Source organism: Chelonoidis abingdonii, chromosome 1 (genome assembly GCF_003597395.2).
Source record: "Chelonoidis abingdonii isolate Lonesome George chromosome 1, CheloAbing_2.0, whole genome shotgun sequence".
Lineage (NCBI taxonomy): Eukaryota > Metazoa > Chordata > Testudines > Testudinidae > Chelonoidis > Chelonoidis abingdonii.
This window is the reverse complement of record NC_133769.1, coordinates 50,327,970-50,400,058: the sequence shown is the minus strand read 5'-3', so window position 1 is coordinate 50,400,058 and position 72,089 is coordinate 50,327,970. Positions and strand designations below refer to the sequence as shown.

At 42.1% G+C, this 72,089-nt stretch overlaps 1 protein-coding gene across 1 annotated transcript; it reads left to right on the top strand.

Moving 5' to 3' along the window:
• The first annotated feature begins 14,569 nt into the window (after window positions 1-14,569).
• Window positions 14,570-58,231, top strand: TES (testin LIM domain protein). The gene is made up of 7 exons (XM_032770801.2): window positions 14,570-15,021; window positions 33,319-33,404; window positions 47,192-47,444; window positions 48,718-49,053; window positions 52,280-52,495; window positions 53,845-54,003; window positions 56,847-58,231. The coding sequence occupies exons 1-7, from the start codon at window positions 14,995-14,997 to the stop codon at window positions 57,036-57,038; spliced, it is 1,269 nt and encodes a 422-aa protein (XP_032626692.1). The 5' UTR covers window positions 14,570-14,994; the 3' UTR covers window positions 57,039-58,231.
• The last annotated feature ends 13,858 nt before the right edge of the window (window positions 58,232-72,089 follow it).

Below are 72,089 nucleotides of genomic sequence, written 5' to 3'. Positions count from 1 at the left end.
CCACTCCCCACAGCGCTGCAAATGCTGCAAATGTGGCCACACTGCAGCGCTGGTCGCTGTCAGTGTGGCTACACTGCAGCGCTGGCCCTACACAGCTGTACGACCACAGCTGTAACTACCAGCGCTGCAAAAATGTAAGTGTAGCCATGCCCTAAGGAGACTGGAATTTCCATCACTGGAGATTTTTTAGAGCAGGTTAGACAAACACCTGTCAGGGATGGCTTAGATAACATTTAGTCCTGCCACAAGTGAAGGGGACTGGACTAGATGACCTCTTGAAATCTCTCCCAGTCTTATGATTAAGCTGTTTATTCACCACTTTTGCCACATGCTAAACACATTGTACAGTATACTAACATGATATGTTTTCACAGGACATAGTCCTAGTGGTCAAAGTATCTCACAAGCGATAACAGTTGTCTATATTTTCAAGTGAAATTTGCTGACCAGATCAGGTTGTGCAGCCCTAGCAGTAGACTGTGTGCCCACGGTTTGTACTTCTTAGTGGGTAGACATGAATGTACATGAACCCCTAATGCAATGCTTCTCTGTGTGTAAGCTTTTGTACATACAATATAGCATCTACTCTGCCTGGTAAAAGATTTAAGTTGAAATTGCCTAGGCATGCAGTACTAGCCTTTGGAATAATCTAGAAACTAGCTGTCAGTGACATTTATGCATAGGTCAGTATTAGTGTTAGAGACGACAGTACTCAGCTTCATATTATAAATATGCAAAAACTATGAGAGAAAGAAATGAACTAACAAGAAATAGTGAAGACCAAAATCCACAAACCCTCTGCAATGAAGAGAGATGACCACCATGTTATAGCTCTTGCCAACCATGTCATCAACAATATAACATACTCATTTGACTGTGAATCACATCCAGAGGTGACTTAACATACATGGAGTATAACAGACATACAAGAGTCCCTTCTGAAAATGGCAGATATTGGTGAAGAACAAATTCAGAGATTTGTGAGAGATGCACTTTGATTCTGATGGGACATATGTCTTGATAGCTTCTTTAGCCCTATCTGGCATCAAAACATTTGCTGACATGGACAAGATGACCAAATTTAAGTCTGGCAAGGGACAGACAATCACAGCAATTATCAGTTTATAAACTGTTTTCCCATAGAGCTGTGTCCATTGCAAGATGCAAAGATGATGTTTCAACGGCAACTGTTCTTTGTTACTCAATAGAACCTGTGCCTATGTCCCTCTTCCATGCTGATGGAACAATGAGGACAAAGTTGAATTATGGCATTAGCTGGAAGTTCAAGCTGAAAGAATCCATGAGCTAAGAGCATGCAACAAAGAAACCACTGTGTGCATCAGAGATGCCATAGCTGTCACACAAATGATGGCTGAAGACAAATTCCACACATTCAGTGAATTGGCTGCTGCATATCTGAGGCAGGTCCTAGAAGGATTTGACAAAGCTAATTCTGTAATCTCAGTCTTTCACAGATCTGACAACAGTAACTATGAAAACTACAAAAGATAGCACTGGACAGGATCTAGGGTTGTATGCAAGACATACCAGGTGATTGATGGATATCCCGAGCCTCCATGGAAACACTTTCTAACATAGCATCCAATAAGCAGTCACTTGTAAAATTCCTCTGTGAATATATGGTTCAAAATGCACGAGAGTGTAATAGCACACCCAACAAAAGCATTCCTCATTACTGGATGGTTTTCCAATAGTGAAGTAGCAAAGTCCATCACCAGTAAAGGAGCTGGAGAAGCCCAAGACCTGTGCAGTACTCAAGAGAAAGTGGACAGAAAGATGCTTCTGCATGCTGTGTGCGCCAATATGGCTTTTGGATCACTTGCTGTCAAAGGAATCAGTAATTAGATCACCTAATACAGATGCTTTCACCCTTACTGTTCACTGCTTCCAAGAATGGAATACCTAGATAACAGATTGACACAGGCACTGTTAACAGCACAACTGACAAGCGAACAATTTGTGATACACTGACTTCTGCAACATACTTCCTGCTGTATGCGCATTAAGGATGTGACTGTCATCCCTATTTGTTAGTGGGAAAAGAAATCTGTTTAATGTTGTCAAAACAAGGGGAGCTTACCACTTCAGATATCTTGCCAAATTGGGAGAGTGATGGATAAGCTGCGATTTCTACAGCAAGGAAGTTGGTAGCAGTGCTGTATGACCAGAGTGAGAAAGAAAAGGAGACCCACGAAGACCTGTGTTGCTTGTGCCTCAATCTAGCCATCAAAAAGGACAAGTCATGTCAAAAAGCATCTTGGCAAATAAAGATTTGGATGTCTTCATGCATAGATAAACCAGTTACTGGGTCACCATTGCAACATGGGTGGAAAAATATGGATGATTAGCCATTTCCTGTATTCTTCAAGGGCCCAATGGCTTCTGAGTTTCTACAAGACCTTATCTGTGCATGTACCAGTAGGGGTTGCTGCACCATCAACTCTGTCTGTAGTCAGAACAATCTTCCCTGCACAGAACTGTACACATGCCAAGACAATAAAGATTATGGTAGCACACGCACTCTCAGAGAAAACAATGAACAAAATGATAATGATGTGAACTAGAAGTGTCAACAGTGCAATTAAATTTCAATGCACAAAATTACTAGATTTTGTTTTACCCTTTAGATTGCTGTTGTGCTGCTTTGAGGTCAAAGAAATTTAATTTTATGTCTTGAAATACAAAAGTAATTAAACTACCTGAAACTAATGCAAATATTCCAAAGTGGTCATTTTATCATGTTGATTATGTCTTTATCTGCATTTCTATGGTAAGAGCACCACTTGACAGCTCCACATCATACCTCATCTTAAAATAAAACATAAGCAGCTTTCAAATAATGTTTAATGTGCATATGTGCAGAGAGGGTACATTAAATTGACCAAACTGGTGGTGTATGCCGCTCACCTATCAACACAAAAAAATCCTGCTTGTCCTAGATGAAAGAATGATGGATTAATTCTCTTAAAAATTCATCAATTTATGGGATCTTGTCCACATATATCCTTTGTCTTTAGTACTGATTAGTCTTTTTTTCATTGGTACAACTAGGCAAAATTGGATAGGAAATATACCCAAATAAGGTAGCTGACTGTGAAAAGCCATTTTTAGTGGATTATAGTTTTATATTATAGAACTATGTCTGACATTTATGTTGTATTCTTTAATTTTTGGCTAAATATTTTACACCTAGAAAATGTATCAATTTAAATAAATGACAAATCATTCATAGATTACAAGGTCCAGAAGGGACCACTGTGACCATCTAGTCTGACCTCCTGTATAACACAGGCCATAGATATTGCTTAAATTATTCCTAGAGCACATCTCTTACAAAAAGAAAATCCAATCTTCATTTTAAAAATGGTCAATAACGGAGAATCCACAACTCGAGGTAAATTGTTCCAATGGTTAATTAACTAATTTCCCAGCTCAATCACAACTATTTCTGCTACATGATTGTTCTTCAAGAAATGGGACTACAAAGGCATTTCAGAATACATCACTTTTGCCCTTGGTTCTGCATTCATCATTGGAGGATTGGAACATGCTTCTCTTTCAATTCGGGAACTCAGAAAACGAGGAACACTTTAGTGGCCACCTATGAAGAGTTTGGTGTAAGTGACACCTCATATCACATAGAAATTCTATGGCAGAGGCAAAGATAGAATACAGTTCACCAGAGTGGCATTCATCTGCCTAAGCCATAGGACCATCCTTTTTTTACCCTGCAATCCATTGCCTCAATCCAAGGATCCAATACACAACCCAGATTCATTATCTAAGCACCATTTATTCTGAACGAGGCCATGACCCTGTGGAAAGAATAGTATGTGATCATGTAATCACTTTACAGTAAAACTTGTGCACAAGGGGGCCAAATTAAGATCACATCAGCAGCCTTATTTCTGGCATTTCCTAACTTGAGTGATTGGCTTTGCAACCTGAATGTTCTTTTAATGTAGTAGTTTGTATGTAATTTCCTAGGTCTTTAAAAAAAGCAGACTAAACGGGGGAAAGAAAAGATCTGAAATTCCATTAGCAGAGTTCATCTGCAGGGTTTAGAGCACTCCTCACCAGTCCTCGACTCCTCAGCTCACCAGTTCTTCATCCCAATCCTCCATCTAGGTCTTTACTACCACCATCCACGACTTAGGTTTCTCCCTCACCAGCTCTCCAGGCACAGCTTTTTGACCTCTGTATTCCAGTCAAGATACATCTGCCTTCTCCTCCTTGCATGCTTCTTGGTTGCCAGGAGGGGTGCCTTGATCACAGGAGATACAGCCTTCGAGCTTTCAGTTCCAGCCACAGCAGCTGGAAACAGCAATTGTAGGGAAAGTCCTGCTCATCTCCTGGGCTGGAGCATGCTCAGGACAGATGCTTAAGAGAATTTAGCTGTAACATGAGTTACATACCTCTGAGCATGAGTATATAGGCAAAACAAAGTATTCTCCCCTATTCTCATTTTGAGAAACAGCTGAAATTTTTTGCTGAAAATAAAATAGACAGATATGAGGCAGATACCTGGCATGGAAAATTTCACCCCAAAGGGATTCTGTATGGCAAAGTTAAAAGCAACTTGAAAACAAGGTCTTATAATGAAAAGTGTTTAGCAACTTTAACTGCCATTTTCATTTATACGATTAAGGGTGAGGGGAAGGGTAGGAGGAAAGAAACAACGAGGTTGGCCTGTTCTTGGGAACACTGCTTCAGCTAAATATTTCCTTTCCTCATTGCTTTTTGAGTCTTTATCAGCTGTTTTGGTGATAAAGAACTGATGCTACAAAATTATATTTAAACTGTCTTGGTTATGAAGCAATCAAAAGGTGGATGGGATAGGTGAGCTCAGATCTTAGTGATTCCTTTAGAGAGAGACAAGGGAATTTAGATGCAGTTAACAGAGCAGCACATGGACAAGGAGGACAGAGGAGATGTGTGGGAAGTACAAAGCAAAGGTTGAGAAAACCCTTATTTTGACTTTGTCTTATCTTAGTAACGTATTACAGTCAGTATTAATAGAGGTACGTAGGCACCTACACTCCAGATTTAGGCACCTAAATCCCAGTTTTGGCTCCACTGTTATCCACAAAACTCCTGCCATACTCCATAGGTGCCTAAAACTTAGGTACCAAGTGAATTTAGGGGTAAAGGTTCCCTCCACACTTAAGTATCTGCCTCTGAGCATGTGCACTGCTGCCTCTCTCTAGGCATCCAGACACCTATCTCCCAGCTAAACCCCAGAGCAAATCACAAACCAAGGGAAGATGGGCATTTGGCTGCCTAGCTCATATGTGGGGACAGATTCAGTAGATAGCCTCTAAGCACACCTATCCAGCCAGGTCCCACGTAAAGTCTGGCTGGAGGAGGAGGAGTTGCTCACCATATACCTTTTAACCTACTGGTTAGAACACTTGCTGGGGATGTGGGAAACCCAGGTTCAATTAACCCCTCTCTGCCAGAGGAGGAAAAATGATTTGAATAGGAGTCTCCCACCTCTTAGGAAGCTGCTCTAACCACTGAACTATGGGATTTTTTTGTTCTGGGGCTCCACCTTTTTCTTTTTCCTCCAGCTGTTGTGTCTGAAGCAAAGCAGGTACCTAACTCATCCCCCCAAGAAGTGGCATAGGTACCTCCAGGCAGCAGGTTCCTGGATCGCTAAGAAAAAACAGGTACTTCCCTGCAGCCCAAATTTAAGTGCCTCTCTCCGAGCCAAGGCTTAGTAAACATCCCTCTTGTGGCATTACCCACTGGTAGCTTAAGTGGCTCCCCGCCTAGCGTGCTGACTTTTGTGGATCACATTCATTGTATAGGGAGACTTGGTATCTAACTTTGCTTTGTGTACTGCAGTGATGTTCCTGTGATTTTCTAGGCATCTAAAAATTAGGTGTTGTGATCCTCAGCATTGCAAATGCCTAAGTCCTTTCATGGATCCTACCTGCTATGCTTAACTTAATGCCTGTCAATACTCCCTTTGAAATCAATGGGACTACTCAAGTGTGTAAAGTGAAGCACATACATAAGTCTTTGCAGGATCAAGGCCTAACTAAAGACAAGGCACAAGAAGTGAGTGTAAAACATGATGTGGTTAGGCTCATGACTGCTTGTGAGAGGTTTCCATGTTAGAAGAAAGATACTGAGTAGGGTTGCCAACTTTCTAATCGCACAAAACCAAACACCCCTGCCTCACCCCTTCTCTGAGCCCTCCTCTCTGCTTGCTCCATCCCCCCTCCGTCACTCACTCTCCCTCACCCTCAGGGTATGGCTACATTTGAAGCAGTGTAGGCTACACCTGAAGCAGTGCTTTGAAGTGTGAGTGTGGTCGGAGCGCCAGCACTGGGAGAGAGCTCTCCCAGCACTGCACGTAAACCACATCCTCTACGGGTGTAGCTTGCAGCGGTGGGAGCCGTACTCCCAGCGCTGCGGCACTGATTACACTGAGGCTTTACAACGCTGTATCTTGCAGCACTCAGGGGGGTGTTTTTTCACATCCCTGAGCGTGAAAGTTGCAGCGCTGTAAAATGCCAGTGTAGCCATACCCTCACTCACTTTCACTGGGTTGGGACATGGGGTTGGGGTGCAGGAGAGGGGTGAGGGCCAGGGATGAGGAGTTTGGGGTAAAGGAGGAGGCTCCAGGCTGGCGGAGGGAGTTGGGGTGTGGTGGGGTGCAAGGTCCCAGCAGCACTTATCGTGGATCCCAGAAAGCAGATGCGAGGTCCTTGTGGCCCAAGGCATATAGGCGGCTAGGAAGGCTCTGCACATTGAACTCGCGTCCACAGGCACCTCCCCTACAGCTCCCATTAGTTGTAGTTCCTGGCCAATGGGAGCTGCAGAACTGGGACTTGGGGCAGGGGCAACACACGGAACCTCCCTGGTCGCCCATGTGCCTAGGGGCCATGAGGACCTGGTGGCCATTTCCATGAGCTGTGCGAAGCTAGGGCAGGCTGGGAGCCTGCTGTAGCCCTAGCCCCTCGCTGCACTGCTGACTAGACTTTTAATGGCCCAGTCAGCAGTGCTGACCAGAGCCACCAGGGTCCCTTTTTGTCTGGGCATTCCAGTCGAAAACCAGATGCCTTGCAACCCTAATACTGAGTTTGTATTTTGAATTCATCATTGACCTAGAGGTCTCTCTAGCAAAAAGCTTAAGAACAAGAGGCTGTCCAAGTTGCCTTTACAAACACTTCACCATATGAGGGATGTGATGAATTACACATAAGCTAAAAAAACAACTACTGCTACCTACAGCAACTGACGTAATTCCAGTTTTAAATTTTAATTGAGACCCAAATATGGCAAAAAGTTTTCCATGGATGGGTCCCGGTGCTCACAGGAAAGGGTTCTGCAGGTATAGGATTCTGTCCACCCAGAGCAATCTGCAGGACTGTGGCCTAAATTTGTACTTCAAAGAAGATACCTATAGCTACATTAGGGTAACTATGCCTTACTATTCTGTCATGTGAGTATGAAGAAAGATTTGAGTGTGACAGTAAACATCAAAGTACTGAAATAACAGGTTGAAGGATATGAAAGGAGGGAAACATTTTAGAATTTACCCTAGATAACTACTTTCATTTTATCTGCAGATGTTTGGAGGGAACTACTCATTCTGATCAAAGCTTTTTCTAGGACTGCTCTATGATTTTACAACTTCTCTCTGATTTATGGGGCAGAGCAGGGGGCCACTTCTCAGTTGGGATCCTCTTTTTCCAATCTAGTGTTAGTTTTTCTGGGAATGAAATAAATAGAGGGAGAGACTTTGAGCTATTCAGTATTTCAAGTACTAGCTTGGCGATGCATGACCCTCACGGCATTATTAATCCACTTCAAGAAAATGCTCTAATTGTGCAGCCAAGCCTGGAGTTTTTCCTAGGGCTAAAAAAGGAATCAGTATTTAGGAGGACTGATGGATAGACGCTGTTTCCTAAGACCTAGCTGGCTGGGTCTGCTAGGGTGTGGCTGGCAAAGCTCACAATAGCCTGTAATACTGAATGGACAGAATGTGTGCCAGGTAAGTCAATTAGTGTTTGTCTTAGCATTTGTAGCCATAAAGCATGATCTCATGTGAGGTGACGACTTCTTAAATTGCGTTCGAGACCTTCTGGCAGTCCAGATATTTATTCTCATGCCATAAAGTATTATTTAGTAACTATTTTTCTGACTAGCTGGGTGTTACACTATCCCCTTATGAAAAAAAATGAAGTTAATCTCTAGATTACTACTAGTGAAAAAATAAGGGAGCTATGATGAGTGCTGGAGTCACCTTGCAAGGGAAGGAGTCCAAATGTAAGCTCTTGTGATTTCATTACTGTTTTTTTTGCCATTGGATATTCTTTCAGTGACCTGTGGTCCAGATTGTAACAAGAAAAAATCCTACGTTACTGACTTGATTAAAAATCAGTGCATTTCTGAAAGCCAATTTCTTTTTATTTCATTGTCTTTGTGCTTTTTAGGGCAAAAGATGCAGAAAACTAAATAACTGTTCATAATAAAGACAAGATAGATGTATGTATATAAAGTAAATACATGGAAACAAGGTAAGCAACACCACAACAAAAAGCACAGGTATAACTAACCTAGCTGCCTCTTGGTTATTTTCTCACATCTTTATGCACTGTCAAAAAACAAATGAAATATTATGGAGACTATTATTGTGCAATCAGCTTTTCACAGAGCCAAGGAGTATCTCTGGCCTTATTTGGTACTTTTCTGACATTATATTTTGGCTAACTTTATTTGTTTAGATTATAGACTGATTTAACATATTAAATCGTGTTCTGGTAGGAGCAGTGCACTTCAGAATGTACATAACTACTGTTTTTTCCATTAGGAATAAAAGCTAGAGCACTAATAAGTGGACTAAAGCAGCAGCTCCATTTTCTCAATAATTGATCTCTCCTCAAGCCATTACACCAGAAGTTATATTTAAATAGATACAAAAAGACAAAATGTCATCCCTTTTTAGGGCTGAATTGTTTTCTGAAAACTAAGTTAGTGTATTAATCCACGTTGAGGCAAAACAGACATCTGTATTTATGCTACACTTCAGATTATACTTAAGAAAAAATTTTTAAAAGCACAACACTGTCATTTTCTATAACATATAAAGCTTTGAGTAAACAGCACAACTAGAGGAATTCAGCTGCAAGTTAAAGTGACACAGCCACTTTAAACTTTTAAATAAATACAGTTTATTAAATATCAGCTTCACAAGAAGAGAATTTTAAACTTTATGAATAACCATTATGACGTCATCCTATGTCAGACTTAGGGTTGTATTTATAAATGCATCTGTTTAATCTACCTAATGGATCTGAATGGTTACTTATAATGCACTCATTACTTTGGCATCTAGCCCTCCTGCCCTCCTCAAAAAACACACACCACCACCAATCAGCCTCATCGCTGTGGAACATGATACAAATGCAGGTTATGTCAGTATCACAGCGGCCAGCTGGTGTCTTCCACATTGGCTTTTTTCTCATCATCATGACATGACCTAAAAAGCCACCATAGACCTAGGCTGCATCTACTGTATAGATCCCTTACTAGGAGCTGCTGGCATAATTTGCATTGTGCCATGCTGCCTGCTACTAGAATTCCAGAGTAGAAGTCAATCGGAATTTTGTCATTACTTCAATGGGAACAGGACTGAGCCTTCAACAGCTGCTGCGATGTGGCCAAGATCCAAAGGATCCTATGTTAATCTTCCTTTCCCTGTAATAATGTCTCAGCAAACAATAGCAGTAGTAAAATTAAAACAAAAAACAAAAAAACACATTAGAAGTAAGACATGTCTGGCTTCTCTGGGAGAAAACAGAACACTTTGCATCTGACAATTATTTAAGAACAGTTTGTGTTTGAGAGAATGAGGTGAAATAAAACAATCTGCCAAATTATTGGTAAATGCCATATAGGGCAGTTTAACTGTGTATATGCAGTCATGTCCCATCCCATCCCCAAGATTACAGGAAAATATGAAAAGAGAAGATGTATATGGGTGTGACGTTATTGATATAAACTGGGACCATATAGAACATGGGTTGCAACCAAGGTTCTGTAGTGGCACCAAATTCTATGTAAAGGGGGTCATATAAGGTGTCCAAGACCAGGTTACTGGTTATGATTATGCTGTCTGTATCATTTCTGTAGTTGAAGTTATGAATATTGGCTGTGTATTGTCTGTATTTCAAACTTGTTCTGTGTTACTGGAAAAAGTCTCAGACAAGCTGGTGTCAGCTCTGCTTAGCCTGCTTGATGGCCCATTAAGGACCATCAACTACACAACTGACCCATCGAGAGAAGGCGGATACGCCCTGTGACTCACTGGAGTGAGCAGAAACTGGCCCATGTGACTGCAAACTCCATTTTGCTGTAACTTTCCACAGTAGGAACAAAGGAGTGTTCTTACACCTGGAAAAGTCTAATAAGCAAAGGCTCATCTCCCTTGTCTCATCCTGCTTTACCTTCTGGAGGACTCTGCTGCAAGCTGAAGCTCTACACAAGGGACTGATGACCCATCCAGCGGGGATGACTCCAGAGACTTAATTTGAACCTGCAGTTTACTTCATCACTGCTACAGCCTGAACTAGGACTTTGCCATTACTGTATGTAATTAATCCAGTTTAACCAATTCTAGCTCTCATCTCTATCTTTTTTCTTTTATGAATAAACTTAGATTCTAAAGGATGGCAACAGCGTGATTTGTGAGTAGATCTTGAGGTGTATTATTGACCTGGGTCTGGGGCTTGGTCCTTTGGATCGAGAGAACCTTTTTTCTTTTACTGGGGGTATGGTTTAGTTAACCATTCATCCCCGGAGTGTGGGACTGGTGGTGATACTGGGAGACTGGAGTGTCTAAGGAAATTGCTTGTGTGACTTGCGGTTAGCTAGTGGGGTGAAACCAAAGTCTGTTGTCTGGCTGGTTTGGTTTGCCTTAGAGGTGGAAAAACCCCAGCCTTGGGCTGTAACTGCCCTGTTTGAGCAATTGGTCCTGATTTGGCACTCTCAGCTGGGTCCCGCTAGAACCACATCGTCACAATGGGACTTACTCATTTGAGCACTTTAGGATGAAAGACAAAGGACTGACTCTTTAAATGTTTATGTCTGTACCTAACTTAGTTTGTGACCACAATCTACATTTGTACCCAAATGTATGCATCTACATTTTCAAAAATGCATACCAACTGCTAAGAAGAATACTAATATTTTGAATCGCACCATTTTTGTTGGTAGCAACTACACAAACATCACTGATACACAAAGAATCACAACAAGACACCATGACTCCAAGTTCTGTTTTCATTTGTACTGGTGTCAATCGAGATAAAATCCATTGGTTCTATTCATTAACTTCATTTGCTCCAGATTTGCATGGCTAACACAAAGTAGAATTTGGCAGTATAACATATAGTACACCGTTTCTTTTCACAGGTTCTACTCTAGTAGTGATTGGCCTAGCTAGTGTTTGGAAAAGTTGGTACGATGTTTAAAATAAGCAGAGCAACTAAATTTAAACTAACTTTAAAGAGTGCAAGATGAAGCCCTTAGGCTGACTTACAATACTGCCTCTTAGAAGTTGAAACATTAATTTCCTGACAAGTCACTCTGATTCCCTCCACCCTCTTTGTAAATAGGAACAATTGACACACCTTCCCAGTTTATATCCACTTCCTTTACAAATTTCAAGAGTTCAGAGAGTAACTATGACAAACAAAAATGTTTTACTTTAAACAATCAGAAAAGGTGGAATATATTGCTTCAGACCTAAATAAATAGAACAGCTGCTTCCATGCCAAGAGCCTTATCCAAAACCCATTTTATTAAATGCAAAGATTCTCAGGGCCCAATCCAATAAGCATGCTCAGAGCTTGCCTACTGAATCCAGCCCCTGTGAACAAGCTTACACAAAACAGCTGGAGGAGGAGAACTTCTCTCAGAACTTTTAGCCCAGTGATTAGGGAACTCACCCAGGCTGTGGGAAACCCCCAGTTCAAATCCACTCTGCTTGAGGGGGAAAAAGGGATCTGTCACCTTTCAGGTGAGTGCCCTCACCATTGGGCTATTCTGATGGGGATGGCTCCCTCAATCTCTCCTGTTGAAGCTTTAAAAAGTCATTGTAGCAAGGGAACTCAAACCTGGATCACTCACCTTCCAAACGACTGCACAAACCACCAGGCTACAGAGGCATTCATACTTGATTTTTCTTCTTCATTAATTATCCATAGAGGTACCATAGAGCTGAGAATCCAAAGAAGAAGAAGTCACCTTCCTGCAGCCCATACTTAGGCACTGAACTCTTTGAGAGATGTGTAATTTAGGACGCACCCCTCTTGCTGGAATCCCCCATAGGCACCCATGGGATGTGTAAACTACTGCCCCAGTGCTAGACTCAGGCTGTGTGAATCTGGCTGATTTTCTAGGCACCTAAAAGTTAGGTGCCTAAGTCTGGGACCAGGGAACATAGGCATCTGGACACCTAACTTGCCCATGGGGCTTCATCAGGCATGCTCAGAGGGCACCTACAGACATCAGGCCCCATTTAAAAGCTATCCAAAGGAGATGGAACCCACTCTAACTTTTAGCCCCGTGGTTAGACTAGTCACCAGGGATGCGGGAGACTGTGACGATTCTCAGGGTACCTAGGACCAGTACCAGGTTAGGTGTCCAAACTTTGGGTGACAGAGGCTGGTGGTATTAGAGAGCTAAGAGCCAGTTACCACAAGCCAGACTCCCTCGCTCTGGAGGCAGGGGGTAACAAGGTGATTCAAAGTCCCAGGCAGGGCCGGATCAAACTTTGGTGGGACCCAGTGCCCGGACCATGACCCTGTCCCCGCTCTGCCTGAAGGCCCTGCCCCTGCTCAACCTCTTCCCTCCAAGGCCCTGCCAATCGCTTGCACAGTGGGGAGGGGAGAGGAGCGAGGAGGAGTAGAGAGTGAGCAAGCAGCAGGTGGGGTCTCAGGGGGAAGAGGCTGAGCGTGGGTGGAGCAGGGCTGGCTGGCTTCACAGGAACCAGGATCTAATCTTTCATGAAAAATACTCCCACTCAATATATCACCTCAGTGAATGGATACAGAGTGCTTCTTTCCACTCTCAAGAGTGTGCTCTAACAACTAAGCTCTGGGATAGTCTGATGCAGGGCTCTCTCAATAGATCCAGTTGAAACTGTTCCACTGTGGATAAGTCCTTAAATGGTCACAGGACCACAGAGAGAAAAGAGTGGGAATGACTCAGCTGTCCCAGGTACTAGGAGACCATGTGTTGAGTCTCCCCTGTGCCAAATATTTTTTATTTCTCCCTTCACCAGGTAGAGACTGAGGGAGCCTCTATCAAAGAGCTCAGTGGTTAGAGAAGCCTCCTGAGAAGTGGACACCCCTGTCCAAATCCTTTCTCTGGAAGGGTTGGGGGAATTGAACCTGGGGTTTCCTCCTCCCAGATGAGTGCTCTAGCCACTGGGATAAAAAGCTATAAGGTGGGCACCACCTCTACCTTTGTGTGGTGCAAGGTAGGCACATAACTCTTTCCCACAAGAAACTATGTAGGCACCTATGCACGGAGACAGGTCCCAGATGTGGATCACTAGCAGAGCTAGGCACCTCCCTGCAGCCAGGATTTAGGTGCCTATTTCTGAGAAAGTGGCAAGGCTTAACACATCAGCATCTCCCATTAGTCAGTTCAGGCATGCTCTTTTGTAGATCACATTTTATCTCTCCTCATTTTATAGAGAGTCTAGGTGTCTAACTCTTCTTTGCGGATCACAGGGCTCTTCTTGTGATTTTGTAGGTGCCTACAAATTAGGCAAGTGTTGGAATGCCTAATTCCTTTTGTGGATTCCACCCCTAAGTACTTTCGTAAATCCCATTGTTAATGGAATTTTTAGAAGTGCCCGGGTGTGTGGGTGCCAAATGCCAATGGAGTTTTATGCACCTACATACCTTGAAAAAAATCTGGCTCTAAATCCCTCGGTGCCTAACGCCCCAATTTTCTAATTGCCTCTAGGCACTTCTAGAATACAAACTATAACAAATAATAAAACAAAACCACACAAGAGCAAAAAGTGATGCCCCAGCCAAGCTGCCTGCAATTAGCCAGATGGCCCAAACTGTAGCATAGACAGAGCCAAAATCTAACCCGCTATTTTCTTTAAACATAGCTTGTGTCATCTTGACATTCGGTTGAGCTGCTTTGTCAACCTCGGACCGCAGTGATTAATTGGTGAAATTCCTTAGAGTGGGGCAAACTGCCCGAAGCCAGTAGAGCTGAAGGGAGAGGAAATACATTTATCAAAGGACCAGACAAACCCCAGAAAAGAGAGCCTGGGAAGTTATCGAACATGTGAGGGCAATTTTAGAGAGGCGGGCACTTATCCTGTCTCCTGCCAAAATACATCACTAGATTTCAGGCCATTTCCCCTTTTTTGGGAGGAACCAAACTTCCAGGGGGATTTGCCCAAAGCTGGAGAGTTGTGTCAGCAAATACCTTCTTCATGACCTTATCAGCTGACTCAGTCTGTGAATGATTCAAAAGCCCAACTCACAGACCTCTCTGCCCCCATTCAACTTCGCAGCTCCTCCCAGACCTGCACCAGACTCCGAGCACGCAGAGGGCTGCCTCGTTCTGCTGCTGCGGCTGCACAGCGCTGAACCGGGGAAGCACCACACCCCTGAAACCAGCCTTTTGCAAGCCCCAGGCTGCAGCTCAACCAGCAGGCTAGCAAGAGCCCGGTGTGAGACCCTGATTGGCTCGCAGACCAGCGGGCCGCTACACCGGGATTGGCTGGGGAGCTGCCTTTGTTCCCTTGCCACGCCCTCGGCGGCAGCGGCTGCCGCAGGGCAGCGGAAGTTTGAGTGGTGGAGGTAGTCTGGCTGGAGCGGCTGGCTGGCTGCGCGCAAGCAGGGGTGAGGCTAGCGCAGCCCTACCCTCATCCGCGTGCCCCGGTGAGCGTCTCCCTCCCTCGCTCGTTCCTAGCGGAGAGAGACAATGGACTTGGAGAGCAAAGTGAAAAAGGTAAGGGAGGGGTGTGCTGCACTGGGCGGGCTGCTGGCTTACCTGCCCCGGGCGCTTCTAGGGCGGACAACGCCCCAGCTTCTCATTGTTCTTTTCCTATATAGCAGCAGCCCTGGCTGCTCTCCTCTCCATTGCAGCCGCTGTCCTGTCTGCAGTGCCTGATCGGGAGGGGATGGATAAGCTCAATACACAGGAGTATGCATCTCCTGTTTTAGCCATAGCTAACGGAGTGGGACCCCCACCCACCACCACCACCATAATCTTATGTGGGGCAGGATCTGCTTGAATGATGTTGACTTTTCCCTCAAACTGCTGCTGTTTTCTCAAGGGAGTGAGAGTTGTGCCTGTTAATTGGGGCTCTTTGAGTTGGCTCCGATTAGAATACGAGGTGAAGATCTCCAAACCCACAGAGCATGATGCCTGGTCCCTCCCTTGTTCTTACTCAGGTTTGCTAGCTTTGCTGTTAGCCTTCAAAGATTCTTAAGTGTGGGTAGTGGTGGCCGGTATGTGAAAGTGGTGGCTGGAAGGAAGTTGGTAACTTATTTCCGTTTCTTAAAGTAGATTATAGGAAGGGTTGTTTAATGTGACCAGATTAAACTCCTACAAAATGAGACGCACTGAATGACTAGTTTACTAACCTGCTTACTGCCATCACCCACTGTCCTTCCCCAGCCCTCAAACCAAACAAGGTTTCTTTCCACCTGCAGTGGCAATTGTTTAAATACAGAAAATTTCTCTCCAGACTGCAGGCCTATGGTCCTGCAGCCCATAAAGTTTTTTTATCTGATGGGAAAAACCAGAAGTGTTAGTGCCATCTTACAACAATTGAACCCTGAAAAAATAAAAATACCTGACATGCTAACCTTTGTTCACATATACACCACATATAAAGGGCATCTTCAACTAAATCTTTAGAGTATCCTTAAACTATACTGACTGAATTACCTAAAGACCAATTAACTCACTTTGGGGGGAATATTCCATTTTGAGTCAGTTATGGATTTCATTTTCTGTATGTCAAGGACCTTGTTTTATTGACATGGAAAACGGGCTCTTTGCTGCTTGATATCAGACTTTTCTTTGGGACATCAAAATTATTTGATCTGTAGATAAGAGAAGCAGATGGAGAGTCAAAGTTTTAGTTTAATGCAAATGTCTTCAGTAATGAATTTTGGAAAGGCAGATGGCATATCATATACACCTCTACTCTGATATAACATGAATTCTGATATAATGCAGTAAAGCAGCAGTGCAGGGCTGCATACTCTGGCAGATCAAAGCAAGTTGGATATAACATGGTTTCACCTATAACGCAATAAGATTTTTTTTGGCTCCAGAGGACAGCGTTATCAAGGTAGAGTTGTATGTGGAATTCTGTAACAAGGATACCATAAATAGATTTGAGGACTCACTGATTTTTTTTTCCAGTGTGCTCTCAATTTAAAACTGAGATTTAAAAAGGAACCTTGCCATTTCATTTTATCTACTTTGTTGGTGCTCAAACTGTAGGTTGGGACCCCATTTTAATGGGGTTGCCAGGTCTGGCTTAGACTTCCTGGGGCCCAAAGCTGAAGCCTGAACCCCACTGCCTGGAGTTGAAGCCAAAACTGCAGGACTTCAACCCTGGGTGGTGGGGCTCAGGTTACAGGCCACCTGCCTGGGGCTGAAGCCTTTGACCTTCCGCTTTGGTCCCCCAGCTCATGGTGCTGCAGCTCAGGCTTTGGCCCCTCCTCCTGGGGTCATGTAGTAATTTGTTGTTAAAAGGAGGTTGCAATGCAGTGAAGTTTGAGAACCCTGCTCTAGTGACAAATGCATGTGTGATAACCCTGGAAGCATCTTAAATAGTTATGTTAAAACTTGTCATGAGGAACAAAGGTTGTGTTCAAGTATGACTGTTTGACACTTTTGCTGTACTGTATTTGGCTAGGTACAGGGATTTATAAATGATTTTATTGCTCTTTTTTATCCAAACCTGCAGACGTCCAGAATGTTCCTTTATTTAGAAAGGAGTGGAAATGTTTATAAGAGATTTAAGAAATGTTGGTCTATTAGAGAGAAACTTACCAACATGACAAGGGTTTCATGAAACTGTGGGTTAACAACTCATTTGACTCGTAGTCAAATAACCAATTTGCCTAACTCTTCTCAACCTTACACTGAGTTAGTGTGTGGTGATCTCTCTGTGAAAAGCCTTTTTTATAGAATCTGCGTACAACATTACTTAGGCTCTGATCCTACAGTTGACTGTGGGTGGGTGCTGCCACAGAGATCCATTGATTTTAATGGAGCTGTACAGTACAGAAGAAATGTGCCTTTACAGTCTCCTGTATGATGGAACATTAGTAAAAAAATCCCAAACTTCGAATGCAGTTATGAAATGCACTCAAGGCCCTCTGCAATATTTAGATATTGGACAACTTCAGGGTCCCCACTTTCTGAAATATTACTTCACCTTTATGTAAGATGAGCTGGGGGAAGAGTAAATCTAAAAATTTCATACCTATGTTTTCATACTTTAGTAGATCAGTTATGAAAACCGATAGAACCCAATAACACTTACTTTTGCTTAATAGTTTGGTATTGGTTTGAGCAAAATTGTCATGGGTGAGCACTGGCTCTAAATCATACAACAGGTAATGGAAATAGTGAAAGACAATATTACATGTTGGGCTTTTCTGTTTCATTTTCTCTCAGACTCCCAAGCTAGTCTTTCACCAAAGACTCTTCAGCAGATATCAGAGACCTACAAACTTTTAAGCTGACACAATAAAAAACAACATAGCTGCATTTTCATGAATTAACCGTATGAAGTCAGGGATATGGAAGACTTCTCACATCCTTCCCAAATGTATACATTAATAAGAAACTCTCCATTGTTCTGTTTATCACCTTGCCTCAATTTTTTAAAAACAGATGAAAAATATTTACATTTCTCAAAAGAAAGTGGCCCCTTGACGGATCAACAAGGTGAACTGAAAGCTTCATTGCATGATCCTATGTTTAGTAGTAAATCACCAGCCTTCATTGTGCAACTGCTTTTCTTTCCCTAATGGGGGGTGGAGAATAGTGTTTTGATTAAAATTGTTTTATATTGCCATGAATTTACAAAGGCCACAGCCCTGAGTTTCCACATTACACAACAAATGAATCCCTGCTGTCTCCTTTCTTCCTAAGACCTTCTCTACTCTGTATTGAACCCTGTTTTATTTTCTCCAATTTCTCTCCAAGCCCTTTTTCACTTTATTTTCTTAGCACTTTTCTCCAACTGTCTTTGTCTAAAACAATCAAAACTAACATCAACAATGCCAGTGAGGTTTGCCACCCCAGAGTTAAGGTAATTGAGTAATCACTATGTTCAGACTGAAGAACATTCTCATTTTTTTCAGGGAGAAACTTGGACTGGTGTCTAGTCAGACGTTAGAGATGGATGTGGTTGTATCTGGTGCCCTAAATCTACCGTGTAGTTGTGCACAACAGTAATTCACTGTCCTGAAAGAGTTCAGTTCTAAGAAGAACAAGGGACAATGGACTGAGCAGAGAGTGGCATGAAAACTCCAAAAAAGATAGTGTTGATAGATGCTAGAAATGGAAAAGAGATCCCTTGACAACTCAGTATTGGTTTTTCTACAGTATATTGAGTATCTGGTTTACTCTACTAAATACATCAAGTGATGAAGCTTCTAGGGCTCCTCCCAAGCTCTAAAGAACAAAATCAGGCTTATTCTTCCTCCCTACTCCCACACACACTGTTTTTCCTGTCTGTCAATGGCTATTAGGCAAGATGGACAGGGATGCAAAACCATGCTCTGAAGTGTCCATAAACCTCTGTTTGCCAGAGGCTGGGAATGGGTAATAGGGGATGGATCACTTAATTATCTGTTCTGTTCATTCCCTGTGAAGCACCTCGCATTGGCAGATAGTGGCCAACAAGATAGTGGACTAGATGGACCATTGGTCTGACTCCATATGGCCATTTTTATGAAATTTCTTTGTCTTTAAATTAAACTAAAATAATAAATCAAATGCTCACTGAATTGCCAAATTGGTTCAAGTGTGGGTTTTATTTTTTTAAAACTGGTTCCAATAGACTATTTTAGGGATTTGCTTTGATGTAACTGGATCCATTTTAACAATAGGTACACTGGCACAGCTTTAAGAGTATAGCTATGCTGGACAGTTAACCAGGGCTCTTACCCAGGTTTTAGCCTTATCCCCTGTGCCATCTAACCAGGTTTCAAGGTGCTTTAAGTCCAAGCTAGCTGGCTGAGTGGGGGCCATGGGTTAGAGCCTCTGCTCCACTTTAAGTTGGGCTGGTAGCTGCTCACTTTCCAGAGAGGATACAGGCCAGAAAGATAAAGTCACTGAATCCTATGCACTTCCCACAGTTTCTCTTCTCATCTCCCTCGCCTCCAAGGATAGGCAAGTGTTCTCACAATTGACTGGGGAAGTTCCCAGTGCATCTCAGAACAAAGAACCATGGGATGTTCCCCAGACACACTTAGGCAAGTGCACAAATGGTGAGGATGCAGTAATGTGAGTAGATCTTTGAAGTGGGAAGATCACACCCAGGCATAGCTCAATATATACAAGCCCAGAGGCTGTACTTCCCCTCGAAACCAAGAGCTCTGAGATGGAGGATACAAAGTAGCAGGAAGCTGTGCTCTGGATCCACACCCTTTTCTTAAAACAGTTCTGTAGTTATTTTAAAATCCTCTTTGATGATAACTGCAGTGGAGAATCTAGGGGCACAAGCAATTCAGGATCAGGCTCTGGCTTTTTCGTCATAACTTAGTAGTGACTCTGCCTGCTCTGTAGTACTCATTTCAGCTCCCTTTGAGCACTGTAAAATTCTTCAACTGTCTAACTCATTTGACAATCACTAACTGAATCTTCTTTGTGTGTGATTGATGTCTTACCAACCCATGAGCTCAAAGACTGAATCAGCATCCTAGAATTCAAGAGATTTGCCCTAAAAACCATAAAATAATTTAAAGAATAGATGTGGTAGGGTTTTTTAGTCTGTATCCTAGTTTCTGAACTACTCCCATTGTGTGTTTTGTGACAATTGCAAGCTGAGTTTTCAACCTGTAAACCACAGGCTGAATGTGAACATACAAAAATGCAGGTCTCTTCTCTCTCCTCCCTAGTCCCTTGTCTTCTCCAGCAGCTGCTCTCCAGGCTACAGGGAAAGGGACTTCCCTTGGGCTGTTACCTCCATTAATAACTCCTCCCTGCACCGTGCTGGGGGAGGGAAGTCGCTACTTCCCAACTAGGAGGAGTTCCAGAGCTAGCTACCTGTATACTCATGAGATTGAGTCCCCCAAAACTGCCCTGAAATTGCAGCGCTGACAATATTCCAACTACTGTTATAAGTAAACTTGGTTCTCTTTTTTAGCTTCTTAATTTCACTGTTTCTAAATATATAAAAATTCCATCTTTCCACTCTACTCCCCACATTACTTTTATTCAATAGCTATTTTAAAAATTTTTTTTTATTAAACTAGGGATAATGAAAATGCCTTGTATCTAGAGAGGGAACTGGAAGATTATACAATAGAAGTAACCTAAAAGAAATACAGTAAGCTGAATATTTGAGGACATTAGGCATATATTGTATTTGATAGAAATAGTTTGTCTTGTTCTATAACTTTACTATGGGGACATAAGGAAACAGAACAGTTACACTTCATTAAACTCCCTATTAAGAGCTTTGTTCTAAGGCTTTGTCTACACTGGCACTTTCTCTGCCAACAAAGTCGCTGCTGCTCGAGGGAGGAGGAGGGGGTGGGAGTTTGTCACACAGCAGGAGAGAGTTCTTTTGCTGACAAACAGCAGCTACAGTGCATGCCTTTTAGAGGCATGGCTGTAGCGGCACAGCTGTGTCACTAAAAGCCTCCATCTGAATTGGCTTTGCCCTGTCTGTTACATTGGTGAACTTTGTAAAATGAGTCAGTAGGTCATAGTCCTTCCGGCATTACAAACAATGTGATAATGCTGTAAGCATGGCTTTCCAGAGGAAAGGAAAAGCTGTCAGTACTATTATTCTGTACATCTTCCGTGGTACAGTACTTGCTTTTTAAAAATGTCTACATAGTTATGTTAGAAAAAGATCAAAGCACTGCTCTTAAATGTGGAATGTCTGCTTTCTCCCTCTCCCCACCCAAAAAAAAAATTGTAAAACTGAATGCAAATAGAGAAACAACTTTGGAAATTAGTAAAGGTATTTGAGAAAAAGCTCAACACTAACTTGACACTTAAAGTACACATGGGAGCAGTTTACTTTGTGTTTTTCAGGGCATGGTTCAGTAATTGCTCTTGAAATACACTTCCTGTTTGTGACAGTTCTGTTTGGTTACTGCTGCCATAGAAACCAGTTACAACAGAAAGCTCAGCCCAGTCACTGTCAGTGTAGTGTTCCTCCCCCAAAAAAATCCATTTAACTTTTCAGTGCAAATTAAACAATTTTGCCTGCAAGGAAAAAAAAAATCTAAACTGAAAGGAGGTGGAGGGGGACGACGACTCTAATTCCATTTTTTGTTAATTAATCTTAGAGCAATTTCTTTTCTTCTTTTAAAGAAAATAAAAATAAGGAAATGCTCACATGGTGCATCCTGACTGGCTATCTGAAGTGTGTGTTCTGCCAATCAGCAAATCACTTCCGAAGTGAAAAAGTTGTCCTATGCTTAAGCTAAGAGGTTAAGATGATTACTTCCAAGTGTGTTTGGAAAAGATAATGCGAATTTCTTTCCTTACAAGCAAAAGTAACTAGGCCCAAACAACAAGATCACTAACAATGTTTGGTTAACATCTTCCTTTGTAATAAAGAACAGATCTGTCAGTCATGATGTTTTTTTAGTTACTGAAACTGAACAAAGCATGAGGGGAACTTGAAGGAAAAATTATTATTTTCTTTACTAAATACACTAAATCAAGCACCCCCCCCCCTTTAGGATTGTATTTAAAAAATCTCTCCTGACAATTGTCCAATTTCTATTGATTGCATAAAATGATTGTTGTTCAGGATGCAAGCTACCAAACTCACTAAAGTGGGAATAAACTAAAACTATTGGCCGTGCTGCTTTGTGTGTATGTGGCTAGTTTTTTTTTCTGTGCCCCCCTCCCCACCCTCTCAAAGATGAGTACTCAGAGAAAAATCACTAGAATCTAATTGAAAAGTGGACAGTGGTTTTGTATTGTGTTATGACCATGGTTGTAATTCCCACCTCTGACAGATGGATATGTATGTAGCCAGCAAATACTTTTACAAGTTGAACACACACAGCTAGCATTCTTTGATAATTTTAAGTAGTAAGTCTCCTTAATAGCCTTAAGCTTTATCGCAAGTAGTGTACCAATGTCTTAATGTTTACATTCCAACTCTTACATACAATTTTTAGCTAGAGAATGCTGTAACAAGTGAGTTATTTCACTTCTTGTGTTCTAATCTTTTTTCTGCTGCAGCCAGCTACATGATTTATACTGTTGTCTGTGCTGCTATGATCATCCTCACTAATGTTCTTCATAGATACAAACATTTTTTGGGCATCTCTTAATATTGTTAAATGGATTTTTTCCACATATGTTCCTAAAGCATAAGAGTGTAGGACTGGAAAGGGACCTCAGTAGATCTAGTCAAGTCCCGTGCGCTCAAGGCAGGACTGCATAATAACTAGACTATTCCTGACAGGTGTTTGTCTAACCTGTTCTTTAAAACCTCCAATGATGGAGATTCCACACGTTCTCTAGGCAATATGTTCCAACACTTAACCATCCTGACAGAAAGTTTTTCCTCATACCCAACCTAAACCTCTCTTGCTGCATTTTAAACCCCTTGCTTATTGTCCTATCCTCAGAGGTTGAGAACAATCTCTCTTTTTTTGCAAAGTACCTTCTATGTACTTAAACTATTATGTCTACCCCTCAGTCTTCTCTTCTCCAGAACAAACAACTCAGGTTTTTCAATCTTTCCTCATAGGTCATGTTTTCTAGACCTTTGATCAATTTTGTTTCTCCCTTCTGGACTTCCTCTAGTTTTTCCACATCTTTCCTGAAATGTGGTGCCAAGAACTGGACACAGTACTCCAACTGAGGAGTTATCAGTGTAGAGTTGATGAGGATATTGAGCAGAACTGAACCTAATCTAAATCTAGGCAAATTTTGGTGGTATTTTAGTTTTACAGAGGTATATATCATCCTATTTTAAGACAGATTACAATCATAAAACTGTGGCATGTACAGGGGGAAGGAGGGAAGGGTATAACATGATGCGCCTCGTCATACATTGTGACAAAGTCCCAAGCCTGTATTGGTGAGTCCTATGCTTCTGGGTGGTTTCAGTGGCCTTAGAAATTCAAAGAGGCTCCAGTGTGACCTCCCTTTCTCAGTGTAGCAGCAAGAGTCACTATTGAGTTACTTTCATCACCAGCCAGTATGGGAGATGAGAAGGGGGAATACTCCACAGTCTCTGTTGCTCCATAGAGCTCAGTAGGGACAATTCAGTCTGCTGCCTGGACCAGGTCCTACTTCCCTTCTCCAGGAGATCTCTGTAGAGTATGCGGGGGGGAGGGGGACCCAGGCCCACCCTTTACTCCAGGTTCTAGGCCAGGGACCCTACTGGTAGCAGCTCTTAGTGGCTTTCCCTTCACCACTGACACCACTTTGATTCCCTGAGCCACTTCACCCTTACCTCAGGTTTCAGTAATGCTACCTCTCCTCCAGCTCCTTTCACCTCAGCCTCCTGGCAAACACTGGAAGGAGAGCTTTTAAATGTATATGAGAGTCCTTGATTGGTTCCAGGTGTCTCCATTAGCCTAACAGCCTTAACTGGTTAATTGGCCAAAGGTGTCTTAATTGACCTGGAATAGCCTTTGTTTGGCTATCCAGGGAATAAGGGCCTGCTCATTCTGAAGGCTGATATACCTGTCTTCCAGCACTCTTATATTCTTCTGGTCTGAATCTGTCACAGACCATATACCTGCCACTAAATTTCATAGGCATTGTCTCAGAAGCCTACACCTACATAGGAAAGGTCTACATCAGGACATTAACTCTTTCTATTGGTGGGTTGCCCATCATTGTAAGAAATGGAATGGGAAATCTAACACAACTCTTACCTGTTGCTTGATTTTATTTCAAATTCCATTTCATTAAGTTTATCTACTGTGAAAGCCAATCCAACAATTAGGGTAAACGTAATCACTCGATCAAAATAGCATCAGTATGGTACTCCCAGCAGCTGAATCTCTTTTGTGGATTTGTCCTCTTGTCCATGTCTTTACACTTATTTTAGACATTCCTTAAACTAAATTAGGGTCTGTTGGTGATTTTGTTTTGTGTGACTTTTTCTAAAGTGTGGTGGGGCACCGTGGAAAGTTTTTTGTTTTGTTTGTTGTTTTTTATTTTTCTCCTGACTCTTCCACATCCATATGGATGAAAAGTTGATGCTTGAAGCAGAAGAACTTGTAGTTTTCTAGAAAGCTCCCAGGGATGCCTGTATAAAAGAATGAACTTAAAATATGTTCCCTCGTGTTTGCTTTGAAGACTTGAATAATGTGGATGATTCTTCTCTCTCAAGAGCAAAATAATATATCCAAGAATATAGCATATTGAAGATTCTTCCAACATGAACTATTGTGCACCCTAATGTGACACTTCCCCTTGTGTGGATGGTTTAACAGTTGAGGAAAAACCTCTGTTTTCATTGGGTTGAGACCTTTGGACAACTTCTTAAATTCTGAAGAGATCTGAAAACAATGGAAGTATTTAGGTGCCTATTGTTTCTGGAGATTCTGGAGGTTGAAATTTTCATGGAGCTAGTTTAGTTTCTGTGATTCATGATGGCAGCCAGATCAAATAGGCCTCAGTGGCTCCAGTATAAGAGGAGGCTTTTAAAGGAAGAGAGGCACTTAAGAGTGAGAAAGGAGGCCTTGCAGTAGAAATTTTCTAGAGATGACATTTTAAGTTAAGTCTCTTCTGTCCTTTACCACCTCCCCTAGCTTTTTCTCTTCAGTTAAGCCTAAAGGAAAACAAAGGAAAGGTCAGAATTCTGAGCACTAACCCTTAGGTGTGGGTACTATGTTGGAAAGAGGGTATGACTCTGACTATGTTCATCTTTAAAAAGACTTCCAAATAGCTTATGCTTCCATTCTGGTAGAATATCTCTTCTCAAATTTTTATTTGTAATAGAAAATATCAGTTAAATTTCAGGTGTCTTGACTACATCTCCTCAGATGAGGTACTATTGGACGGTCTGTTTTCTTCTAAGGTGACTTCTATCTCTTCTGTACCTAACTTTAGAAGTGATAACTCTTCGGGCTTGTATTTCATGAACATAAACAAAACCAAAACTGATATAGTGGTTACAGATGACTTCTTTGTTTCTAGCACTATGCTGCATTGGTCATCCATATTGTGCTGGGTAGGAATAATCACAAACAGCAATGGCAACTGAATGATACTTGATGGTAACATGCTAAGACCTGAAATAGATTATCACCAAGGCAGGTGCGTTACAATGTATCTGATTCCAGAAATGTCAGGATGTTCTGCACTTTAACTTGTTCGTTTCATTAGTGACTTTGGCTTATCGGCTACAGATTGAATGGTCACAGAGACTAAACTGCTCTTTTTGCCTGTTACGGTGGGACTGGAGAAACAATGTGGGGAAGCATCCACTTTCCATACTCTTAACTTTGTTTATAAAAACAAAAGTTCTCGATTTCCAGTTTAGTGGCCCTTTTGCAAGTACTGAAATCTCTTAAAAATGCTGTCAGCCTGATTTAAAATGATATCTGATAAAAAGGCGGTGGGGAACTCTGAAGTCTTTCATGCCAAATTTCAGCCTCAGTCAAATATTTGCGATTTTAGTTATAAATCCCTGATAATCCAGGTTAGTAGTAGACATTCAGGGCTGCTATAATATATCACACATATAAACAAACTATTAAATGCATACGTACAGCCACTGAGGTTATAGAGTAGCAGCAGACTTTTGCTAAAAGTTTTCAAATATATAGATGGTCAGCTGTGACAGTTGATTCAGCTTGGAATGGAGTCTTTTAAGAATATTGCGTTGTGTGAAGAAATACTTCCTTTTTATTTGTTTTAAACCTGCTGCTTATTAATTTCATTTGGTGACCCCTGTTTTTGTGTTTATGAGAATTAGTAAACAACACTTCCTTATCTACTTCTCTACTTTTGGTAGCACTTGTTTAGCTGTAACCATTTAAAACACTGTGCCCATGAGTCATGAAAGGAGCATGAAGCAGATGTTCATTATATTTATACTATCTTCCATACCCAACCTATCCCTAAATCAGCAATCTTGTTTAAAATACCAGATTTTTTTGGATAGCTTTCTTAAAAAACATTTTCTTTAACAGCAGTTGACGTGAAGAAACCTTCCTCTGGCAGCATTTCATTTGACCTATCTATCCAGTTTCTTCCATAATTCCATTTATGGAGAAATTGATTCCATCCTCTTTTCAAACTCTCATTCTCTACTTATGCGCATATTCAGTCCACTTCGTTATATTTTTGGATACGCTGACAGGCTAGTCTGGCATAGAGTAACGACGCCGCAGGTCCAACATAAAGTTCTATTCAGAAGGTTCAGAAGCATGACGTTTTGAGAAGAGGAATGGAAAAAATGCAATGCATTTCATTAGCTTCACTTCCCAATTTGGGGAATGTTTGAATGCACCAAATGTGGTCTGTTGTAGTCAGCTAATGAATATTGACTGCAGTTCTGTGTATATAGTCAGTCCTTACTCCTGAAGCAAAAGACACATCTGCTAAATATTCTTTGACTATATTACTTGACACATGCTGGCAAGTGCAGAGTACACATGAAGGACAAAACTCTGCAACAATTTTGTTTATGGATGCTAAATAACTATTTTGGGAGGTGGAATGAGTAGTTCTACTGTCAACAAAGACACTGAGTATGACCATATAGTAGGGTAGAGACTAGTGCATTTCTGAACATGAATGGAAGTTGTAGCTAGACCAATTCAGACTGAAATAAGGCACACATTTTTAACATTGAGAGCGATTAACCATTGGAACAACTTGCTACTCACTGACAATTTTTAAATCAAGATTGGATGTTTTTCTAAAGGATCTGCTCTAGGAATTATTTTGAGGAAATTTTTTGACCAGTGTTATACAAGAGGTAAGAGTAGATGATCATAATAGTTCCTTCTGGTGTTGGAACCTGTGAATCTATGTGAATTTATAGGCTTAACCTCTTTACAGAAACGTCGGAATTCTTTTTTTTTATTTTTTGGCTGGGGCGTGGAAATGGAGATGGAGTTAAGTATCAAACAACTCAAATTCTCTAAAGTAACTAGTTCATGAGGACCCTAGGCTGTCCCTATCTAACTCTTTCCATAAAATTTCCTCGCTACTCCCCAGGTTGTATATCCAAAGATCTTATTAGCCCTTGTTGCCACAGCCATGCACTGGGAGTTCCTATTGTGTTGCGTGTTCACTATAACCCCTAATCCTTTTCAGAGTCACTGCTTTCCAGAATGCAGTCCCCCATTGTGTAGGTATGACCTTCATTCTTTGTTCCTAGATGTTTAACTTTCATACAACTGTGTTTTTAAAAACACAGATTCTGTTTCAATGGGCCCATCTGACCAAGTGATCCAAGTCGCTTTGTATGACTACCCTGTTCTAATAATTATTTATCATTCCACCAATCTGTGTCATCTGCAGATTGTATCCCCAGTGATTGTGTTACCCTACTAGAAACACCCTGATTAGATGGATCTCAAAAAGTAGACATCAATTGGGAACCATTAACCACTTTGTTATTCATTTAACATGTGCTCTATTAATAATGCATAGTGCTAATTTTTATTCAGAATGTCATGCAGTACTAAGTCAAATGCCTTACAAAAGTCTAGGCATATTAAATCCACACAGTTTCCTTTATCAACCAAACTTCTGATTGTATTCTTTGATAGGTTTTGTCAAACATAATCTTATTTTGCATAAAACAAGTGCATAATACAGCAGAGGTTTTGTGAAATAGTGTAGGCACCCAGCAATGAGGTGGACTTTGGGTGCTTAAGTTAAATGACTCTCTTGATCAGTAGTGGGCAATCTGCGGCCTACCTCATCAGGGTAATCTGCTGGTGGGTCGCCAGTCAGTTTGTTTACATTTGCACAGGCACCCGCAGCTCCCAGTGGCCGCAGTTCACAGTTCCCGGCCAATGGGAGCTGTGGGAAGCAGCGCGGGACACAGGGACGTGCTGGCTGCCACTTCCTGCAGCTCCCATTGGCCAGGAATGGTGAACTGAGGCCACTGGGAGCTGCAGGCGGCTGTGCACATGTAAACAACTGTCTGGCCTGCCAGCAGATTACTCTGGCCGGCCACAGGTTGCCCACCACTGCTCTTGATCCTTGTTTAAAACTGGGTTTTTCCTTCATTGACTTTGTATCTTTCATCTATGATGGCTGATAGTAGATGTGGGGTGTTGTGCAATCATGCTTGTTGGGTTCTGTTTGTTTGGACATGTTAAACTAGCACTAAAATAAATTAAACCACAGATAATCATGATTAGTTGGTCAAGGTAAAATGGAGATAATCATGGCTCTGTAAAGAATGGTTTATTCATTTATCGGGTCATTGAGCTGTGCAGGAAACAAGGATGATGTAAGTGATCTTTTCTTAAATCCTAAATTCTTTTCCTCCCAGACCGGGCAATCTTCAATAAGAAAATCTTTCTCACATATTTTTCAGATACATCTGTTGCTCATGCCTGCAATATTAAGGCTTTTTTTTCAGTGTACTATGTAAAGAAAAATGACATGCAAGTAAGTGATACTAGATATCCTCTAAAAGCTTCTAATATGAAGGTAAATAATGTTTACTGGCATTCTGTTTTAAAGGAAGAATAGATTTTGCCTATTGTAGCATACAGGGAAAGTGATCTTACTTAGCAATAGTTTGCATTCTCTGCAGGCAATTTGAGTTAGAACTGAGAAGAATTGGGAGGGAGATTATCAAATATTCATGAAACTCTTCACAGTTTATTTTAAGTGGCTTTTAAATCCTCTTGCTTTTGGAGAACTTCAGTAGTCCCAAGCCATGTATTACCAAACCTCTCTCTGGCCTCAGATTGGCTTGTGAAATCCATTTAAACTTAAGCAAGTCACCTTACCTCCCCATCAGATGGGCTAGGATTTGCCAATTAAATGCTCAGTGAGTCTCCCATCAGCATGTCTTATCCCTGAACCCTAGTTGGAAGGCCCCCTTCTGGGACCTGTTTTAGCCAAGTGAGCTTGATGTTAATTTGTTACACATCTATTTAATAGAGTAGAACACGGTTGAGAGAAGCCTTGTCTCTAAATCCATCATCTTCTAAACATTTGCTGAGCTGGGTTCAAGTTCGCACATCCAGTGAGAGATAACTGACAATGCAAACTAGGATCTTGAATCTTCAGAGTGATGAAGGTGCAGTCATGATCTAAAGCAGGCCTGCACAACATACGGCATGCAGGCCGCATGTGGCCTGTGGAGCATCACTGTGCGGCCTGCGGCGGGATTCAAAAGGTTCTGAGCTGCCCACAGTGACGGGGAGCTCAGAGCTCTTTAAATCCCAGCTCCCAGCAGGGTCTGGAGCCCCAGGCCCTTTAAATTGCCACGAGAGCACCACTGCTGGAGCCCTGGGGTAGGGCTGTGGGGCCCTGGGGGCTATTTAAAAAGTCCGGGGTTCCTGTCGCTTCTACCGCCCCACCGCTTCCCCAGGATTCTTGTAGCTATGTAAAGGACTAGGGCAGTAGAAGAAGGGGAGCCTCGGGCTCTTTAAATACCCTCAGAGCCCTGGGGTAGCTGGGGGAGGGTCTCCAGCTGCCTCTGCTGCCCTGGTCCTTTAAATAGCCTCGGGAGCCCCACCACTTCCCCAGGGCTCCCACAGCTATTTACAGGGCTGGGGCAGTGGAAGCAGAGGTGCCTCAGGCCCTTTAAATAGCCCCTGAGCCCCGGGCTGCTGCTGCTACCCTGGTGACGGAGGCAGGAGGAGGTGGCACTCACCATACAGGATGGGCTGTACCCCCTGTACCTGCACCAGCTGCCCGCAGCCAACCCCTGCTGCGCCCCCTACCCGCACCAGCCCCACACCTCCTGCCCTGCCTGCACCAGTTCCTGTCTGCAGCCAGCCCTGCACCCACTGCCCGCAGCCAGCCTGTCTCCAGCCGGCCCTGCACCCCCTTTCCTGTCTCCAGCCAACCTGTGCCACACACCCCTGCCTGAAGCCAGCCAGTCCCACACTCCTTTGTCTCCAGCCCTGCCAACCCATGCCACACCCCCCCTGTGGCCCTGCCTGAAGCCAGCCAGCCCACCCCACACCCTGTCTCCAGCCTGCCCCACACCCCTTGCCCAGCCTGCAGCCAGACCATACCTCCAGCCCCCTCCACCTCCCCCTCCAGCCAGCCCCATGTCCACTGGTGCCCTGCAGTTCCCAGGGAAGTAACCCTGCACACCTGCCTTCAACTGAGGGGGCAGAGCAGCTGGAACCCACATGTGCACCTAGCACACCCTCAGGGAGTGGCGGAGCTCATTTCTAGTTCAGACCCATCTTTTAAAAGAAACTTTAGGTAGGGTTAACATACATTTGATTTTCCTGGACGTGTCAGGCTTTTTGGTTCTTAAATAGCCATCCGGAGGAAAATATGGACGTTGTAACCTTGTTGGTACAAAAATACATACTGTGGCAGAACTTTTTATAGGGAGTCAGTTGCCAAGAAATGAAAGGCTTTTTTTTTTTTTTTTAACACTTTTTTTTTTTTTTTTCCAGTCATCCCTGTCGGGGCCCCGCCGAAAATGTTCAAATTGGGTCCTGCACTTCCTAAAGCCGGCCCTGCCAGCCGCGGCCTGGAATCAAAGGGCTCTGGGCTGCCTGCAGCGGCAGGGAGCCCAGAGCCCTTTTAATCCCAGTCGCAGCCGGGATTCAAAGGGCTCTGGGCTGCCCACAAAGATTCCCAGCCGCGGCTGAGATTTAAAGAGCTCAGGCTCCCCTCAGCAGCAGGAGCTCTGGGCCCTTTAAATCCCTGCCCCAGTCCTGCAAAGCTCCAAGTTCCGCCAGCCGCCGGGGCCCTGGGCCCTTTAATTTGCCCCTGAGGGCTCCGAGCCACCTCTTCAGCTGGGAGCCTCTGGTTGATTTAAAATCAAGTATCACCTTCCTTTTTGGCCCACAGCTGTTTTGAGGGGGCGGCGCTGGGGAAGGAGGGTTTGTTTCTGCAGGGCTGGGCGGTGCTGGGGCGGGGTGTTTCCGCTGGGCGGGGAGGTCCTGGGGGTGCAGGGTGTTTCCACTGGGCCGGGGGGTTTCGGCCCTCAGGTGTTTTCTTTGGAGTAATGTCGCCCTCACCACTTTACGAGTTGTGCAGGCCTGATCTAAAGGATGCACCTTTGAAATGCTAGGCTTTTGGGAAAAGAAGTAGAGGAAATAGGTTCAGAGCTTTGCATAGGAATGTTAAGTTATGGGGCAGTAGCTAATGGGAGATGGCATGTTTTGTCCTCTCCCATACTATGGCTGCATGGGAAAAGCCCAAAGACCACAGATCAGAAGAGTTCAAGGGTAATAAGGTGACACTAATAGACATTTGATTAATCTTTCAACTGCCAAAAATGGCATTTCCTGTGACATTAGTTTATTTAGCTCCCTCTTGGAAGGCTTGTTCATCAGTCTGACATAAGTGTAGATTTCTTAATTCCAGATATGTTACTCATATCACAAATATTGCAGTAAGAATGACTAGCTTTATCTAAGATGGCACACTGCAACATAAGCTGCTGAGTAATTAATTTGAACCATTGACTAAACAGGCAGTTCTCAAACTGTGGGCCGTGACCCTATTTTAATGGGGTTGCCAGGGCTGCCTCATACTTGCTGGGGCCAAAGCCAAAATCCGAGCCCAGCCACCCAGGACTAAAGCCAGAGCCAGAACCCCACCGCCCAGGGCTTCAAAGCTCAAGGGCTTCAGCCCTGGGTGGCAGGGCTCAGGTTACAGGCCCCTTTCCTGGGGCTGAAGCCTTGGCCCCCCTGCCCAGGACACTAGGGCTTAGGCTTTGGCCCAATCACCTAGGGCAGCTGGGCTCAAGCTTTGGTTCCCCCCATTGCTGGGGTCATGTAGTTATTTTTGTTGTCAGAAGGGGGTCACAGTGCAATGAAGTTTGAGAAACCCTGGACTAAACTATAAAAAGATTTGCTTTGCTTTGCTTCATTGTTTGAGGCATAAGAATTACCATGTTACAGTTAACCAGTAATTTAGTCTAATCTGATATAGTGGTATTTGACTCCACTGCTTCCTTTCTTCCTGCATCAAATATGCTGCTGGCAATCTGAAGAATGGTGTGTGTACACATGCATTCTAGTGGGTGGAGAAGGAGCATTTTTTGCACTGTATGACAATAAGGATTGAAGGTCATTGTCGTTCTAGCTAGTGTAAGTAAAAATTCTGTTCTTTCAAGTGTCTAGTCCTTTTCTGGAATCTTAAACTCCTTAGCAGTAATCTATGTTGGTGATTCCATGAATTACCCTAATACACCCTTTAACTTTTTTTGGTAGCTGAGAAATTATTCAACCTTCTAATTTCACTGCTATTTTGCTGTATTATGTGAATAGCAAATATCACTCAATTGTTGGCCTTTATCATAACACTTATTATACTCTCTTCTGTTCTTCTGCATTCCAAATTAAATACGAGCCACTTCTATTCTCTCCATATATGAAAGCATTTCCCTACTGTTGACTCTCATTGCCCTTCCCTGGATATATTCCGTTTCTGTTGTGTCAGAGAGAGGTGGGCCAGTGGTAATGACTGAGAACAGAATATGCTGCACTGATTACAACACTACTGAGGATGGGATATGCCACACTTTTAGCTATTCAGTGGCTAATAACATCTAAGCAATATCCTGCATTATCCTTGTGTTGTTTATATTTTTTTATTCCTGACCTCTGACTGAAGTTAATGCATATAAATGTCTTGAGGGAGTTCTTGACTGTAGTTTATATCCTTCATTTGAACATATGTACAGTTTAAATGTTTTCTGTATTTACCTGTCATAACTAGAGGGAATAGCTTTTATGGCTCTGTTCTTGGTTCAGTGACTAAAATGTCATCCTCCATAAGTTGTCATTTGATTATTCAAACTTCTTTTCTTTGATATGTAAGAGCTTGATCATAAAATGTAAGGGAAAAATAATGGAAACAGCGATACAAAATATAATCTCTTTAAAAAACAATTTTAAGTTTCATAAAAGCTTTCATTTTACTTTTAAACAGATGGGCTTAGGTCATGAACAAGGATTTGGTGCCTCATGCTTAAAATGCAAGGATAAATGTGAAGGATTTGAACTACACTTCTGGAGGTGAGTACAAGTGTGACTTAGCTAAAATATAAGGCTTAATCCTACAAACGCTCATGCACATTCTTAACTTCTGGGGTATAAGTATAGTAATGCTGTTGTCTTCAATGAAACTGCTTAAATGCTTTATTGTTAAAGCATATGCTCAAGTGTTTACTGGATGATGGCCACAATTTGGCAGGTACTTGAGCTGCGCTTTGTAGAACTGTACAAATAATAGCTTTTTATTTTTTTTTTCTTGCTGGCTATTCTTTAAAACCAAATTATGTTTTTAGCTTTGTAAAAAAATTGGAGTAAATTTTGAAATGAAAGCCTTTTTAAATGGAAAGATCAAAACTTTTTTTAAAAAATGTCTAAATAAAATGTTTCAGGAGGCAGTTGGAACAATTTTTGGTAAATTCAGCACAAACTCATGAAATGTTTTGCTTAACCTGAATTTTTGAACTGGGGAAGAAAGGAATTTTGTCGGAAAGAATTCACTCTGCTCTAGTGCTTAGCTTCAGGCATGTGAGTGGTCTTCAATGGGGACTATGGGATTACTTTTGTGTTTAAAAGTTAGGTTCGTGCGTAAGAATTCTGCTGAATCAAGGCCATAAATAGGAACTCCATTCCTCTATCTTATACAATGAGAGAAATGGGGAAAAAAACCAAAAAACTTTTGTTTTGATAACAAAATGTGTTGTGCCCCTGCTTCCAACAAAATACATAAGCATTTGTCTGAGATTAGCTGTAGTTGAAATGATTTTAATTTACGTTGAAATTGAGTTAACGTTTGTGTAGTATTATACAGTTGCTAGCTTAACTTTTGCCGTGTTCATGTAATTTATTTGAAGTATTTTTTGAACTTTGATGGTCTGCTGTTCCTAAATCCAAGACTTGGCTATTGCCTTGATCTTCTCTGTAATAAACAGATAGTGGCTCGTTAGTGCTTTATGAGGCTTTGTATTAGTTGTAGTAATACTCAGCATTAGTATTCTGTAGTTCTCCTGCTCAGCAAAAAATACTTCCACTTCTCCCATACTGTCATTTCCACCACCTGCGCCCAGAAACAGAAGTCTGCGTTCTCCTAAAGCCCGACTACACTTAAATTTTACTAGTATAACATTGTCGGTTAGGAATGTGGATTTTTCTTAACTGAAATAGTTACACTGGTAAAAGCCCTAGTTTGGATCCAGAATCCAGCAGACTGAGTTTAATCTCAGCTGCAGTAGAATGTCTAAATAGAGAGTGAATGTATCCGAGACCTTGTCTACCCTAGAGACCCACCCAGTGATATAGTTATATGTATAAAAGCTATGTTAGCATAAGCACTTATTTCAGTAGACTAAAGTGCTTATGCTAACATAGCTTTTATACATATAACTATATCACTGGGTGGGTCTCTAGGGTAGACAAGGTCTCGGATACATTCACTCTCTATTTAGACATTCTACTGCAGCTGAGATTAAACTCAGTCTGCTGGATTCTGGATCCAAACTAGGGCTTTTACCTGCATAACTATTTCAGTATATTGCGCCTAACTACTGACCCATCCTTCCTCTCTTGAATGGCCTTAAAAGTGAAGCAAGTAATCTGTAAAGTGAATCATGTTGTATAAATGAGTACTGAAGGAAAAGAAGAAGTCCAAGTTTTTCTGATAAAGGAAATGCAGACCTCTGAGTATGTGTTGCAGCAGCTCATCATTCAGGAGGAAGAAACACACCTGAAAATCCATTCAGTTGATCATACTAGTTTGAAATAAAAATGCTCATATTTTAAATAGGATGTAACCACAAATGGACAAAACCTTAATCCAATCAGCATTTCATTTATGTTAACCTTGAATCTACTAGTTATCTTTTCACTGAAACAAGAGAATGTGGGCAACAGGAGTGGTGAGGATTGCAGTCTGAGTTGCTGTTAAGGTTGAGAGGCTTAAATGTGATCTCTGAACCCAACCACTCTGTTTTATTCTGCTTGGATGTTTTTTAACATCTGTCTGCTCTACTTTCTGAATACATTCGACACGATCCAGTGTAGCACTACCCTCTGCTGGATGGAATTGAGTCTGCTCTCCAGTGTTTCAGTTTTAATTGGCTTCCCTTGGTTTCTTGTGCAAGGGTTCCCAAACTTTTTGCTGTTTTTAATTCCATTTTAATGAATTCCTCCCAGGACCCCAGACAGCATGGAGTATACCATTTTTGAAGAGCATAATGGCATCCTCCACACAGCATGACCTTGGATGCCCATACTGTGAGGTCATGCCACATAGAGGATGCCATATTGCTCTACAAAATGGCATCTTCTGCACAACATGACCTTGTATGTGTGGTATTTGCAAGCTCACACTGTGTGGAGGATGCCATTTTGTAGAGCAAAATGGTATCCTCCATGCATCATGATCTTGTGCGCACCATACATAAGAGGTCACATTGTGAAGAGCAAAATGGTATCATCCACATACTAGGGATTGCAGCCACCCCAGCTGCTGATGGTATGACCATAGTTTGGAAACCCCTGCTGTAGTGTCAGGCCTAAAAAATGATATAACATGCTTCAAAGAGCTGCTGGGGATTCTCCTTATGTTTGTGTGAAAGACCCCATAGGCTTTCTGGAGAACAAGGCTGAGAGTTGTGGCAGGCCATTTCCTTTGTGTGGAACAGACCAGGTTTGGAAACTATAAGCCTCTTTCCATCCAGAGCACAGGATGTCTTGGGAGACAGAGGTGAACGGATCTATGTCATAAATAGGGCCTCGTGTATGGTATGATTGTGAAGCCATGTAACTACAGGTTATTTTTGAATTGCTGCAGAACTATTTGAAAGTCTAAACTTTTAAAAAAAACTGTCTAGGCTTCAAGGTTATAATAACTAAGTGTAAGTCAATATAGTAGTGTCTGCAAATAGCCTATAACAATACTCTTTGTGGCAGGGATGCACTCACTTCTTCTCAGTGGAGTATAATACTGTAGTCTTAAGACGTCAGAATTGTCCACAACACTTATTTTTCTCAGAACAGTTTAGAGTTATTAGGCTAATTGTTTTGCGTTTTTGTTTTTGTTTTGGCATGTCTGAATCACTATCACTGTCAGGGTTTTTCTTTTTAAGAGAGAACCATTAAAAACCCTAGGTAAAATAAAGACTTAAAAACTGTTAAAGTAAGGCAGCATGGAATCTACTGTTCAAATTAAAGTATGGTGTGAATTGATGCTAGACTCATTCCTGCAGGATTTTGCCACTTCTGGAAGGCAAGGAAATTGTGTTGAAATGAAGACTTCTATAAATTTGGAAAAACCTCCCTGCAAGGAGGAAAAAACTTTATACACTGAGCGGCATTTTCTTCTACAGCACTGCTTCTCAACCAGGGATGGGGGGCATGAGCAGGGTGAAAGTGACTTAGTGGTGCTGCAGGAGTCCTGAGGGAGGCGTGGCCTCATCTGGAAGAGGCGTGGCCGCTCAAGATTTAAAGGGCCTGGGGAACCAGCTGTGGCTGGGAGATCCAGAGCCTTTAAATCAACCAGGGGCTCCCAGCTGCAGAGGTGGCTGGGAGGCCCCCCCCCCTGGGCTCAGGGGCAAATTAAAGGGCCCGGGACTCTGGCTGCCAGGGGGAACCCTGAGCTTTGTGGGGCTGGGGCAGGGATTTAAAGGGCCCGGAGCTCCTGCCACTGAGGGAAGCCCGGAGCACTTTAAATCCCAGCCCCAGCCCTGCCACCGGCTTACTTTCACCTCTGGTTTCAGGAAGTCTGCCAAGACTTGGGCTCCAGCCTTGGGTGGTGGGACTTGGGGAGGTAGCGCCATCTTCACCCCCAACTCACCCCAGCAGGCCACCCAGCCTGTCTGGGTTGGGGAGGGATGCAACTAAAATTTTCAAAATGACTGCAATAGAAAGATCTTTCCCTGCTGTCAGAAGGGGTTGCCTCACAGCCATTGACTCCACAAGCAGGCAGCAACTATCCAAGGAGATGCACCACTGCTCTGTCCTGCTCCATCAGCACTCCTGGGAGCAGGGCCAAATGGAAGGGAGAAATCGGGAGGAGGGGGGCATGTGGTGCTCTGGTTGGGTTCTGCAGGCTGGTCTATTCATGTTTTAGGGATCCCGCTCTCCCAGTGCTCTGCCACGACAACACAAGCCACCTTAAGGCGTTGCTGAGGCTTGCCAGTGTAGACTAACCCTTACAGTATGATCACATACTTTCCCACTAGATGGGAGTGTTAGACTGGAGTCATGAAACGTAACCTATTACAAGCAGCAGGGAATGTTCTGACTTGCCTTTTGAAATGCAATCTGAGAATTCACAATGCCCTGTGAATACCAAAAGATGCGAATAGCCTGTGAAGTTCACAAAACAGCTATTTGGACCAGTAGTTTCCTCCAGGACATCTAACTCTAAAGCACCTGGTACAGCCTAGGGTGGGAAATATGGTGATTTAAGCCACATTTCATATCTTCTCTCATTCTGGGGCCAAAAGGCAGATTCTTAAGCACATTTTGCAGCTGCCCTGAGGATGTTTTAAATTGCACCGGCTCCAAGGGGTTATACCAGTAGAAGGGGAATTTTAGGATTTCCTTCAAGACCTTTTCCACTCGGCTTACCCAGAATACCTCATCCAATTCTAGGAGAACATTTCATCTTGTTTTCTGGGATCCAAACACTCTGTTAGTCACTCAGGTTACTTTAATTAGGCATGTAACAGCTCTATGCCCACATTGACCAGGCCCAGACATGGGGTTTGCATGCAAGGTGATACCAAATACCAAATCACCTGTCATACTGCACTGTTTATATAGATTTTTCCTAGCTCAGAACATCTATTCTTGAATCTAACTGGTTTGGACACTGGGCAGATTGTGTGATAATTGCTTATGTCCTCGCCTTATCTACAATTCAAGCGTATCTGTTCAGGGTGTTCACATTTATCTCAACTAGCCTGAAAACATTATCTTTAGCACACAGCCTGTCACACCATTGTTTACAGTCTAACCTTGCACTCAAGTTACTCATGGGTTGCTGGACTCAAGAGACTTTTGGGGTGTTGGACTTTTGGGACTTTGGGTGATTTTTTGTGTTGCTGGACTTAAGACCCTAAGGGGAAAAGGATACTGCCAAACTTACTTGGGGATGCGTCTTTTTCTCATGGGTTGTGTTATGAATCGTGTTTGTGGTGTTTCTTCAACATAATGTCGTATTGTTTCCCTCCTTTATTAAAAGGATTTTGCTACCCCAAATAAATAAATAAAAAATTCTATGCTTACAGGGGGAAGAGGTTTGGAGTACCTGTATTCCCTTTATATGAGGGCCAGGACCCTGAGATTTAGGGCTGTTAAACCAAACCTATGCTAGTGAGGGGAAGGAGAGGGCATGCTATGGAACTCTTCTTGGGCAGCTGAATCTGCCAGCTTCATGTTTGCTCTGTGCCAGGAGCCAGCACAAAGTGGATGTGGTAAAAACAAGGATGTGGCCCAGAATTGTATTAAAAGGTCAGCTGTCTCAGCTTCTTCAATCTCCACCTTTGCCTCCACCCCATCCTAACACACACATCCAGGAAGGGAGAAGGTGCTGGCAGAGGCACTGAACCTGTCCTTCATGAATTTTTAATTTTGTTTTGAGCTAATAAACCCATCCTCTATCCCCTGAGAGTAGAAGGGAAGGGAAAACACTTTCTGCAACATGTAGATCTGGTGGGAAGTATAAGAAAGAAGCTGATTCCCATTCCTCATGCCTCCACTCCCAAGCATACACACTGAAGTGTTGTTGCCAGCTCAAGGATTAGAATCATAGGGTTGGAAGAGACCTCAGGAGGTCATTTAGTCTAACCCCCTGCTCAAAGTAGGACCAACACCAACTAAATCATCCCAGCCAGGGTTTTGTCAAGCACCACCTCCCTAGGTAACCCACTCCAGTGCTTCACCACCCTCCTACTGAAATAATTTTTCCTAATATCCAACCTATGCCTCCCCCACTCAATTTAGCCATTGCGCTTGTCTGTCATCTGCCACCATGGACAAGCCAGTTCATCCTTCTTTGAACCCCTCTTCAGGTAATTAAAGCGGCTATCGAATCCCTCTCCTTCTTTTCTGTCAGAATACAACAATAGCCCTGTTCCCTCAGCCTTCCTCATAAGTAGTCCCCACCACCCCATTTCTGTTCCCTCCGCTGGACCTCCCAATTTTGCCCACATCTCTCTGGTAGGGGGGCCCAAAATGGGACGCAGTACTCCAGTGTGCCTCACCAGTGTTCGAATAGAGGGGAATAATCACTTCCCTTGATCTGCTGGCAGTGCTTCCACTAATGCAGCCCAATATGCCATTAGCCTTCTTGGCAACAAGGGCACACTGCTGACTCATATCCAGCGTCTTGTCCACTGTAATCCCCAGGTTCTCTTCTGCAAAACTGCTGCTTAGTCGGTCCCCAGCCTGCAGTGGTGCATGGGATTCTTCTGTCCTAAGTGCAGGACTCTGCACTTGTCCTTCTTGAACCTCATCAGATGTTTTTTTTGGCCCAATCCTCCAATTTGTCTAGGTCACTCTGGACCCTGTCCCTACTCTCCAGAGAAGCTACCTCTTCCCCCACGAACTTACTGAGGGTGCAATCCATCCCATCATCCAGATCATTTAATGAAGATGTTGAACAAAACTGGCCCCAGGACCAACCCCTGGGGCACTCTGCTTGATACCAGCTGCCAACTAAACATCGAGCCATTGTCACTACCTGTTGAGCCTGACAATCTAGCCAGCTTTCTATCCACCTTATAGTCCTTTCATCCAATCCGTTCTTCTTTAACTTGCTGGCAAGAGTACTGTGGGAGACCATGTAAAAAGCTTTGCTAAACCCAAGGTATATCTCATCCACTGCTTTCCACATATCCACAGAGCCAGTTATCTCCTTACAGAAGGCAGTCAGGTTGGTCAGGCATGACTTGCCCTTTGTGAACCCATGGTCACTGTTCCTGATCACCTTCCTCTCCACCAAGTGCTTGAAAATGGATTCCTTGAGGACCTGCTCCGTGATCTTTCCAGGGATTGAAGTGAGGCTGACTGGTCTGTAGTTCCCCAGATTCTCCTTCTTCCCTTTTTTTAAAGATGAGCACTATATTTGCCTTTTTCCTGTCATCCAGGACCTCCCCCAATCACCACGAGTTTTCAAAAATAATGGCCAATGGCTCTGCAATAGGGTGGATTTGATTTTAAATCATTGATTTTTAAATCATGATTTAAATCACTGGTAAGGAAGACTCGATTTAATCATGGATTTCTACATGAAAGTGCATTCTTGTTGGTTGTTGTAACCTTAATATATATTCTTCACAACTCAGAGATAGATGTAGATTTCATTTTTAGAAGGTACACACTATATACATTTTTAAAGTGATTTATTTTGAAAACTTTTCAGATTCATTTTACAGCTATATCAGAAAATGAATGATTGTTTGCTTATTTCATCTACCAAAAGTAATTTAAGCAAATAATTCACCTCCCAATGACTTCATAAATATCTCCACTTCAACAGGTTAATGATTAATATTTGGAGGATTTTCTTGCCATGCTGTATTAGGGGGAGCATATCACCAGACAGACATTTAAATTGTTTTATTTAATTAAAACAACAATATTGTGTATTCTGGATTTCTTTCTTCAATAGAAAATTGTATATTTTAACAAAACAAGCATATGATTTTTGATTTAGTTAAAATTAAAGTTTTTAAAATCGCTTGTTTTTGTTTTAACTAAATAGTTTGAATAATTTTTTTTTAATATTTCAAGTGACTGGTCAACCAGGTTAACATGAGAAACTTAAAATATAGCTTGTGCAGCTAACCAGTCATCTTCACCTTCATTTTGCGGTTTGTATCTAGAAAAGAAAACAAGCCTTTCTGCTTTTTCAGGTCCCAATGATTTGTCAATTTGAATGAATTAGTCAGAAGGAAGAAAATTTCTTCTTGACGGTGCAGAAGGAATGCTACTGCTGTTTAAGTGAGATTATCACTTCAACAGTGTCTGATCCAATCCTTAAGTGACCTCCATCAGTTCACTGGTGTGACTTTTTTTCTTTAAACATAATCAGCAAAATTTTATTTCTGATGGTTCACCCCTTAGTCTGAAGTTATTATAGTTGGCATTGCGGAGGGATGGATTTGCTGGATGTCCAGTGTCATAGCCACTCTCTTCTTCAGTACGTTACTCGGACCCTCGTACCAATATTGAGAATATTTTGCAAGAAATGAGCTGTGAGGACAGGCTTGGCCCATTCGTTTTGTTCATTCCTTTGCTTTATAAGATCTCATTCAGGGTTCCTTGCAATGTCAACGCCTTAGCATAAACTGTTATTTCCTGCATTTTGTTGAAAACTCAAAAATAGCTTCAGGGGTACTCTAGCATGTGTTCAGATTTCTCTTAGCCCATGTTGGATTTGCTGGTGACATGCCATCATTTATTTTTTCATGATTTTGTTCACAAAACTGTCATCACCTGATTAGGCCTGTTCTTGACAGTGCTCAAAACAGTCCACTACTGAGTTCCAGCGACGTTCTTTGGGAGAGTTAGCTTGTTCCTCTCACTTTTTCAGAGTAGCTGTTGCAAAGTGTTTAACGAAGTGTTTGCAATTTCAACAACGTTATGCCTTTACAGGCAACCCACGTTAAAATCAATCGGTTACTGTTTTGTTACATTGCTGATCAATTAAGAGATACACTTGTTAAGTTGCGCAGTGCTCCTTATAAACATTGTTTGGCAGCCGCGCTCCCTTAGTCCACTTGCTCTACAGAAAGAGCAGCGATTGAGCTAACCAGTGGGGGCTTGAACCAGAGTGAGCCCGCTAAGCCCCCATCAGCCTGCCCCCAAAAACATTTTTTTTTTTTCCCCTTTTTTTTCCAAAGGGGGTTTTTTTTTCCTTTGTAACAGGGGGGGGCAGCCCCAAACCCCGTTAAGGTTTATCGATTACCGGACAGTTCAACGGTCCCTTCCCCCCATTGACCTGTGCAGCTCCTACCCTCTGCCTTGGAGCTGCTCCTGGGAGCTTTCTGCTTGCTGTGCAAGGGGGTGGGGGGAAGGGGTGCTAATGTCAGGGTGTCCTGCTCCCCCCGCAACTCCTGCACCCCACCCCTGTACCCTCATCTCCAAAGAGCGGGGGTGGGACATGACAGGGCTCCTGATGGAGGGAGCTTGCTGGCAGCAGCTGCGGTCTCAATCTTGTGATCTACTTAAAAAAGCAAGGCACTTAGAGTGGGGTCAGCATACTTAAAGGGGCAATGCGAGTGTCTGTCTCTCACATGGTGTATGTCTCTGTCTCTCTCTGCCATGCTGTCTCCCCTTCCTCCATTCATGCTGCCATGTAGAGTGTGAGGCTACATTAACAAGAATGTGTTAACCCTTGGGGGCACAGCTGAGTACTAATTCATCATTTAGCAGTAAGGCATTCCCTGGGAATGAATATATATATATAATAGTCTTTTGTCTGGTGGAAAAAAATTTCCTTGGAATCTAACCCCACCCCCACTCACCCATTTACATTAATTCTTATGGGGAAATTGGGTTCAGTTAATATCATTTTACTTAAAGTAGCATTCTTTAGGAACGTAACTACATAACTACACCGTTAAGCAAGGAGTTACTGTATTTCTGGAGCACTGAAGTCTTTGGCTAGGTGCAACCATATGTTATTAGCTTGGGACTGTCTTCTAAATTTCTTCTCATCTTGGATACATTTGCAGCATTGTCTGTGACCAAGCTGCATACTAAACATTTGAGTTTTTTTTCACAGTTTATTATAGCTTTTACTGCTACTTCTTGTTAGTATTCTGCTGTGTGTGCATTTCCTGATGTATCAATTGTTTCTGTAAGGAAGATATTCCCTTCTTCTTCTGTTGTCACACAAGCACATACAGCAGGATCATTGTAGATATTGCTCTACCCTCAAGACTCAGGTTAACAATTTCACCCTCTAGACCTTTTGCACACTGCTCAATTTCTCTTTCATACACTGTATCCAGCAATTTGCCTGCAATATCCGCTCTGTTGGGTGGACTGTATCCTGGTCTTAATGACTGAACCATGTTGTTGAAGTGTGGGTTCTCAATCATACAGAAAGGAGAGTTTGTTGCATAAATAAAGTGGGCAATTTTTTCATCAATTACCTCTTTTTGTAATCTGCTGGTTCTTATCACAAACTTATCTATGGTTTGTGGATGATGGAGATTTTTTTTTTCTACACGTGATATACTGTGGCTGTGTGACATACTGAAATACCATCATTGGCAGATAACTCTGAAACTATAGAAAATGATGGTGATCTTGAAGGTGGATAGTCTTCAGAATCCTGCATGTTGAGGATAGTTTCTCTTAAACAAAATAAGTCAATGCAATTACTTAATTAGCAATATGGTGATAACAACTTAGTATTACTCATTGCATTCACTGACACTCAGTATTACTTTAAAGGTGAAATTGTAAAAGGAAGATCTGCCTATTTCAGCTATTTATATTTTATCATAACTGCATCTAAAATGATAGTAGCATAGAGTAACAACTATATGTTTTGCTCAAACATGAGAATTCAAGAATAGTCCAGAAGGAAGATAGGCAGTCCTTATGAGGTATGATATAAAAAAAGTTTACCAACCTGAAGATCCTGCATGTTCAAACACGTTCCTTTCATCATCTTCAACGCAGCTTCCTCCTGAGAAAGAACACTTCTTCGAGTGAGTGATCATGTCCATTCCAACCAGGTGTGTGTATGCCATGTACATGCCAGCCAGAAGATTTTCCCTTAGCAGAGTCCATAGGGTCGGCCTGGGTGCCTTGGCACCAGCCACAGTGTCAAATCTCCCATCAGCACCTGCACCACAGCTCAAGTACCATGTGCCGAGGGACCCCAAATGGGCTGAGGATAGCAAGCAGGGTCCGCTACTGGTCCTCTCATCCTCATCCTCGCCTGATGAAGCAGTCATGGGAACATCAACGGCCCTGGCTTTCGAGAACAACCGTATTCTCCAGCAGCTCCTGAGATGGGCCACTCAAGAGCCTGGGGATACAGCCCAAGGAGGTGGAGGAGGAATTGGACCCTGTTGCAGACATCCTCACTCCCTCCAGCCCATCCAGGGTTGCTCTGCCACTGATAAAAACAGTAGTGGACACGTCCAAAAATCTTTGGCAGACCCCTGCTTCTCTGGCCCCTATGGCCAAGAAAACCGAGCAGTGCTACTTCGTACTGTCTGAACTAGCTGAATATACTGAAATGAAGAAAACATTTACTCAGCACCAGAACAGGCGGCTGCTGTCAAAACTGATGCAGCACTGCAAGAAACACTGGGTCCAGGTGCTGAGTCAGTGACTTCCACTAGTTCTGTGATTTGGGTTTCTTTGCAGCTTTGACAGCAAGCGTACTGCTTCATATTTTTATTTTTACATGATCTTAATAGATTAGAGAGAGTTTAGGCCTTAACATAGGTCGTCATTATTTCAAATTTAATTTTAAATATAAGTTTATTCTTAGAAATAAACCTGTATTTACATTAAATCCCAACATTTTATTTAAATAAAAATATCAATTTTTTAAAAAATTATTGATTTTTATCCATGGTGGGTTTTCTTCTATGCTCAGAAGGGTGATCCGATGGATGGAGTATACTTGAACTCTCAAGGTCTTTGACAAGATCCCTCACCAATGGTTCTTAAGCAAAGTAAGCCATCATGAGAAGAGGGAATGTCCTCGTGTGACACTGCACCCCATATTCTTCACAATGATATTATAATGATTTATGGCATAATTCTGATGTATTTTATGCAAGATAGATCATGAGATCATTGGAAAGGTTGTGATTTACTGAATATGGTTATCCTATTTATATATGTATCATTTTTGTATCTGAAGTTAGGAATATTGACTCTGTATCTGTACCAAAATGTGTTTACACCTGGGGAACGCCCATTAGGCAAAAGATCTGTCAATCTAGATGGCTGGCTAGGAAGGACCCATTCAAGTTAATGAACCATTAGGGAGAACAATAGCTTTAGAACTGGGGTTCTCAAACTGGGGGTCAGGACCCCTCAGGGGGTCATGAGGTCATTACATGGGGGGTCGCGAGCTGTCAGCCCCAAACCTTGGTTGCCTCCAGCATTTATAATGGTGTTAAATATATAAAAGTGTTTTAATTTATAAGGGGGGGTCACACTCAGAGGCTTGCGATGTGAAAGGGGGTTGCCAGTAAAAAAAAGTTTGAGACCCCCTGCCTTAGAAGGAGCTTATTTCCCATCTGGGGGGTCTTCCTGAGGATGCTACAAATGCCTCCGAGCAATGGCTGCTGTGGCACTACAGGGACATGTAACCAGGTCACCTGGTACTGGACTCCATCTTGGAATACCAGTGTTTTTCCACTGACTGGCATGAGAACCAAGCTTTGAGACAAATTCTTGCCATATGCAAAAGCTATTTAAGGCAGGGAAGTGACATCAGCGTGGTTCTTTCCAGGAGTCTCTTTGGGCAGGGAGTCAGTAAACACCTGAGGAACAAAGACTGAACTGGGGGGAGGAGGGGTCCTAAAGGGATTTTTAGCCTGTGAAAGGAAGACGTGGGGTTTTTAAACTGTAAGCAAGTGTAGCTGGCCCCTTAAGAATCTCTGTAGCTTGCTTAAATCACCATTTAGAGTGAGAATTTGCTATTCATATCCAATCTGGAAGAGAAGCTGGATATGAGTCAACAGTGTGCCATTGTTGCCAAGAAGGCCAATGGAGTGTTGGGCCTCATTAGTAGGAGCACTGCCAGCAGATCGAGGGAAGAGGATGATTCTTCTCTTTGGCACTGATGAGGTCACATCTGAAGTATTGCATCCAGTTTTGGGCTCTCCAGTACAGAAAGGATGTGTGCAAATTGAAGAGAGTCCAGTGGAGGGCAACAAAAATGATTAGAGGACTGGGGCACATGATTTATGAGAAGAGGCTGAGGGAACTGATCTATAAAATCATGAATGGTATGGAGAATGAAAGTGTTTATGTACCCTTTCACATAACATAAGAACCAGGGATCATCCAATGAAATTAATAGACAGCAGGTTTAAAACAAATATAATGAAGTTCTTCACACAACACACAAGGGATGTTGTAAAGGCCACAGTTCTTTGGACAGGGTACAAAAAAAGATCTAGATAAGTTCATGTTGGATAGGTCTATCAGTGGCTATTAGCCAAGATGGTCAGGGACAAGACCCCATGCTTTGGGTGTCCCTAAACCTCTGACTGCCAGAAGCTATGACTGGATGACAGGAGGGATCACTCAATAAATTTCCCTGTTTTGTTTGTTCCCTCTGAAGCATCTGGCACTGGCCACTGTCAGAAGACAGGATGCTGGGCTAGATGGACCACTGGTCTAATCCAGTATGGCGATCCTTATGTTCTGTTCTTGTGGTAGCTACTTCAGATATAGATTTGCATTTGTCCTCTGGAGGGAATATTGCAATATCTGACCTTGTTTCTAAGCACTTATTAGTAACTCTATAATAACAAACCATTGTGTGCATGTGCAATAAAAGAGAAGTGTGGAAACTGGTAAAGAAATTACCACTTGAAGTTTATAAAGGTTGGGTCTTTTAGGGGCAAAGAAGATTACTGCAGGAATGATGGAAAACCTCTCTAATTTCAGAAAGGTCACCCAGTTTTTGCTCTATTCCTATTTTAAAAACACTAAATTTTTATAGGTGTAGATGTACACTTTTGGAAGGCAGCAGATATGCTTTTTTAGTGGTTCACTTTGATGCATGTAACTACTGTGAGATGCGGCCTGCAGTTAGGGTGCTAACTGCCTCTATTCCTCCAAATTTATAGAAAAATATGTCGAAACTGCAAATGTGGCCAGGAAGAACATGATGTCCTCACAAGCAACGAGGAAGATCGAAAAGTGGGGAAGCTCTTTGAAGATACAAAATACACGACCCTTATTGCAAAGCTGAAAACGGATGGAATTCCCATGTATAAACGCAACGTAATGATACTAACTAATCCGGTGTCTGCCAAGAAGAATATATCCATCAATACTGTGACATATGAATGGGCTCCTCCTGTTCAGAATCAGATACTGGTAAGAAATGCAGAACTTACTTTCTGCTTAGTGATAACATTTTCCTGGGGTGTGAGTTTGTGGGTTTTTTTGTTTGTTTGTTTGTTTTCTGTTTTGATGGTTGAGGGGGAGACAGTGGGAATCCACACTAAGGGTTAGCATTTATGGATCTTGTATGGGATCAAGTCCTTGTTTTTGATTTGATTGTATCTCTGATCTTTTTTTATAGCTCTTAAACTTCCCAGTTGCTTCAAAACCTGATTCTTTCTCGTCTTTCCCCCTCCACCTCTCAAATATGTCTTCATACAGATCTCAGTATGTTATAGTTTACTGCACACTATCCGTCTGTGAGGTTTTTACTTTGGAAGTGGTGGGGAAGAGACCATGTTCTTGTCTAATAGTTAGGATTAAACATTGCATTAGGCATATGCCTTTAGTAATGGCACTTAAGAGAATTTACAAATCTCTAAATCTGTCCTTGCTAGAAGAACTGAAAGAAATGGGATGTACTGTTTAAAAAATATGTATAATTTATGTCATTGTTTAAAGGGAAACACTCAATGCTGCACGTTTCTGTTACTGTATATGGTAAGAACGAGCTCAGTGTTGACATCTAAAAGAAAAGCTCCCCTCAGTTTGTTAGCAGCTCAACCAGATGAAACACTTGGATAGCCTTTTGGGGATTTTTATTTTACTTGAATTGTTGACTTTATGTACTGGAGTGCAATCTGATCCGTAGCTGGAGATTCTCTCTTTATGACCTGCTTCTAACTATGATAGGATGCAGTGACTTGCTTAAAATTACATATGCTAAATCCTTCAGTACTTAACATTCATTTACAGATTGTATTTTTAGTTTTGTACTTGGTTTCCTGAAACTATATCTTCCTCTTTTGCTACAGTTATTTGTAACCAGTTCTGTGCCCTGAGCAAGCTGCCTAATGCTTTTTGGTTCAGTTTCTCCATCTGTAAAATGCTTAGCTACTTTACATACATGTTGCCAATGCTTTCAGAGTGCTATATAAATATTAAGCATTGTTGGAGACTACTTACAGGAGTAAATACTATTTTTTTTAATGTAGTAATAGGCTTGGAATCAAGCATGTCTTTCTTGTTGGGCAGAAATCAGTTAATCTACTGCATTCATCTTGATCTACTAAAATCTGGGAGCTTAATGTTTATATAGAAGATTTTGTTAGTGGTTAATTTGACTGTTGCTGGTCTTAGCCACATGTTTAAAAAGCTAGATTCCATAATTGAAGTGGCATCTGATATCTAATTCTTCCTGGTTTAGGCTAGACAGTATATGCAGATGCTTCCAAAGGAGAAACAGCCTGTGGCTGGCTCAGAAGGTGCTCAGTACAGGAAGAAACAGTTGGCTAAGCAGCTGCCTGCTCATGATCAGGATCCTTCAAAATGCCATGAGTTATCTCCTAATGAGGTGAAGCAGATGGAACAGTTTGTGAAGAAATACAAGAATGAGGCACTTGGTGTTGGAGATGTTAAGTTCCCTAGTGAGGTGGAAGCTAAAGCCACTGACAAGAATAATGCAAATAATGGTGACAGAAGCACCTCAGCAGCTGTAGGAGCAATGGAGGACAAGTCATCAGGTCAAAAAGGATCCCAGTATGTAAGTATAAAGATAGCAGCAGGTAATAGCGAAGGCTACAGGTAGACTGCTGTCAGATACCATTCAAACTACTATTTTAACTTACTGAGCTTGTACGTTGGAGGTATTTGAAGTATCCGTTAATTGAAATGCATGACTCTTGGAAGTATTAAATAAAGTATACCGCAGATACCTCTAAGCTTCCTAACTACATAGACTATTATACCTTATTCTCATAAATAATATAACAGTGTGGTTCATAATGAGGTGATCATGGATGAGAATAGTGTTCTTTCTTTATGCTATAAACTAATCTCCCAAGGGAAAGGAATATTCTTAGTAGTCTGTTCTCGTTCTCTCTCTCCTCTCTCTCTCCCTCCCTCCTTGCTGGGAAGGGAAGATTTTCTGAGGTAATTTAACTTGCTGATTTTTTACCTCGAACTAAAAGACCAAAATATTATATATTCCTAATAAAGTAAGTTTCCTCACCAGTCAGACTGTATAATTAATTGATATTTTGACTAGTCAGAGTTTCATGTTGAGAACTACATTTTCTTCTTTAGTATTGTCTTCAGTTTTATGCAGTTTGAAGGGAAGGCATTAATTCCCAGTATTGGTAGTAAATTTTTATTGTCTCAGCAAGGATCCAAATAAGATATCTTAGTTGACAGTTCCACAAAAATGAAGCAAATAAATACTACTCTTGTTCTTTTATAGTCTTATACAAGTATGTTTTAACCATACTTGCTTTGTTAGGATTAGAGATTGCAAACTCCTGCTGTGTATAGCTCTGATACCTGTGTATGAAGAAATTCAATTTAACTGAGGGTTAAACTGAGCCACAGGTGACTTGTTACCAGAATTTAGGACTTTACCATTTACTTTTTACTTATTGTCCCTCCTACCCTTGCTATTGGAGTTCAAAGAGCAGATAGTGAAATTACTGGAATTCGTATTATTCACCTGAACTATTTACAAGGAACTGCTACAACTTAATGAAAGTGTTTAGTAACTTCAGAATATCTCAGAAAAAAACATGGAATAAGGCATGGGGCTGGTGGGGAAGGAATCTGTAACTTTAGAGTTTATTCTCTATAAGTGTATCTTAAGAGTTATTCCTAACATAAGACTGGATTCTGTAGCATTTTGTCTAGTGTATTTAAAGCTTTTAAACTAAGTGTGAACTGATGCAATTTAGGAACTCTGTCTGACCATCTCTGCAATCCTTATTCAACTGCTGCAGCAAACTAGATATTGGTAACTACTTTTTGAAATAAATAATGGTTGCTATTGCTGCATGTTAAAATAACGTGCCCATGTGTCGCAAATCACCTCTTGACAGGCCCTGGTAAAATTAAGCTATAATACAACAAGATACGTCATGCAGTCAGAACCACCTTCTTGTGATACTGCAGCAGCAATACCTTTTGTGTTACAAAATAAACTCTCTAATATTTTCTTAGAAGCACCCCCTTGTGCAAAGTGTGATACCTTGCAACACACCCTAATGATAAACTGCTCTCGATTACATTGGCTCAAGGGAAACATAGCTCACAACACCCTGTGGAGGAGCATTTACAGAAAATGCCCTGCTGGCAGTTCTCTCCCATTTAAATCTCCTAGGAGTGTGTAAGCTAAAGCACCTCAGTGTAGCATGATCTGCCTTGGTAAGAAGGGGTCAGATAGTGACATTGTGACCCATATATATTTGTGTGTTTCCAAACTGAATTTAAGGGGGGATGGTTGGGACTCTTCTAATATGTTGATAAAACCTAATTTTTACCTGTATCAGGGCACACTCAAATACATATTTTCATTAAAATGAACTTTTTGTTTTGCTATAAATAAGAAGTCTTATAGAGCAGGGAGATTGGTTAGTCAGGATTCAGTGAATCAAACTTTATCTGTCTGGTGCAGGAAAATATCTTGTGTGAACAATGCCCCTCTTTGTCCCACAGGGGCTAGTGGGTTGTAGGGGAGGTGTAGTACATGGAGATCCTACTCTGGCTCACATTGAAACTAATTGGAACCAGTGGAAAGTTTTCCTATGAGAGCAGAAGCAGGCCTGAAGTAAGGATATGAGCCAAAAGAATAGCACTTCTAGTGCTTTCCCCTTCAGCAGTTTCACAGCCCCATTTTGTTATTTGGACTCTCCCTTTCATGTACGCTTTCTGGAGATGTTTTATTTGAAAGGAGTGAAAGCAGAGTAGAATATTTTATTGACTTCAGGGGGGAAAAATGAAAGGAGCCAATCAGACTAGAGGGATTGCAACAGCTAGTCAGTGGAGAGTTTCATATTCACAGTATAGCTATTGGAGGGAAGAAAAGAGGCACACCGTGAAACAAAACCAATCAATACAGACAAGTGCGTAAGTGATAAATAAACGGTATAGCATACACCATCTCTAATGTCCAACTGGCGGACAAAACCACTTCAGTATAGAATATAAATATTAGTAAAACAATATGCCTAGGCTTCTTGGCACCTATTTGTAGTGTGATAGTGTTTACACTTTTCTCTTCCTTCCCCCTTACCAAAGATAGATAATTGGAGAACAGCCATGAGTGGCCCAGCAGCACAGGAGTGTAGGCTTAATACATAGATTTCTGAAATAAGAACAATATGTGCCTTCTATGTTTGACAGATACACCCACTATTGTATAATCTCTTCTCAATACTTAAAAGTATATGGCCTTATTCTTATTTCACGTGATCCAATTTTACTCCAGCAACTGTTGGTTTCACTAGTTACTCCTCATTCTCACAAAGAGTTGGTCCATAGAATACTAGATTAGCTAATGGGATAATGGTCACTCGCTTTTTGGGTGCTGTTCTTGATTCTGCTTAGATTCCGAGGCCAGAAGGGACCACTGTTACCATTTAGTCTAACCTCCTGTATGACACAGCTCTCTGAACTCCTGTAGTAATATGTACTAATTTACTTTCATACTGTTCCATGAGCCATGTGAAATTTTCTGGTGGTCTCAGTCCAGTTCTAGTGGATAAATATATACATTGCAAAAACCACCATCCAGTGAATTAGCTTTTCTTGTATTATTGCTTAATTAAAGCTATTGTTTGGCCTAGGATCAAACTTTCTAACCTTGACCTTGGGAGTAACTCCACCTCCTTAATTTTAGGCTGGGAAGTTAGGATTTACTGAAATACAAATTTGTAGGATTTTTTTATAGATATTTTTTATATCCTCATTTTATATCTAACTTAATTTGGATGGCTTCATTGTAGTCCTGCTACCGCTGCAAATTAAACATGAAAGAAGGCGATCCAGCTGTTTATGCTGAGCGTGCTGGATATGACAAACTGTGGCACCCTGCTTGCTTTGTCTGCTGCACCTGTAGTGAACTTCTAGTGGACATGATCTACTTCTGGAAGAATGGAAACCTATATTGTGGAAGACACTACTGTGACAGTGAGAAACCCCGATGTGCTGGATGTGATGAGGTAGGGAAAGCCCCCAGTCCCCTTCCCGTGTTCATGTTTAGAATACAGGGTTTTTTTTACTGAAAACCAGTTTTTCCTTCTGAAAATAATTGAATATTAACAAACCAGTCCTTTACAAAGGGATGAATGATACATTTTAATCATAAGTTAAATGAGAGATAACATATATGTGGAATACAATGCAGTTAGCTTGGTCTTCTTTAAGTCTTCCTTGCTAAGGACGCTAGGTGGAGTGCCTTGCTAAATTATACAAATATCTTAATGCAAAATGCAGAGAGCAGACTGATTAATGCCATTGGAATCTACTGCATTAAAGGAGTCAATAGAGGGTCTCTGAAACAAAGCCAAGCAAATGTAACTTTAAATGTGCATGAAATAGACACTTAAATGTGCAGGAACAATCTGGATTCAGAAACAGTGGATTCAAATGACCAATTTTTGGAAAACTGGCAACATGCCTTGTTGGTATGAAGTTTCCTAGACAAAAATAATGTTCAGATCATACATTTNAGGATTTACTGAAATACAAATTTGTAGGATTTTTTTATAGATATTTTTTATATCCTCATTTTATATCTAACTTAATTTGGATGGCTTCATTGTAGTCCTGCTACCGCTGCAAATTAAACATGAAAGAAGGCGATCCAGCTGTTTATGCTGAGCGTGCTGGATATGACAAACTGTGGCACCCTGCTTGCTTTGTCTGCTGCACCTGTAGTGAACTTCTAGTGGACATGATCTACTTCTGGAAGAATGGAAACCTATATTGTGGAAGACACTACTGTGACAGTGAGAAACCCCGATGTGCTGGATGTGATGAGGTAGGGAAAGCCCCCAGTCCCCTTCCCGTGTTCATGTTTAGAATACAGGGTTTTTTTTACTGAAAACCAGTTTTTCCTTCTGAAAATAATTGAATATTAACAAACCAGTCCTTTACAAAGGGATGAATGATACATTTTAATCATAAGTTAAATGAGAGATAACATATATGTGGAATACAATGCAGTTAGCTTGGTCTTCTTTAAGTCTTCCTTGCTAAGGACGCTAGGTGGAGTGCCTTGCTAAATTATACAAATATCTTAATGCAAAATGCAGAGAGCAGACTGATTAATGCCATTGGAATCTACTGCATTAAAGGAGTCAATAGAGGGTCTCTGAAACAAAGCCAAGCAAATGTAACTTTAAATGTGCATGAAATAGACACTTAAATGTGCAGGAACAATCTGGATTCAGAAACAGTGGATTCAAATGACCAATTTTTGGAAAACTGGCAACATGCCTTGTTGGTATGAAGTTTCCTAGACAAAAATAATGTTCAGATCATACATTTTGGTGTTTTTCTCCCATAGCTGATATTCAGCAATGAATATACCCAGGCAGAGGGTCAAAACTGGCACCTGAAACACTTTTGCTGCTTTGATTGTGACGGCATCTTGGCTGGGGAAATCTATGTCATGGTAAATGACAAGCCTGTCTGCAAACCATGCTATGTGAAGAACCATGCTGTGGTAAGATATTGAAGTTATCTTGATTTGTAAGAAATGAGAATGACTACAATAACTTCTGATGGTACAGTATACAATCACATTCTCATCCATACGATCTTAGGTATGAATTGTTTCAGTTTGGGTCAAAGTCCATCAGTTGTCTTCTACTTTCGCTTGATACTGAAATAATGTTCTAATTTGTGTGTATATATAGAAGCAGTTTTAAAGAATGCAATCTGTTAACCTACTAGACAACTTACAGAGCATTTAGTATGTAAACTTGAGCCAAGACTACCTAGAAACTGAAAGATTTGAAAATGGGCTAGTGATGATTTTGTGAATGAGGTAATATATCTTTTAATGGGCCAACTTCTCTTGATGAGAGACAAAAGTTTTCAAGCTTACAGAAAGCTCTTCTTCAGATCTGGGAAATGTATTTAGCTTTGACGCTCTGAGTACATTTTCCAAATCTGAAGAAGAGCTCTTTATAAGCTCAGAAGCTTGTCTCTCTCACCAACAGAAGTTGGTCTGGTAAAAAATATTACCTCCACCACCTTGTCTCTCTAATATCCTGGGACCAACGCCGCTAAAACAACGCTGTATACAATAATGACTTGTGTAACTTAGTAGACTAGCAGGATGGTTTTAAGATACAGGAGACATTAAGTCATTTTGCTAACATAAACCATGGCTACTTCCATTTTCACACTGACAGTTTCATCACCACACTATCAGTGGTTTTTTTTATCTCAGATGTCATCATTACCTTTCAAGTATTACTGATTACACATAAAGTAATAGTGCAGATCATCATGAAGTAGGAAGTGAGTTCACCAGCAGGTCAGATTGCCTAGGCAGCCCTGCTTTGCCTTCTCCTCTTAGGCTATATACAGCATAATTACCCACAGTTAAGTTACTGCACCGCCCTTTCTAAGCAAGCACATTTATTCTTAAGGTAAAAGAACCTACACACAAGCTTACCAACACTCACTCCAATTCCAACAAGGGGTCTAGCAGATGAACCGTCCTTAAATCCCATACGAGGAGTGTTCTGCGGTCACAAGTTCATAACACCTTTTTGCTCTGACCAAGAATGTTCATGAATCTAAGTCACTTCTTTATACACTTTGGGACTCTGATTTATCCTCATGTAACAGGTGATCAGCTGACAAAGGCCCCCTCAGGGCGGAGTTGCCAAAGGCTGAGCTGTTGTATGACTGGAGAGAGTACATTGTTTCAAACAGTCTTCTGATGCTCCTAACACTTTCCAGGGTTTACATTAGTCAGGTCTACCCTCACGGACCTTATATACAATCCCACAATAATACAAACGCATTTGCTTTTGTAATGCAATGAACTGCTAAGGGCTTGGCTACACTTGCAAGTTGCAGCGCTGGTGAGGGGGTTGCAGCGCTGCAACTTATTCGGTGTCCACACTTACAAAGCTCAGCCAGCGCTGCAACTCCCTGGCTGCAGCGCTGGCTGTACTCCTGGTCTACTACGGGTGTAGCGAATCCAGCGCTGGTGATGCAGCACTGCTCATCAGGTGTGGACACTCACCAGCGCTGTTTATTGGCCTCCAGGGTATTAAGAGGTATCCCAGAATTCCTGTCTACAAAAAACCGGAAGGTACTCCCCGGAGCTACCAAACACAGCTGCTCTTTGCTCCAGCGAGCGAGCCGAGCCGAGGCTTTGGAATGTTCACAGCTGTTTGCTTGAGGAGACAAACAGCACGGCGGGGGGGGAGGGAGTCCGTCGGAGAAGCTGCTTATCTGGTCTGAAGCCTTTTTACATTTAAGAGTGATTGAGAGAGGGGGGGGAAATGGCCAGAATTTGCAAGGCAGGGAGCTCACAGTGTCTGCTCCAAAAATCCGCTCTCTCTGTCTCCCCGACGCTCCCTGTCAGTGTCTGCTCCACTCCCCCCCCCCCCCCCGCTTTTGAACTTGCAAGGCAGGGAGCTGTCACAGTGTCTGCTCCAAAAATCTGCTCTCTCTGTCTCCCCGACGCTCCCTTCACACTCCACCCCACCCCCCTCTTTTGAAAAGCACGTTGCAGCCACTTGAACGCTGGGATAGCTGCCCACAATGCACTATTCCCAACAGCGCTGCAAATGTGGCCACACTGCAGCGCTGGTAGCTGTGAGTGTGGCCACACTGCAGCGCTGTTCCTACACAGCTATACAACCACAGCCGTAACTCCCAGCGCTGCACATTTCCAAGTGTAGCCATACCCTAAGATACTTAAACTTAATTCAGTAAGGTTTGTCCAGAAAACTGCAGGAAATTGCCATATCTGTCACAATCGGAGCTACTGACCGTACTGGATTGTGTTACAGAAATCAGTGGGTGAAAAATGCAAGTAATTGCAGAGGTCAGTGATGGTTGAAGGTAACTTCCCCTACGCTGGCTGTGCAATTCATCAGGTCTCTGTGCTGTGTTGTCAGTGGCAAGCTGTTCCAATAATGACAATGACCCTGGACATGGCATTTAATATGGTGCTGTGTACAACATATAGCACAATGAGGACTTGTCCTGGTTGGCCCCTCATATCACCATTGCTATATAAATGTTTAAGTTTAGGCTCTATTGCAATGGATTCTTCAAAAAAATTATATTTTTTTAATTTTTAACACTAGTGCTTGCTCGTTCGCTTATTTTTAAACATGTACACTGACTCCTTGAAACCATCTGATAGCCAAGTCAGGCTTTTAAAGGTTCCTTTTGGCCTAGAAGAGTTCTTATAGTATTTATTCCCTTTTGTGTCATTCCCAGCCAGTAATTCCTATTGCCTTCCATGAGTTCTATCTTTTCCTCAAATTGGAGAGAGACTGTGTTTATAATTTGATTGCTGTTTTCACTCATCAGGTCTGCCAAGGCTGTCATAATGCTATTGATCCAGAAGTTCAGCGTGTAACCTACAACAACTTCAACTGGCATGCCACAACAGAGTGCTTCCTGTGTTCCTGTTGTAGCAAGAGTCTAATTGGCCAGAAATTCATGCCGATAGAAGGAATGGTCTTCTGCTCAGTAGAATGTAAGAAAAAAATGATCTCTTAAAAGGGGGGATATGTACATGAAACTAAGTATCCCCATGTTTCAAAGTCATTGCATTTCTACTGTAAAATGCAATAGCTGAGCATTTAAAAATTGGCATATTCCCAAAGATTCTGAATGAATAACCAAGAAACTTGCCTGTAACTTACTTTCTTTAACTATGAGTAATACTTTGTGAAAGTTTCAGATTTCTCTATTCTTTACGGTATTGCTTTTGAGCACTTAATACTAACTTTTTCATATCCCAGATATGTAGAAAAATATGATGTGAGCTACATACCTTAAGAGCTGTCTTCACCAAGAAGACTTTCCTTTAACTTTCTCTTGTAAAATGTAGGATAGAAAACAAGCTTAGAACTAACAGAGCATATTTCCTGGGTGTTGTGCTTTATGTGAGTGAATCATACAGGTTTCTCACTCCAGTTAGGGCAGTAAATTAATTTTAACGGTTTTAAAAGCATTCCTGCTTTCATCAAGCACTTTGCTAAAGCCACACATTTTGTCTAAAACAAAAATGCACCCAGATTTATAGAATAACTCAATAAAAGCGGAATGCAATCTGTCACTTAATCTTCTTAATTTACTCTCCCTGAAAACAACTTAACTTTTTAGTAGGTGTATATGAAAACTAAAGAAAACTGTTGTCAAGCTGGAATCTGAGTGAGGATTCATTCTTCTAGTTGAACAAGATTAAGCCAGTCTGATTTTTGAGCATATCCTTTCTCCTCCTCTGTAAAGAATTTTAAACTGGCTTTTCCAGTATTTGTGAATGCCCTTTTCCTAACTTGTACAGTTTATCAAGGGGCATGGCACAGAATAACACCTATTTTATTCAGAGAATCTGGCATTCTATGAAAGGTGAAGGACTTTACATTTTCCATGATCTGAATTTTTATCCAGAAGTCAGTGGCATATGTTGTAAATTCTTAGCAGCAGCAGAAACAAATGGATAGTTTTCTCACAAGACCCTTTCAGTATTTGTATTTGAACAAAAACTTTACAGCTGCATACTAACTTTACTTACTCTAGAACTCAAAATGGATTAAAATGTCTTAATCTGTGTAATACAGGTGCCAAACATGAATGAAAGAGATGTTGGTCTTGTAAAGAACTATGCAAATTTTCGAATTCATCTCTTTAAGAATTACATGTCATGTATGTACCTTAATGCTCACAAATAAAAAAGCTTTGCTCAACTTAAGTTGCATAATTTTTATTCCACTCTTTTAATTGCTGTAATTATGCCTTTACTGCAGCAGGGGGAGTTAATGTCAAGGACAAAAAATAGTCTTTGGGTAACAGTTTTAAGCTTCACACTGTTCTGAAGGCAATACTTGTTCCTGTCGTCTTTTTATGCACTTTAGAATACAGAAGGGAAAGGTCTGTTCAAACCATGTATTGATCATGATCTTGATATGAATGTATACAACTTTGTTCAAATACCACTAGTTCCAATTTTGTATTAAAGGTCTTGTGTTTAAGGCACAGGACTGGGAGTCCTGAGGGCTGTGATTTCTCTCAGCTTGTCTGCTGAGTGAGAATGATATGCTAGAACAGCACAAAAGCATTGAGGCCTTTGTAAAGTGCTTTGAGAGCCTGTGAGTGTGCTTCAAAATACCACAGTTGGAATTACATGAACAATAACCAATTTAGTATTACAGTCTGGCACAAGGGTTCTCAAACTGGGGGTTGGGACCCCGCAGGGGGTCACGAGGTTATTACATGGGGAGTCGTGAGCTGCCACCCCAAACCTGATTTGCCTCCAGCATTTATAATGGTGTTAAATATATAAAAGTGTTTTTTTAATTTATAAGGAAGGGTTGCACTCAGAGGCTTGCTCTGTGAAAGTGGTCACTAGCACAAAAGTTTGAGAAACATTGGTCTAGTAGGACCACAAACATAGGTTCCCTGGACCCTTTATTATGGAAAATTGTACAACCTTCTCCTTGGGCTTGAGACATCCTAACAGCCCAAGAGGACATACCTAAAGTGCATGTCTCTGAACCTGTACCACCATGGACTGTGATCTTGCAAGCTAAACAGGTTCAGACTGTGTCACTAGCTAGATGGGAGACATCCAAGGAAAAAAATGTACCATAGGAAGTGGTGAGGGTGATTCCCATGAACAACTCTTGGAATTAGTACTGAACCAAAGACCTGTTATACTGGTGGAGGCGCCATCTGTTGAATGAGAATAAAACAAGGGCCCAATCGCTTCTAAAGATGTAACTGGTGCTTTTTTGCAAGTGTTGGGTGAATCTGCCATGATGTCTGACCAAATTCCATTCTAGTAATAGTATGTGATATCCCTAAATGATTCTTTAATTGGCCAAGATGTTCATTTGCTGTCCTTCAAATGTCATGTGATTTTGCTGTTCCCAGGGCAATGACAACATTCAGATATCCCAGAGGAGCTGGTTGTAATGATGATTAAGTGATAGTTTCACACCTTGAGGTTTATAGATGATACTGTGGTGGGTGCGGGGAGTTAGACAAAACTGCCAAGCTGAGGCAATGCACATTCATTTTCTCAATGAGTGATTTACTGACAGTTGTTAATGAAACTTGTCAAGCTGAAGCCCAATGTTTTGTTGTAATGAGCTCACTTTCTCAAGCACGCCAGCCTGGCTCTCTTCTCTAGCTAGACCTGGCCTAGATGTTTGTGCCTTCGTTGCCTCTCAGCTGGACTACAGCAATTCGATATACCTGGGCATGAAACTTCCAGCACTTAGGAAACTCTAACTAATAGAAAATATTGCAGTTCCTACTCTCAGCAGCACAGGCTACCATGAGCACATCACACCTGTCCCCCCACACTTTGCACTGGCTTACGATAGACTTTTCAAATCAAGTTCAAGGTCTTGGTTCTTATCTTCAAGGCACTCTGTGGCCTGGGTCTAGGATACCGAAAACACTGTCTAAAGCTCTGGGACGAAGACCATGGTCAACAACTTCACTCTGCCACCGTGGAACTCTCAACCATAAGAGCCAAGTTCATCTGTGCAGGAGCTAGAACCTTCTTGGGAGTAGTCTGAGACTGGAACGAACTCCCCCAGAACCTAAGGACATCTCAAACCTTGCCACTTTCTGCTCCAAATGCAAGGCGCAGTTTTTTGACTTTACCTTCTCTGTTATAGACACATAGCACCAGGTATATCTATCTAATGCATTTTAAAAAACAAATAAACCACTGCTAAAACAAGACTTCATTGCACATGCTTCTCCCTTGGTGGGGAAGGATGAGAGAGAACAAACGTGACAGATGTGTAGTCACAGTGCTTAATGCAGTAATGAAGGTGCTTAGACCAAAGCCATGAGTGTGGTGCAAAAACCTGCATAAGAATCCAAGGCAGTGGCAGGAGTCACCTGTAGAGAGCTATCTGCTGGGTTGGTGGGGACAGGGTGGGCCAATGTTTTCAGGCAACCTAGGATCTGTCCTGAAAGACCTATGAATGTCCTTGCTGACACTACCCCAGCTGAGTCGTGCTGGTGTGGCACCAATGAGGACTCCATAAGACTTCTCCACTGTAATGATAGTGGTGGGGCCCTCAGAGCAGTGGATTTGAGATAGCAATCCAATAAAATACATCCAAAGTTAAGCCACATGCTATCAAATAACTATTTTAAGTAATGAAGCCATCTGGTTTACTGGTTAACAATGCCACATTACTCTGGCCATGATTTTGCCATCCTCATCCCACAGTCATAAGTAATCACGAGTAGCCCCAGTGGCTTCAATGGGAATGGGTGCTTACTGATGGGGAAGGGTTGCACAGTTGGGACCCTTGGTGTATACAGTGGGTCATTAATGGACAACTTCTCTATACTGTGAAGAAATTGCTAGCTCTTGTAACTAACTTGTACTATATGCATGATTGTGTTCCAGCTGTAGGCTATGGGAGAAACTGCTCAGATTTCATGTTTTCTTGCCCTTGCTCAGGAGCACTGGTGCTGCCTTCTTCCTTTGTAAGCCGGTTAGGTGAAGTGGGTTTTTTTTTCTTCTTTGTTTTGATGTACTGGAATTGGCATCTGCTTATTCTCTTATGTCCGCTCTGGAGGTCTCCTTAATGCACAGGCAAAGCTACTAATGTCTCCAGGCTTTGGGATTCTGCCTCTACTTGATAGAATCATAGATTATTAGGGTTGGAAGAGACCTCACAAGATCATCTAGTCCAACCCCCTGCTCAAAGCAGGACCCATCCCCAAATGGCCTCATCAAGGATTGAACCCACAACCCTGGGTTTAGCGGGCCAATGCTCAAGCCACTGAGCTATCCCTCCCCCCTATTAGTGTGCCAGTAAATAAAGTTCATGTGCCACCACAGTGGTCCCATGTGGATACCGCAAATGGGGGAAAAAAATGTCTAAAGTTTGCCAGCAAGGAAAGAAGTGAAAAGCATTCATTAGTCATGGCACAAGAAAACAAACTTAATTTTTCAACTTTTCCCCCTTTTAATAAGGAAGAATGGCCAATGAAACTATAAATCATTGATAGGCTTTTTAGCATTGCAAACTTGTCCTAGTGAAGGCATCAAATGCACAGTACTGTACCATCTTCACTCTTTGCACTTTGAAAAAGGAGCCTGGTAATATTACAGCAGATTTCACAGAGTACTTTGCACAGTCGCCTTGTAATAGCATAGCTGCAATGGTAAGGGTGGGCTCTTGAGTCAGGATTTTTTTTCTTTTTTTTTTTTCCCTTGCACTGATAAAAAAAAAAAATGAACCAACTAGAAGACTTACTTACTAAGAATGAAGCCAGATATTATTCAGTTTTGTCTTGAGGCTGGGCTTTGTTGTGGTGTACCTTGTATTCCGTGAGTGTGAGCATCTAATGAAGCTTGATGAATACACTAACTTTTCACTCAAAGGAAAATTAAACATTAGGCTAAAATACAAATCATGCTCACTAGGTGCGCTAGATGAAACAAAAAGTTTAATTTTTCTTTTAACATTATTACGGACCATGGCACTGTAAATTTCTATGGTGTTCTACAGTTACGCAGCAAATACAAACGTCCAGGGTCTATGCTCCAGGGCAGCCCATCATGCAGACTGTCTCAGTCAAGGACTCCAGGGCTGCTTGCCAGGTGAGATTGGGCTATTTTATATAAATGGCACTATTATTTGTAAACACACTTGCGTAACAGTTTACTTGACTGAAGATGATGACCACTCAGCCATATCTGCATTGAAATACAAAATGCCATGATTTAAGGGAGACAGTGTTATCTAGGGGATAAAGCACTAAGATGGGACTCAGACAGATCTTGAGCAAGCCACGTCACTGTCCTGTGCCTCTGTTTCCCCATCCGTAAAAGGAGATGATGCTTACCTCCTTTGAAAAGAGCTTTGAGCTGCATGGATGAACTGTACTGTATCAGAGCTAGGTGGTATTGTTCATTATATGATATGGGGAGTTTGGCTCTAAATTTTATTTTTCACTCTGGTTTATGTCCTTTTTAATACCCTTATTAATAACCTAATGTGAAAATTTAGTGATCATGAAAACATATTTTTTAAAAATGGTGGAGCAGATAACACAACAGCATCTTTTGCTATCAAAAAGGCTTCACAGACTTGGAATTCCAAAGCCCTGATTTCTGTTAATCATCTGGATACATATTACCAAAAGGAAATTGGCTCCCTCTTGCTCAGACACATTACATCTTTCTCTCTTCCTTAAGTAAGCCTCCAACCCACAGACAGAAGTGCTCAAGTTGGATCCCACTCATTGTAAAGAAAGTCTACAGGCAAAGTGGGTTTTTTTGTAAGGGCTGCTTGACTTTAGAACTTGCTCACATCTTGGTCTGAAATAGCCTGACTTTGGTAACTTCCAGGCATTCTGTAAAAGACAATAACCCTTCCACCAATGACCCTATCCTAGACTTTGGACCACCCGCAGAGACTCTCCCACATTGTGCTCACTACATGCTGGAAAAAGACTGGAAATTTAAAATCTGTTGCTGATGGGTACAGAGCACCCACAACTCCCATTGATGTTAGCTGGAGTTATGAGTGTCTCTGAACCAAGCCTTAGGCGAGCATTGTGTGAATACTGATGCAATGCAAATTTCATTAATCCATCTTCTAGCTAGCTGTGTACCTCCCAGTAATCTGCAATGCCAGACCTATCTAAAACCACAAAATTTCATAGACTGTTTGACTACCCTCCCCCACCCCACCCCCAAAATTGGTTAATTTCCCCTATAATTAATCCATGCAAGTTCTTGTCTTTTAGTATGGTATGTGTAAAATATCTAGCACACTGGGGCTCTGATCCCTGACTAATAGACTCATAGGTCAGAAGGGACCAATATGATCATCTAGTCTGACCTCCTGCACAAAGCAGGCCACAGAACCCTACCCATCCACTTCTATACAACCCCAACCTATGTCCAAGTTACTGAAGTCTTCAGATTGTGGTTTGAAGACCTCAAGCTGCAGAGATTCCACCAGCAAGCGACCCATGCCCCACGCTGCAGAGGAAGGCAAAAAACCTCCAGGGCCTCTACCAATGAAAGAGATGAGGTAGGTGAGGTACATTTTACTGGGCCAATTTCTGTTGATGAAAGGTTCAAGTTTTTGAGCTACACAAAGGTCTTGCTTCCTTTCCTAGACTGAGGAAGAGCTCTGTGTAGCTTGAAAGCTTGTACTTTCCATGAATAGAAGACGGGCCAATAAAAGATATTACCTCACCTACCTTGTTTCTCTCATGTCTTGGGACCAACCTGGCTCCAACAACACTACAAATAATAATAATGGTACACGCTTCCATCTCTCTCTGCTATTTGCTGTGAGATAGTGTCTCACATGTATGAGATCTTGCCTATAACTTTCCAACATTTGCTTTCCTAACATCATTTGAGTTTATAGAGACAAACACTTTAAAGATAGTCACAATTAAACACAGTTAAAAATGGTGAGTGGGAGGGAATCATGAAAAACTTCAAAGTAATTTTTGTTTCACTAACTTTTAAGAGGAAATTTATTTCCTGTTTATTGAAAGGTTTCTGAAAACTTTTATCAATTTTTTGCAGAAAATACATTTTTTAGAGGTAAGTTTTTGAAAGATTATTTTTCCATTTTTATTTTTTAAGATAAATCCTATCGTGATTAAACTGACCAGTCAAAAGCTGCAGTAGCAAAATTTAAAAAATTGGTTTTGAATTCACCCCTTTGCCACACTTTTTTTTTTTTTTTTTAAATTGTACTACTGTATAACTTTTGGTCTGTCACATAATGGGATTTTGTTCAAAAAAACAAACTCTTAAAAAACCCTGCTTCAAAATAAGAGGACAAAAACCAAAAAGCTTCAAAAATTGTTTTTCTCAAAAATGTTGATATGAAAAACTGCAGTTTTAACTAAAATAAATAAATAAAAAGCATATAGTCCATCATCTCTAGTCAGACTGTGGGGAATTCTGGCTCCACTGCTGTCAATGGGGATTTAGCTATTGTTTCCCAGGGGGCCAGCATTTCACCCAGTAGACACAAATAAAAACATGCCTCTTTAAAGTTCCAAATGAAGCATGTAGTGAAGTGTTTCGAACAAATTTTAAAGTAAGTTTAACAAAAACATAATGAACAAAAATCAGGCATAATGACAAGTAACCTGGAAATCAATAAACTGCTAATCAATTCTTAGAAAATATTTAAATAGCCTTCCAAAATAAAAAGCCAACAACACTGTGTGTAGGATAGAAATCTGCATCTCCCCGCATTCCAGGAAAGTGATGAAATAGAAAATTGCTTTCTATTTTATATTTAGTTTTCAGAAAACTTTTGTAAACCTAAAGCTGTTCCATAGCTTTAGTTTGCTAATGGTTTGGGGAATACTTTCTAGACAATGTTCCCTCTAATTTTTCCCATCTAGGTTTGGAATTTTGTTATGTGCACCAATATGGAGGTGATGTATGGCAGGAGTGAGACCAAGGGGTTTAGAGTGTGGGAGGGGGCTCAGGGCTGGGGTGCAAAGGGATAAAGGCTCTGGCTGGGGGTGAAGGCTCTCGGGTAGGGCTGGAGGAGAGGGGTTTGGGGTGCAGGCTGCCCCAGGGCTACTGTGGGGAGAGGACTCCCACCTGCCCTCTCTCCCCACAGCAGCACTGGGCTGGGGGAGAGATGCTTCTCCCTCTGCTTGTGCAGCTCCAGGGCTTGGAGGGAGAGGCATGTCTCCTCGCCATCCCTAGGGGTGAGGGAGTTGTTTGTGCCCCTCAGGGGCCTCCTACACAGGCACGCACCTTACAGGAAACTTCAGTTCTAGACCCCAGGATTCATATCTTAAATCCCTTATTTTAAAACAAAATGAAAATCCTAGCCTATTCCAACTCAATTTTCCAGAATACTACAGTAACATTACTGGAAACTGAAGCCTTTGGATCATTATGGTGGAGTAGTTTTTTTAAGAGCTAAGGAATGAGGTGGCAGCATGGTTTTAGTAGAGTAAGCCAGTGGTTCTCAACTAGGGGTCCACATACCCTTGGGGCTATGCAGACATCTTCCAGGGGGTAGATATTTGCCTAGTTTTACACCAGGCTACATAAAAAGCACTAGCTAAGTCAGTACAAACTAAAATTTCTTACAGACAAAATTAGAAAGCAAGCAGTTTTTCAGTAATAGGGTGTGGTGACACTTTTTTGTATTTTTATGTCTAATTTTGCAAGCAAATAGTTTTTAAGTGAGGTGAAACTTGGGGTACGCAAGATAGATCAGACTCCTGCAAGGGGTACAGTAGTCTGGAAAGGTTGAGAACACTAGACTAAGCAGTGTGACTGGAAACCAGAACTCCTGACATCTAATCCCATGCCCCGCTTCACTTCCTGTGCTAAATCCCTAAAACTCCCTGTTCCTCAGTATAGCCCTGTGTAAAATGGGCATGATAAATACATCAGCTCATTGTAATGATTCGAGGCTTGATTCGCTAACACCTGTAAAGCTTTTTAGAACTATACAACATTGTAGAAGTACAAAGGATTATTACTATTATTAAATAGGGCCCCAATCCTCTTTTTATATGTGGTTACCTTAATTTTGGCATTCCCATACAGAACCACAAAACAGAATCTGAGGTTTATATTTATAAAGCCTTGTAATCATTCCATGGAGCTCAACAAGTTTGGCAGTGATCTGGAAACTTAAGAGGTAATGAAAGGTTACCAGCAGGAATGCAGAGCTGCCTTGTATGGTAGTAGAGCGTAGAACCAGTACATTCTTCAATAATACAGTATAACTCTCTTGTCTTTGGGGTGGGCCTTAATTGTGCAGCTCTGACTGCATTTGAAATGCTCCCTGGCGTAAACATTCTAAGGACACAGAGGTTCTCTTAAACATCTGTAAATAGGCCAGCAATTTTGAGGAACCGGGTGGAGTCTGGAGAAAGAGAAAGAAGGAAAGCTTATTTTGTTCTGATAGTTGTAGAATTCACTGCCCGAAGCTCAGTTCTGCTCTTAATGTAAGCAGTTTAAACTTGCCTTCATGCTCAATTATAAAACGTGCACTTGAACAAACTTGGAATGTACGCTGTGTTCCAAAGTGGTACAGGGTCACGCCACGTGCAAACCTTTCCAAAACTGGTATCCTAAACAGCTGGTGATTTATTACCACTCAGCAAGGAGGGTTTCTATAGTAATCACATTGTGAGCGTGTTGGTTCAATTACTTTAACTGGATTCTGCTTATAGTGGAGGTGGGAGGAAAAACTCCTTGTAAAGCAGTGTTTCCCAAACAGAGGATCCTGACCAGACTCTAGCTGGGTCGACAGCCCAGGGTACAGAGCAGGCCCCTGAGGAGGGGTGGGGGTTGGAGAGCAAGCCCACCCCACACTCAACCCACAGTGGCAGCTCCTGTCCTGCAGGGCTAGGCCTGGCTTCCTGGTCCAGGCGTTATGACCTGTGCATGGGGTGATGGAGGGGTAGCTAGGCCAAACCTGAGTAGCACTGTGACCCTGTGTGCTAGGTTGTAATGCCTCTTGCTCACATTTGGCCTGGCATCCCCTTTGTCATGTCCAGGTGGCAACTCCTGGAGCGGGGAGCTAGGCTCAGTCCTAAGAGCTAAAAGCTGCCTCTGCAGGGTGAGTATGGGGTAATCTTTCTCTTTAAAACACACACACTACCCCTACCCCTTCGGGCCAGGATTAGGGTTGTGGTACTGGGGCAGAGCATGCTGCAGCAGGTTGTTGGTGCCCCCTTGGCAGAGTGAAGAGGAGGTGGCAGTGGTGGAAGAGGAGGAGAAGGTATGTAGTATATATATAATGGTGCATTGCAAAAAAAGACAAAATGCAGTTGATGAGCCACTGCAAAAATTTGGGAACCATTGCTGTAGCATACAGCTTTATAAGGCTTTTACTAAGGGCTTGTGTACACTTACTTGGGGATCAATGAGCAGCAATCGATGCATCAGTGGTTGATTTAGTGGGCCTAGTGAAGACCTGCTAAATTGACCAAGATCGCTCTCCCGTCAACTCCTGTACTCCAACTGATTGAGAATAGTAGGGGGAGTCAATAGAACAGCATCTCCCATCGACATAGCATAGTGTGAACCCAGCGATAAGTAGATCTAAGCTACATCAATTTGAGTTACGCTATTCATGTTCATAGCTGTGATCGAATTTCCCCTGCAGTGTAGACAAGACCTAAGTTTGATCATCAACCAAAAAGTAAGTTCAGTGGTAGTGCATGAGGTATGTAGAGGATAGGATTGTTTTTTTAAAAAAAACCCTCAGACATATTTATTGAAACTGACTACAGCAATAAACTTTGAGGCATATCAGATGTGCTTATGTTGGCATAACAAGCTAATTCGTCACTTAAAGAATTAGCAGTGTGAGCACAGGACTGGGAACCAGATACTCTTTGGCTCTGTCATTAACCCCTTTCGCCACTACCCACCTTAGAAAACCTTTCTGCCTTAGTGTCCCCATTTTTAAAAACAGGGATGACAACACTTAATGGAATCTTCTGGAATTAACTGACATTTGTAAAATGCTTTAGAGATGAAGTGTTGGATATTTCATTTTTTCATATCGGCGGAATATGTGCTAACACCTTTTATTAAAGCTGCCCAAACATTTTCATTTTAGAGGATCGTTTTCATATGTTTTAACTCTTCATGCTTTTATCTTTCTAGATGAAATTTGCTATCAGAACAAGTGTGAATTTGAACAAAAAGTTCTGCAGTTTTTGCAAGCAAAGAGTGAGAGAAACTCTGTTGCCAATAAAAAGAGGATTTTTAAAAAAGAACTAGTGCCTCACTGTCAGGGACTAATGCTATAAGTTCAGAGATTGCCTATGTGCCTTTTAGTGCTCTGAGAAGACTTACTACTAAGATTTAGCTGAGTTATGAACGGTTAAAAATGTACTTCATGCATGTCAACTATATTTGTTTTTACAATAACCTAAAGATATGCCAATATACCACAGCCTTTTTCTAAATGATGCTGCATGCGGAAGGTAGCAGGCCTCCACCAGGTCCTACTTTCTTTCAATCAATGCATGAAAGTATATATGGAGGAAGGCAGTGGTGAGAAGAAACTCTGCTTCACTATACACAATATGTATGGTCAGGGTGGCTCCAGGCACCAGCGCACCAAGCGTGTGTCTAGGGCGGCAAGTCGACAGGGGGCACCTGCCTGTTGCTGTGAGAGCGGCAGTCAGGCTGCCTTTGGCAGCATACCTGTGGGAGGTCCGTTGGTGCCGCAGCTTCGGCGGCAATTTGGCAGCAGGTACACCAAAGGCTTGGGACTGGAAGACCTCCTACAGGCATGCCGCAGAATCTGTGGTACCAGCGGACCATCGGCAGGTGCATCGCCAAAGGCTGCCTGACTGCCATGCTTGGGGTGGCAAAATACACAGTTGCCCCTGTGTACGGTGCATGCAATGGTCTGAGAAAGTGTGCTACCTCCTCCTATCGAATATTTGAAGGTGCGTAATGAAGGAATAGAACCCTTCCCTCAGTGACTATACATATGTTAGGCCTGGACTACACTACAGGGTTGGGTCGAATTTAGCTGTGTTAGGTTGGTTTAAAAATGAATGTATCCACACAACCAACCCCGTTCCGTTTACCTAAAGGGCTCTTAAAATTGACTTCTGTACTCCTGCTCGACGAGGGGAGTAGCGCTATAATCAACTTTGCTGGGTCGAATTTGGGGTAGTGCGGACACAAATTGACATATTGGCCTCTGGGACCTATCCCAGAACGTTCCCTTGTGACCACTCTGGACAGCACTTTGAACTCCAATGCACTAGCCAGGAACACAGGAAAAGCCCGGAAACTTTTGAATTTCATTTCCTGTTGGGTCAGTGTGGCGAACTCAGCGGCACAGGTGCCCATGCAGTCCCTCCAGAATCGTAGAGCATAGAATGTTTCTACACTCCCTCATCATCTCTGTCCCTGAGGTTATTGCAGATTAGAAGGTGAAAAAAATGCACTCGCGATGACATGTTTTCTGAGCTCATGCAGTCCTCCCGCACTGATAGGGCACAGCTTATTGCATGAAGGCATCAGTGGCAGAGGCCAGGAAAGAATTCAGTGAGCACAAAGAGTGGAGGCATGATGCAATGCTGAGGCTAATAGGGGAGCAAATGGACACGATGAAGCATCTGCTGGGGGAGCAAATGGACATGATGAAGCATCTGTTAGAGCTGCAGAAAAGCCAACAAGAGCACAGACACCCCCTGCATCCACTGTATAACTGTCTGCCCTCCTCCCCATGTTCCATAGCCTCCTGACCCAGATGCCCAAGAACGCGGGGGGGAGGGGGAAGGCTCCGAGCACCCAGCCACTCCACTCGAGAGGATGGCCCAAGCAACAGAAGGCTGTCATTCAAACAGTTTGCTTATTGTAGCCACACTAAAAATCAATGTGCCCTTCTTCCCTTCTTCCCCACCCCGCCTAGGCTACCTTATCCATTCTCTCATTTTTTTTAATTAATAAAGAAAGAATGCATGGTTTCAAAATAATAGTTACTTTATTTCGAAGTGGGGAGGGTGGTTGGCTTAGAGGGAATTAAAATTAACAAAGGGGGCAAGTTTGCATCAAGGAAAAACATGCACAACTGTCACACCGTAGCCTGGCCAGTCATGAAACTGGTTTTCAAAGCCTCTCTGATGCACAGTGCACCTTGCTGTGCTCTTCTAATCACCCTGGTGTCTGGCGCAAAACAATTGTCTGCCGTTGCTTTCACGGAGGGAGGGGCGACTGATGAGATGTACCCAAAACCACCCGTGACAATGTTTTTGCCCATCAGGCATTGGGAGCTCAACCCAGAATTCCAATGGGCGGCAGAAACTGCAGGAACTGTGGGATTGCTACTTACAGTGCACCGCTCCGTAAGTCGATGCTAGCCACAATAGTGAGGACTCACTCCGCTGACTTAATGCACTTAGTGTGGACATACGCAATCAACTATATTAAATCGATTTCTAAAAATTAACATATAAAATTGACCTAATTTTGTACTGTAGACATTCCCTTATTGTAAAGGGCAGAGGGATCGTCTGTTTTCTAGCAAATAACTACACATCATGGAGTCTGTCTTCATTTTGTTGTTGTTTGTTTAAAAACCTAGGAAATTCCACACACAAACCTAAATTAAGAGTGATAAAAGGTGACGTGCTCAAAAGTCAGGCAATGACAAAGTTGCATTCACCTGCACAAAACAAAATCATTACGAAAATGAAAGTGAAATTCATTTAAATTTTTGTCTAATTTTCTTGTCATCTTAAAAATCTAGACTGGTCACCATAGGTGCTGACATCTTCTCTGCCCCGGGGTTGCTCGACCCCCCCCTACCCTCTGCCCCAGGCCTGCCCCAACTCCATCCCTTCCTCCAAACCTTGCCCCGCCTCTTCCCTGCCTCCTTCTCCGACGACACCCTATCCCCATTCTTTCCCCTCTCTCCCAGCGCCTCCTGCACTCCACTGAACAGCTGTTCCTCAGCATTCAGAAGGCGGTGGGAGAGAGGGGGAGGCAGGTGCTAAGCACCCACTAATTTTTTTCCATGGGTGCTGTAGCCCTGGAGCACCAATGGAGCTGGCGCCTATGGTGGCCACATTTCTGCAGGGCACTAGGAAGTCTGCGATATGGTTGGTTGGACGCAGGCCTGTGTACTGCAGTGTGGACACTGGCACCCCAGGTTGGGGATCAAAGTCAAAAATTCTCAACCAGGACTCAGCAATCAACGTAGTCTCTCAAACCCAGGGTTGGTTGACTAAAGTTCCACTAACCCTGGGCTTACGTTGCAGCGTAGACATACCCTAAAACAGTTTCTTTTTTCCTCCTTCAGCCCACTTCTCCCTATAGGCAGACCCCATTTATTTGACTGATATACAGTTACTGTGGCACTGTAGCCTGAGATTGTAAAGCTGTGTTTTACTTAAGATGTAAATAAGTTAGCATGTAACATAATCTTCAAAATCCAAAGTGTTTGCTTCACTTTGTTTTGATTAGATCTGTAACAACTCAAACAATATAATAAAAATCAGAGTACTGTTGCTTAATTCAGTCCTCCTCTTGGCCTAAAACAATGATATTGTTGAAAAAGAGGTATTTTATTCTTTCATGCCATTTTGAAAACTAAATCAGGCAGCTAAATAAATCTAAGTCATATTTCCTAGACCTTTGTCGCAAATGCAGCGTGCTTGTTGTAGTACAACAATAACGTTTGTGCCATTTTAATCATGTTCAAAACCCAGACATTAAATTGAGCAAGTTAACAATGTTATGATCTGTCTAATGTGTATAAGGTCAAAGTGCTACATATTTTTTGCATAACATTTATCCAGATTGCTATGTAACAAAAACCCTTCGGGGTGAGACTGTGATTGTAAGTCGACACATGCTAAAATCAAATGTATGGAAAATACCTGGTGACAGATAATTTTGCACTATTTAGCTCCCAAGCCGGTGGGTGGACATACAGAGCTCTCACAGAATAGTGGAATGGGTAAGTAAGTGTGTGTGTGTGTGTTCTCCTCCATATTGTTCAAATATCTATTTTTGCCCACTTGTACTTTATCCTAGCTCATAAGACAAATATGCATCAGTGCTACTGGTGA

What these genes read in the sequence shown, in the direction of transcription:
- TES (XM_032770801.2), top strand. Translation starts at nt 14,995, where the DNA reads ATGGACTTGGAGAGCAAAGTGAAAAAG. An exon ending in CTGTTCAGAATCAGATACTG is followed by an intron (nt 47,445 to 48,717) that starts GTAAGAAATGCA and finishes TTCCTGGTTTAG; the next exon opens with GCTAGACAGTATATGCAGAT. An exon ending in GATGTGCTGGATGTGATGAG is followed by an intron (nt 52,496 to 53,844) that starts GTAGGGAAAGCC and finishes TTTCTCCCATAG; the next exon opens with CTGATATTCAGCAATGAATA.